Source organism: Diplotaxodon limnothrissa, linkage group LG19 (assembly GCF_057381915.1).
Source record: "Diplotaxodon limnothrissa isolate DT_005_m linkage group LG19, D_limnothrissa_male_GT1.1, whole genome shotgun sequence".
NCBI lineage: Eukaryota > Metazoa > Chordata > Actinopteri > Cichliformes > Cichlidae > Diplotaxodon > Diplotaxodon limnothrissa.
In genome coordinates this window covers 3,629,009-3,701,097 of record NC_140614.1, presented here as the reverse complement: position 1 = coordinate 3,701,097, position 72,089 = coordinate 3,629,009, and positions in this window count along the sequence as shown.

The following is a 72,089-nucleotide window of genomic DNA, read 5'->3' as shown; positions in this document are numbered from 1 at the left end:
AGAATTCAATATCCTCGTGCTGGGCAAACAGGTTTTGCAGCCGTTTGAGCTAAGATTTTAAAATTATTCACATAATGAAAACCTATACTTTGTCTCGGGCGAGTTTCCCATTCAAATGCATGTTACAGTGAGAAACGCATTGTCTTGGCGAAATAAAGCGCTTTTGAACAACTCCATATAAATCGCTGTAACTTTTGATAGAAGACTCAGACAAACATGTCTATGGCTTCATCTTAAAGAATTCAATATCCTCGTGCTGGGCAAACAGGTTTTGCAGCCGTTTGAGCTAAGATTTTAAAATTATTCACATAATGAAAACCTATACTTTGTCTCAGGCGAGTTTCCCATTCAAATGCATGTAACAGTGAGAAACACATTGTCTTGGCAAAATAAAGCGTTTTTGCACAACTTCATATAAATCGCTGTAACTTTTGATAGACGACTCAGAAACACATGTCTATGGCTTCATCTTAAAGAATTCAATATCCTCGTGCTGGGCAAACAGGTTTTGCAGCCGTTTGAGCTAAGATTTTAAAATTATTCACATAATGAAAACCTATACTTTGTCTCGGGCGAGTTTCCCATTCAAATGCATGTTACAGTGAGAAACGCATTGTCTTGGCGAAATAAAGCGCTTTTGAACAACTCCATATAAATCGCTGTAACTTTTGATAGAAGACTCAGACACACATGTCTATGGCTTCATCTTAAAGAATTCAATATCCTCGTGCTGGGCAAACAGGTTTTGCAGCCGTTTGAGCTAAGATTTTAAAATTATTCACATAATGAAAACCTATACTTTGTCTCAGGCGAGTTTCCCATTCAAATGCATGTAACAGTGAGAAACACACTGTCTTGGCGAAAGAAAGCGTTTTTGAACAACTTCATATAAATCGCTCTAACTTTTGATAGAAGACTCAGACAAACATGTTTATGGCTTTATCTTATAGAACTCAAGGTCCCCATGCTGGGAAACAGGTTTTGCAGCCGTTTGAGCTAAGATTTTAAAATTATTCACATAATGAAAACCTATACTTTGTCTCGGGCGAGTTTCCCATTCAAATGCATGTAACAGTGAGAAACACATTGTCTTGGCGAAATAAAGCGTTTTTGCACAACTTTATATAAATCGGTGTAACTTTTGATAGACGACTCAGACACACATGTCTATGGCTTCATCTTAAAGAATTCAATATCCTCGTGCTGGGCAAACAGGTTTTGCAGCCGTTTGAGCTAAGATTTTAAAATTATTCACATAATGAAAACCTATACTTTGTCTCGGGCGAGTTTCCCATTCAAATGCATGTAACAGTGAGAAACACACTGTCTTGGCGAAATAAAGCGTTTTTGAACAACATATAAATCGCTCTAACTTTTGATAGAAGACTCAGACAAACATGTTTATGGCTTTATCTTATAGAACTCAATATCCCCGTGCTGAGCAAACAGGTTTTGCAGCCGTTTGAGCTAAGATTTTAAAATTATTCACATAATGAAAACCTATACTTTGTTTTGGTCGAGTTTCCCATTCAAATGCATGTAACAGTGAGAAACACACTGTCTTGGCGAAAGAAAGCATTTTCGTACAACTTCATATAAATCGCTGTAACTTTTGATAGAAGACTCAGAAACACATGTTTATGGCTTTATCTTATAGAACTCAATATCCCCGTGCTGGGCAAACAGGTTTTGCAGCCGTTTGAGCTAAGATTTTAAAATTATTCACATAATGAAAACCTGTACTTTGTCTCGGGCGAGTTTCCCATTCAAATGCATGTAACAGTGAGAAACACATTGTCTTGGCGAAATAAAGCGTTTTTGCACAACTTTATATAAATCGGTGCAACTTTTGATAGAAGACTCAGACACACATGTCTATGGCTTCATCTTAAAGAATTCAATATCCCCGTGCTGGGCAAACAGGTTTTGCAGCCGTTTGAGCTAAGATTTTAAAATTATTCACATAATGAAAACCTATACTTTGTCTCAGGCGAGTTTCCCATTCAAATGCATGTAACAGTGAGAAACACATTGTCTTGGCAAAATAAAGCGTTTTTGCACAACTTCATATAAATCGCTGTAACTTTTGATAGACGACTCAGAAACACATGTCTATGGCTTCATCTTAAAGAATTCAATATCCTCGTGCTGGGCAAACAGGTTTTGCAGCCGTTTGAGCTAAGATTTTAAAATTATTCACATAATGAAAACCTATACTTTGTCTCGGGCGAGTTTCCCATTCAAATGCATGTTACAGTGAGAAACGCATTGTCTTGGCGAAATAAAGCGCTTTTGAACAACTCCATATAAATCGCTGTAACTTTTGATAGAAGACTCAGACAAACATGTCTATGGCTTCATCTTAAAGAATTCAATATCCTCGTGCTGGGCAAACAGGTTTTGCAGCCGTTTGAGCTAAGATTTTAAAATTATTCACATAATGAAAACCTATACTTTGTCTCAGGCGAGTTTCCCATTCAAATGCATGTAACAGTGAGAAACACACTGTCTTGGCGAAAGAAAGCGTTTTTGAACAACTTCATATAAATCGCTCTAACTTTTGATAGAAGACTCAGACAAACATGTTTATGGCTTTATCTTATAGAACTCAAGGTCCCCATGCTGGGAAACAGGTTTTGCAGCCGTTTGAGCTAAGATTTTAAAATTATTCACATAATGAAAACCTATACTTTGTCTCGGGCGAGTTTCCCATTCAAATGCATGTAACAGTGAGAAACACATTGTCTTGGCGAAATAAAGCGTTTTTGCACAACTTTATATAAATCGGTGTAACTTTTGATAGACGACTCAGACACACATGTCTATGGCTTCATCTTAAAGAATTCAATATCCTCGTGCTGGGCAAACAGGTTTTGCAGCCGTTTGAGCTAAGATTTTAAAATTATTCACATAATGAAAACCTATACTTTGTCTCGGGCGAGTTTCCCATTCAAATGCATGTAACAGTGAGAAACACACTGTCTTGGCGAAATAAAGCGTTTTTGAACAACATATAAATCGCTCTAACTTTTGATAGAAGACTCAGACAAACATGTTTATGGCTTTATCTTATAGAACTCAATATCCCCGTGCTGAGCAAACAGGTTTTGCAGCCGTTTGAGCTAAGATTTTAAAATTATTCACATAATGAAAACCTATACTTTGTCTCGGGCGAGTTTCCCATTCAAATGCATGTAACAGTGAGAAACACATTGTCTTGGCGAAATAAAGCGTTTTTGAACAACTTTATATAAATCGGTGTAACTTTTGATAGACGACTCAGACACACATGTCTATGGCTTCATCTTAAAGAATTCAATATCCTCGTGCTGGGCAAACAGGTTTTGCAGCCGTTTGAGCTAAGATTTTAAAATTATTCACATAATGAAAACCTATACTTTGTCTCGGGCGAGTTTCCCATTCAAATGCATGTTACAGTGAGAAACGCATTGTCTTGGCGAAATAAAGCGCTTTTGAACAACTCCATATAAATCGCTGTAACTTTTGATAGAAGACTCAGACAAACATGTCTATGGCTTCATCTTAAAGAATTCAATATCCTCGTGCTGGGCAAACAGGTTTTGCAGCCGTTTGAGCTAAGATTTTAAAATTATTCACATAATGAAAACCTATACTTTGTCTCAGGCGAGTTTCCCATTCAAATGCATGTAACAGTGAGAAACACATTGTCTTGGCAAAATAAAGCGTTTTTGCACAACTTCATATAAATCGCTGTAACTTTTGATAGACGACTCAGAAACACATGTCTATGGCTTCATCTTAAAGAATTCAATATCCTCGTGCTGGGCAAACAGGTTTTGCAGCCGTTTGAGCTAAGATTTTAAAATTATTCACATAATGAAAACCTATACTTTGTCTCGGGCGAGTTTCCCATTCAAATGCATGTTACAGTGAGAAACGCATTGTCTTGGCGAAAGAAAGCGTTTTTGAACAACTTCATATAAATCGCTCTAACTTTTGATAGAAGACTCAGACAAACATGTTTATGGCTTTATCTTATAGAACTCAAGGTCCCCATGCTGGGAAACAGGTTTTGCAGCCGTTTGAGCTAAGATTTTAAAATTATTCACATAATGAAAACCTATACTTTGTCTCGGGCGAGTTTCCCATTCAAATGCATGTAACAGTGAGAAACACATTGTCTTGGCGAAATAAAGCGTTTTTGAACAACTTTATATAAATCGGTGTAACTTTTGATAGACGACTCAGACACACATGTCTATGGCTTCATCTTAAAGAATTCAATATCCTCGTGCTGGGCAAACAGGTTTTGCAGCCGTTTGAGCTAAGATTTTAAAATTATTCACATAATGAAAACCTATACTTTGTCTCGGGCGAGTTTCCCATTCAAATGCATGTAACAGTGAGAAACACACTGTCTTGGCGAAATAAAGCGTTTTTGAACAACTTCATATAAATCGCTGTAACTTTTGATAGAAGACTCAGACAAACATGTTTATGGCTTTATCTTATAGAACTCAATATCCCCGTGCTGAGCAAACAGGTTTTACAGCCGTTTGAGCTAAGATTTTAAAATTATTCACATAATGAAAACCTATACTTTGTTTCAGGCGAGTTTCCCATTCAAATGCATGTTACAGTGAGAAACGCATTGTCTTGGCGAAATAAAGCGCTTTTGAACAACTCCATATAAATAGCTGTAACTTTTGATAGAAGACTCAGACAAACATGTCTATGGCTTCATCTTAAAGAATTCAATATCCTCGTGCTGGGCAAACAGGTTTTGCAGCCGTTTGAGCTAAGATTTTAAAATTATTCACATAATGAAAACCTATACTTTGTCTCGGGCGAGTTTCCCATTCAAATGCATGTAACAGTGAGAAACACACTGTCTTGGCGAAATAAAGCGTTTTTGAACAACTTCATATAAATCGCTGTAACTTTTGATAGAAGACTCAGACAAACATGTTTATGGCTTTATCTTATAGAACTCAATATCCCCGTGCTGAGCAAACAGGTTTTACAGCCGTTTGAGCTAAGATTTTAAAATTATTCACATAATGAAAACCTATACTTTGTCTCAGGCGAGTTTCCCATTCAAATGCATGTAACAGTGAGAAACACACTGTCTTGGCGAAAGAAAGCGTTTTTGAACAACTTCATATAAATCGGTGTAACTTTTGATAGACGACTCAGACACACATGTCTATGGCTTCATCTTAAAGAATTCAATATCCTCGTGCTGGGCAAACAGGTTTTGCAGCCGTTTGAGCTCAGATTTTAAAATTATTCACATAATGAAAACCTATACTTTGTCTCGGGCGAGTTTCCCATTCAAATGCATGTAACAGTGAGAAACACACTGTCTTGGCGAAATAAAGCGTTTTTGAACAACTTCATATAAATCGCTGTAACTTTTGATAGAAGACTCAGACAAACATGTTTATGGCTTTATCTTATAGAACTCAATATCCCCGTGCTGAGCAAACAGGTTTTACAGCCGTTTGAGCTAAGATTTTAAAATTATTCACATAATGAAAACCTATACTTTGTTTCAGGCGAGTTTCCCATTCAAATGCATGTTACAGTGAGAAACGCATTGTCTTGGCGAAATAAAGCGCTTTTGAACAACTCCATATAAATCGCTGTAACTTTTGATAGAAGACTCAGACAAACATGTCTATGGCTTCATCTTAAAAAATTCAATATCCTCGTGCTGGGCAAACAGGTTTTGCAGCCGTTTGAGCTAAGATTTTAAAATTATTCACATAATGAAAACCTATACTTTGTTTCAGGCGAGTTTCCCATTCAAATGCATGTAACAGTGAGAAACACATTGTCTTGGCGAAATAAAGCGTTTTTGCACAACTTTATATAAATCGGTGTAACTTTTGATAGACGACTCAGACACACATGTCTATGGCTTCATCTTAAAGAATTCAATATCCTCATGCTGGGCAAACAGGTTTTGCAGCCGTTTGAGCTAAGATTTTAAAATTATTCACATAATGAAAACCTATACTTTGTCTCGGGCGAGTTTCCCATTCAAATGCATGTAACAGTGAGAAACACACTGTCTTGGCGAAAGAAAGCATTTTCGTACAACTTCATATAAATCGCTGTAACTTTTGATAGACGACTCAGAAACACATGTCTATGGCTTCATCTTAAAGAATTCAATATCCTCGTGCTGGGCAAACAGGTTTTGCAGCCGTTTGAGCTAAGATTTTAAAATTATTCACATAATGAAAACCTATACTTTGTCTCGGGCGAGTTTCCCATTCAAATGCATGTAACAGTGAGAAACACACTGTCTTGGCGAAAGAAAGCATTTTCGTACAACTTCATATAAATCGCTGTAACTTTTGATAGAAGACTCAGAAACACATGTTTATGGCTTTATCTTATAGAACTCAATATCCCCGTGCTGGGCAAACAGGTTTTGCAGCCGTTTGAGCTAAGATTTTAAAATTATTCACATAATGAAAACCTATACTTTGTCTCGGGCGAGTTTCCCATTCAAATGCATGTAACAGTGAGAAACACACTGTCTTGGCGACAGAAAGCGTTTTCGTACAACTTCATATAAATCGCTGTAACTTTTGATAGAAGACTCAGAAACACATGATCATGGCTTTATCTTATAGAACTCAATATCCCCGTGCTGGGCAAACAGGTTTTGCAGCCGATTGAGCTAAGATTTTAAAATTATTCACATAATGAAAACCTGTACTTTGTCTCGGGCGAGTTTCCCATTCAAATGCATGTAACAGTGAGAAACACATTGTCTTGGCGAAATAAAGCGTTTTTGCACAACTTCATATAAATCGCTGTAACTTTTGATAGACGACTCAGAAACACATGTCTATGGCTTCATCTTAAAGAATTCAATATCCTCGTGCTGGGCAAACAGGTTTTGCAGCCGTTTGAGCTAAGATTTTAAAATTATTCACATAATGAAAACCTATACTTTGTCTCGGGCGAGTTTCCCATTCAAATGCATGTAACAGTGAGAAACACACTGTCTTGGCGAAAGAAAGCATTTTCGTACAACTTCATATAAATCGCTGTAACTTTTGATAGAAGACTCAGAAACACATGTTTATGGCTTCATCTTAAAGAATTCAATATCCTCGTGCTGGGCAAACAGGTTTTGCAGCCGTTTGAGCTAAGATTTTAAAATTATTCACATAATGAAAACCTATACTTTGTCTCGGGCGAGTTTCCCATTCAAATGCATGTAACAGTGAGAAACACATTGTCTTGGCGAAATAAAGCGTTTTTGCACAACTTTATATAAATCGGTGCAACTTTTGATAGACGACTCAGACACACATGTCTATGGCTTCATCTTAAAGAATTCAATATCCTCGTGCTGGGCAAACAGGTTTTGCAGCCGTTTGAGCTAAGATTTTAAAATTATTCACATAATGAAAACCTATACTTTGTCTCGGGCGAGTTTCCCATTCAAATGCATGTAACAGTGAGAAACACACTGTCTTGGCGAAAGAAAGCATTTTCGTACAACTTCATATAAATCGCTGTAACTTTTGATAGACGACTCAGAAACACATGTTTATGGCTTTATCTTATAGAACTCAATATCCCCGTGCTGGGCAAACAGGTTTTGCAGCCGTTTGAGCTAAGATTTTAAAATTATTCACATAATGAAAACCTATACTTTGTCTCGGGCGAGTTTCCCATTCAAATGCATGTAACAGTGAGAAACACACTGTCTTGGCGACAGAAAGCGTTTTCGTACAACTTCATATAAATCGCTGTAACTTTTGATAGAAGACTCAGAAACACATGATCATGGCTTTATCTTATAGAACTCAATATCCCCGTGCTGGGCAAACAGGTTTTGCAGCCGATTGAGCTAAGATTTTAAAATTATTCACATAATGAAAACCTGTACTTTGTCTCGGGCGAGTTTCCCATTCAAATGCATGTAACAGTGAGAAACACATTGTCTTGGCGAAATAAAGCGTTTTTGCACAACTTCATATAAATCGCTGTAACTTTTGATAGACGACTCAGAAACACATGTCTATGGCTTCATCTTAAAGAATTCAATATCCTCGTGCTGGGCAAACAGGTTTTGCAGCCGTTTGAGCTAAGATTTTAAAATTATTCACATAATGAAAACCTATACTTTGTCTCGGGCGAGTTTCCCATTCAAATGCATGTAACAGTGAGAAACACACTGTCTTGGCGAAAGAAAGCATTTTCGTACAACTTCATATAAATCGCTGTAACTTTTGATAGAAGACTCAGAAACACATGTTTATGGCTTTATCTTATAGAACTCAATATCCCCGTGCTGGGCAAACAGGTTTTGCAGCCGTTTGAGCTAAGATTTTAAAATTATTCACATAATGAAAACCTGTACTTTGTCTCGGGCGAGTTTCCCATTCAAATGCATGTAACAGTGAGAAACACATTGTCTTGGCAAAATAAAGCGTTTTTGCACAACTTCATATAAATCGCTGTAACTTTTGATAGACGACTCAGAAACACATGTCTATGGCTTCATCTTAAAGAATTCAATATCCTCGTGCTGGGCAAACAGGTTTTGCAGCCGTTTGAGCTAAGATTTTAAAATTATTCACATAATGAAAACCTATACTTTGTCTCGGGCGAGTTTCCCATTCAAATGCATGTAACAGTGAGAAACACATTGTCTTGGCGAAATAAAGCGTTTTTGCACAACTTTATATAAATCGGTGCAACTTTTGATAGACGACTCAGACACACATGTCTATGGCTTCATCTTAAAGAATTCAATATCCTCGTGCTGGGCAAACAGGTTTTGCAGCCGTTTGAGCTAAGATTTTAAAATTATTCACATAATGAAAACCTATACTTTGTCTCGGGCGAGTTTCCCATTCAAATGCATGTAACAGTGAGAAACACACTGTCTTGGCGAAAGAAAGCATTTTCGTACAACTTCATATAAATCGCTGTAACTTTTGATAGACGACTCAGAAACACATGTCTATGGCTTCATCTTAAAGAATTCAATATCCTCGTGCTGGGCAAACAGGTTTTGCAGCCGTTTGAGCTAAGATTTTAAAATTATTCACATAATGAAAACCTATACTTTGTCTCGGGCGAGTTTCCCATTCAAATGCATGTAACAGTGAGAAACACACTGTCTTGGCGAAAGAAAGCATTTTCGTACAACTTCATATAAATCGCTGTAACTTTTGATAGAAGACTCAGAAACACATGATCATGGCTTTATCTTATAGAACTCAATATCCCCGTGCTGGGCAAACAGGTTTTGCAGCCGATTGAGCTAAGATTTTAAAATTATTCACATAATGAAAACCTGTACTTTGTCTCGGGCGAGTTTCCCATTCAAATGCATGTAACAGTGAGAAACACATTGTCTTGGCGAAATAAAGCGTTTTTGCACAACTTCATATAAATCGGTGCAACTTTTGATAGACGACTCAGACACACATGTCTATGGCTTCATCTTAAAGAATTCAATATCCTCGTGCTGGGCAAACAGGTTTTGCAGCCGTTTGAGCTAAGATTTTAAAATTATTCACATAATGAAAACCTATACTTTGTCTCGGGCGAGTTTCCCATTCAAATGCATGTAACAGTGAGAAACACACTGTCTTGGCGAAAGAAAGCATTTTCGTACAACTTCATATAAATCGCTGTAACTTTTGATAGACGACTCAGAAACACATGTTTATGGCTTTATCTTATAGAACTCAATATCCCCGTGCTGGGCAAACAGGTTTTGCAGCCGTTTGAGCTAAGATTTTAAAATTATTCACATAATGAAAACCTATACTTTGTCTCGGGCGAGTTTCCCATTCAAATGCATGTAACAGTGAGAAACACACTGTCTTGGCGACAGAAAGCGTTTTCGTACAACTTCATATAAATCGCTGTAACTTTTGATAGAAGACTCAGAAACACATGATCATGGCTTTATCTTATAGAACTCAATATCCCCGTGCTGGGCAAACAGGTTTTGCAGCCGATTGAGCTAAGATTTTAAAATTATTCACATAATGAAAACCTGTACTTTGTCTCGGGCGAGTTTCCCATTCAAATGCATGTAACAGTGAGAAACACATTGTCTTGGCGAAATAAAGCGTTTTTGCACAACTTCATATAAATCGCTGTAACTTTTGATAGACGACTCAGAAACACATGTCTATGGCTTCATCTTAAAGAATTCAATATCCTCGTGCTGGGCAAACAGGTTTTGCAGCCGTTTGAGCTAAGATTTTAAAATTATTCACATAATGAAAACCTATACTTTGTCTCGGGCGAGTTTCCCATTCAAATGCATGTAACAGTGAGAAACACACTGTCTTGGCGAAAGAAAGCATTTTCGTACAACTTCATATAAATCGCTGTAACTTTTGATAGAAGACTCAGAAACACATGTTTATGGCTTTATCTTATAGAACTCAATATCCCCGTGCTGGGCAAACAGGTTTTGCAGCCGTTTGAGCTAAGATTTTAAAATTATTCACATAATGAAAACCTGTACTTTGTCTCGGGCGAGTTTCCCATTCAAATGCATGTAACAGTGAGAAACACATTGTCTTGGCAAAATAAAGCGTTTTTGCACAACTTCATATAAATCGCTGTAACTTTTGATAGACGACTCAGAAACACATGTCTATGGCTTCATCTTAAAGAATTCAATATCCTCGTGCTGGGCAAACAGGTTTTGCAGCCGTTTGAGCTAAGATTTTAAAATTATTCACATAATGAAAACCTATACTTTGTCTCGGGCGAGTTTCCCATTCAAATGCATGTAACAGTGAGAAACACACTGTCTTGGCGAAAGAAAGCATTTTCGTACAACTTCATATAAATCGCTGTAACTTTTGATAGAAGACTCAGAAACACATGTTTATGGCTTTATCTTATAGAACTCAATATCCCCGTGCTGGGCAAACAGGTTTTGCAGCCGTTTGAGCTAAGATTTTAAAATTATTCACATAATGAAAACCTATACTTTGTCTCGGGCGAGTTTCCCATTCAAATGCATGTAACAGTGAGAAACACACTGTCTTGGCGACAGAAAGCGTTTTCGTACAACTTCATATAAATCGCTGTAACTTTTGATAGAAGACTCAGAAACACATGATCATGGCTTTATCTTATAGAACTCAATATCCCCGTGCTGGGCAAACAGGTTTTGCAGCCGATTGAGCTAAGATTTTAAAATTATTCACATAATGAAAACCTGTACTTTGTCTCGGGCGAGTTTCCCATTCAAATGCATGTAACAGTGAGAAACACATTGTCTTGGCGAAATAAAGCGTTTTTGCACAACTTCATATAAATCGCTGTAACTTTTGATAGACGACTCAGAAACACATGTCTATGGCTTCATCTTAAAGAATTCAATATCCTCGTGCTGGGCAAACAGGTTTTGCAGCCGTTTGAGCTAAGATTTTAAAATTATTCACATAATGAAAACCTATACTTTGTCTCGGGCGAGTTTCCCATTCAAATGCATGTAACAGTGAGAAACACACTGTCTTGGCGAAAGAAAGCATTTTCGTACAACTTCATATAAATCGCTGTAACTTTTGATAGAAGACTCAGAAACACATGTTTATGGCTTTATCTTATAGAACTCAATATCCCCGTGCTGGGCAAACAGGTTTTGCAGCCGTTTGAGCTAAGATTTTAAAATTATTCACATAATGAAAACCTGTACTTTGTCTCGGGCGAGTTTCCCATTCAAATGCATGTAACAGTGAGAAACACATTGTCTTGGCAAAATAAAGCGTTTTTGCACAACTTCATATAAATCGCTGTAACTTTTGATAGACGACTCAGAAACACATGTCTATGGCTTCATCTTAAAGAATTCAATATCCTCGTGCTGGGCAAACAGGTTTTGCAGCCGTTTGAGCTAAGATTTTAAAATTATTCACATAATGAAAACCTATACTTTGTCTCGGGCGAGTTTCCCATTCAAATGCATGTAACAGTGAGAAACACACTGTCTTGGCGAAAGAAAGCATTTTCGTACAACTTCATATAAATCGCTGTAACTTTTGATAGAAGACTCAGAAACACATGTTTATGGCTTTATCTTATAGAACTCAATATCCCCGTGCTGAGCAAACAGGTTTTGCAGCCGTTTGAGCTAAGATTTTAAAATTATTCACATAATGAAAACCTATACTTTGTCTCGGGCGAGTTTCCCATTCAAATGCATGTAACAGTGAGAAACGCATTGTCTTGGCGAAATAAAGCGCTTTTGAACAACTCCATATAAATCGCTGTAACTTTTGATAGAAGACTCAGACAAACATGTTTATGGCTTTATCTTATAGAACTCAATATCCCCGTGCTGAGCAAACAGGTTTTGCAGCCGATTGAGCTAAGATTTTAAAATTATTCACATAATGAAAACCTGTACTTTGTCTCGGGCGAGTTTCCCATTCAAATGCATGTAACAGTGAGAAACACATTGTCTTGGCGAAATAAAGCGTTTTTGCACAACTTCATATAAATCGCTGTAACTTTTGATAGACGACTCAGAAACACATGTCTATGGCTTCATCTTAAAGAATTCAATATCCTCGTGCTGGGCAAACAGGTTTTGCAGCCGTTTGAGCTAAGATTTTAAAATTATTCACATAATGAAAACCTATACTTTGTCTCGGGCGAGTTTCCCATTCAAATGCATGTAACAGTGAGAAACACACTGTCTTGGCGAAAGAAAGCATTTTCGTACAACTTCATATAAATCGCTGTAACTTTTGATAGAAGACTCAGAAACACATGATCATGGCTTTATCTTATAGAACTCAATATCCCCGTGCTGGGCAAACAGGTTTTGCAGCCGATTGAGCTAAGATTTTAAAATTATTCACATAATGAAAACCTGTACTTTGTCTCGGGCGAGTTTCCCATTCAAATGCATGTAACAGTGAGAAACACATTGTCTTGGCGAAATAAAGCGTTTTTGCACAACTTCATATAAATCGCTGTAACTTTTGATAGACGACTCAGAAACACATGTCTATGGCTTCATCTTAAAGAATTCAATATCCTCGTGCTGGGCAAACAGGTTTTGCAGCCGTTTGAGCTAAGATTTTAAAATTATTCACATAATGAAAACCTATACTTTGTCTCGGGCGAGTTTCCCATTCAAATGCATGTAACAGTGAGAAACACACTGTCTTGGCGAAAGAAAGCATTTTCGTACAACTTCATATAAATCGCTGTAACTTTTGATAGAAGACTCAGAAACACATGTTTATGGCTTCATCTTAAAGAATTCAATATCCTCGTGCTGGGCAAACAGGTTTTGCAGCCGATTGAGCTAAGATTTTAAAATTATTCACATAATGAAAACCTGTACTTTGTCTCGGGCGAGTTTCCCATTCAAATGCATGTAACAGTGAGAAACACATTGTCTTGGCGAAATAAAGCGTTTTTGCACAACTTCATATAAATCGCTGTAACTTTTGATAGACGACTCAGAAACACATGTCTATGGCTTTATCTTATAGAACTCAATATCCCCGTGCTGGGCAAACAGGTTTTGCAGCCGTTTGAGCTAAGATTTTAAAATTATTCACATAATGAAAACCTATACTTTGTCTCGGGCGAGTTTCCCATTCAAATGCATGTAACAGTGAGAAACACACTGTCTTGGCGAAAGAAAGCATTTTCGTACAACTTCATATAAATCGCTGTAACTTTTGATAGAAGACTCAGAAACACATGTTTATGGCTTTATCTTATAGAACTCAATATCCCCGTGCTGGGCAAACAGGTTTTGCAGCCGTTTGAGCTAAGATTTTAAAATTATTCACATAATGAAAACCTATACTTTGTCTCGGGCGAGTTTCCCATTCAAATGCATGTAACAGTGAGAAACACACTGTCTTGGCGAAAGAAAGCATTTTCGTACAACTTCATATAAATCGCTGTAACTTTTGATAGAAGACTCAGAAACACATGTTTATGGCTTTATCTTATAGAACTCAATATCCCCGTGCTGGGCAAACAGGTTTTGCAGCCGTTTGAGCTAAGATTTTAAAATTATTCACATAATGAAAACCTGTACTTTGTCTCGGGCGAGTTTCCCATTCAAATGCATGTAACAGTGAGAAACACATTGTCTTGGCAAAATAAAGCGTTTTTGCACAACTTCATATAAATCGCTGTAACTTTTGATAGACGACTCAGAAACACATGTCTATGGCTTCATCTTAAAGAATTCAATATCCTCGTGCTGGGCAAACAGGTTTTGCAGCCGTTTGAGCTAAGATTTTAAAATTATTCACATAATGAAAACCTATACTTTGTCTCGGGCGAGTTTCCCATTCAAATGCATGTAACAGTGAGAAACACACTGTCTTGGCGAAAGAAAGCATTTTCGTACAACTTCATATAAATCGCTGTAACTTTTGATAGAAGACTCAGAAACACATGTTTATGGCTTTATCTTATAGAACTCAATATCCCCGTGCTGAGCAAACAGGTTTTGCAGCCGTTTGAGCTAAGATTTTAAAATTATTCACATAATGAAAACCTATACTTTGTCTCGGGCGAGTTTCCCATTCAAATGCATGTAACAGTGAGAAACGCATTGTCTTGGCGAAATAAAGCGCTTTTGAACAACTCCATATAAATCGCTGTAACTTTTGATAGAAGACTCAGACAAACATGTTTATGGCTTTATCTTATAGAACTCAATATCCCCGTGCTGAGCAAACAGGTTTTGCAGCCGTTTGAGCTAAGATTTTAAAATTATTCACATAATGAAAACCTATACTTTGTCTCGGGCGAGTTTCCCATTCAAATGCATGTAACAGTGAGAAACGCATTGTCTTGGCGACAGAAAGCGTTTTCGTACAACTTCATATAAATCGCTGTAACTTTTGATAGAAGACTCAGAAACACATGATCATGGCTTTATCTTATAGAACTCAATATCCCCGTGCTGGGCAAACAGGTTTTGCAGCCGATTGAGCTAAGATTTTAAAATTATTCACATAATGAAAACCTATACTTTGTCTCGGGCGAGTTTCCCATTCAAATGCATGTAACAGTGAGAAACACACTGTCTTGGCGAAATAAAGCGTTTTCGTACAACTTCATATAAATCGCTGTAACTTTTGATAGAAGACTCAGAAACACATGATCATGGCTTTATCTTATAGAACTCAATATCCCCGTGCTGGGCAAACAGGTTTTGCAGCCGATTGAGCTAAGATTTTAAAATTATTCACATAATGAAAACCTGTACTTTGTCTCGGGCGAGTTTCCCATTCAAATGCATGTAACAGTGAGAAACACATTGTCTTGGCAAAATAAAGCGTTTTTGCACAACTTCATATAAATCGCTGTAACTTTTGATAGACGACTCAGAAACACATGTCTATGGCTTCATCTTAAAGAATTCAATATCCTCGTGCTGGGCAAACAGGTTTTGCAGCCGTTTGAGCTAAGATTTTAAAATTATTCACATAATGAAAACCTATACTTTGTCTCGGGCGAGTTTCCCATTCAAATGCATGTAACAGTGAGAAACACTGTCTTGGCGAAAGAAAGCATTATCGTACAACTTCATATAAATCGCTGTAACTTTTGATAGAAGACTCAGAAACACATGTTTATGGCTTTATCTTATAGAACTCAATATCCCCGTGCTGAGCAAACAGGTTTTGCAGCCGATTGAGCTAAGATTTTAAAATTATTCACATAATGAAAACCTGTACTTTGTCTCGGGCGAGTTTCCCATTCAAATGCATGTAACAGTGAGAAACGCATTGTCTTGGCGAAATAAAGCGCTTTTGAACAACTCCATATAAATCGCTGTAACTTTTGATAGAAGACTCAGACAAACATGTTTATGGCTTTATCTTATAGAACTCAATATCCCCGTGCTGAGCAAACAGGTTTTGCAGCCGATTGAGCTAAGATTTTAAAATTATTCACATAATGAAAACCTGTACTTTGTCTCGGGCGAGTTTCCCATTCAAATGCATGTAACAGTGAGAAACACATTGTCTTGGCGAAATAAAGCGTTTTTGCACAACTTCATATAAATCGCTGTAACTTTTGATAGACGACTCAGAAACACATGTCTATGGCTTTATCTTATAGAACTCAATATCCCCGTGCTGGGCAAACAGGTTTTGCAGCCGTTTGAGCTAAGATTTTAAAATTATTCACATAATGAAAACCTATACTTTGTCTCGGGCGAGTTTCCCATTCAAATGCATGTAACAGTGAGAAACACACTGTCTTGGCGAAAGAAAGCATTTTCGTACAACTTCATATAAATCGCTGTAACTTTTGATAGAAGACTCAGAAACACATGTTTATGGCTTTATCTTATAGAACTCAATATCCCCGTGCTGGGCAAACAGGTTTTGCAGCCGTTTGAGCTAAGATTTTAAAATTATTCACATAATGAAAACCTATACTTTGTCTCGGGCGAGTTTCCCATTCAAATGCATGTAACAGTGAGAAACGCATTGTCTTGGCGACAGAAAGCGTTTTCGTACAACTTCATATAAATCGCTGTAACTTTTGATAGAAGACTCAGAAACACATGATCATGGCTTTATCTTATAGAACTCAATATCCCCGTGCTGAGCAAACAGGTTTTGCAGCCGATTGAGCTAAGATTTTAAAATTATTCACATAATGAAAACCTGTACTTTGTCTCGGGCGAGTTTCCCATTCAAATGCATGTAACAGTGAGAAACACATTGTCTTGGCGAAATAAAGCGTTTTTGCACAACTTCATATAAATCGCTGTAACTTTTGATAGACGACTCAGAAACACATGTCTATGGCTTTATCTTATAGAACTCAATATCCCCGTGCTGGGCAAACAGGTTTTGCAGCCGTTTGAGCTAAGATTTTAAAATTATTCACATAATGAAAACCTATACTTTGTCTCGGGCGAGTTTCCCATTCAAATGCATGTAACAGTGAGAAACACACTGTCTTGGCGAAAGAAAGCATTTTCGTACAACTTCATATAAATCGCTGTAACTTTTGATAGAAGACTCAGAAACACATGTTTATGGCTTTATCTTATAGAACTCAATATCCCCGTGCTGGGCAAACAGGTTTTGCAGCCGTTTGAGCTAAGATTTTAAAATTATTCACATAATGAAAACCTATACTTTGTCTCGGGCGAGTTTCCCATTCAAATGCATGTAACAGTGAGAAACGCATTGTCTTGGCGACAGAAAGCGTTTTCGTACAACTTCATATAAATCGCTGTAACTTTTGATAGAAGACTCAGAAACACATGATCATGGCTTTATCTTATAGAACTCAATATCCCCGTGCTGGGCAAACAGGTTTTGCAGCCGATTGAGCTAAGATTTTAAAATTATTCACATAATGAAAACCTATACTTTGTCTCGGGCGAGTTTCCCATTCAAATGCATGTAACAGTGAGAAACACACTGTCTTGGCGAAATAAAGCATTTTCGTACAACTTCATATAAATCGCTGTAACTTTTGATAGAAGACTCAGAAACACATGTTTATGGCTTTATCTTATAGAACTCAATATCCCCGTGCTGGGCAAACAGGTTTTGCAGCCGATTGAGCTAAGATTTTAAAATTATTCACATAATGAAAACCTGTACTTTGTCTCGGGCGAGTTTCCCATTCAAATGCATGTAACAGTGAGAAACACATTGTCTTGGCGAAATAAAGCGTTTTTGCACAACTTCATATAAATCGCTGTAACTTTTGATAGACGACTCAGAAACACATGTCTATGGCTTTATCTTATAGAACTCAATATCCCCGTGCTGGGCAAACAGGTTTTGCAGCCGTTTGAGCTAAGATTTTAAAATTATTCACATAATGAAAACCTATACTTTGTCTCGGGCGAGTTTCCCATTCAAATGCATGTAACAGTGAGAAACACACTGTCTTGGCGAAAGAAAGCATTTTCGTACAACTTCATATAAATCGCTGTAACTTTTGATAGAAGACTCAGAAACACATGTTTATGGCTTTATCTTATAGAACTCAATATCCCCGTGCTGGGCAAACAGGTTTTGCAGCCGTTTGAGCTAAGATTTTAAAATTATTCACATAATGAAAACCTATACTTTGTCTCGGGCGAGTTTCCCATTCAAATGCATGTAACAGTGAGAAACACACTGTCTTGGCGAAAGAAAGCATTTTCGTACAACTTCATATAAATCGCTGTAACTTTTGATAGAAGACTCAGAAACACATGTCTATGGCTTCATCTTAAAGAATTCAATATCCTCGTGCTGGGCAAACAGGTTTTGCAGCCGTTTGAGCTAAGATTTTAAAATTATTCACATAATGAAAACCTATACTTTGTCTCGGGCGAGTTTCCCATTCAAATGCATGTAACAGTGAGAAACACACTGTCTTGGCGAAAGAAAGCATTTTCGTACAACTTCATATAAATCGCTGTAACTTTTGATAGAAGACTCAGAAACACATGATCATGGCTTTATCTTATAGAACTCAATATCCCCGTGCTGGGCAAACAGGTTTTGCAGCCGATTGAGCTAAGATTTTAAAATTATTCACATAATGAAAACCTGTACTTTGTCTCGGGCGAGTTTCCCATTCAAATGCATGTAACAGTGAGAAACACATTGTCTTGGCGAAATAAAGCGTTTTTGCACAACTTCATATAAATCGCTGTAACTTTTGATAGACGACTCAGAAACACATGTCTATGGCTTCATCTTAAAGAATTCAATATCCTCGTGCTGGGCAAACAGGTTTTGCAGCCGTTTGAGCTAAGATTTTAAAATTATTCACATAATGAAAACCTATACTTTGTCTCGGGCGAGTTTCCCATTCAAATGCATGTAACAGTGAGAAACACACTGTCTTGGCGAAAGAAAGCATTTTCGTACAACTTCATATAAATCGCTGTAACTTTTGATAGAAGACTCAGAAACACATGTTTATGGCTTCATCTTAAAGAATTCAATATCCTCGTGCTGGGCAAACAGGTTTTGCAGCCGATTGAGCTAAGATTTTAAAATTATTCACATAATGAAAACCTGTACTTTGTCTCGGGCGAGTTTCCCATTCAAATGCATGTAACAGTGAGAAACACATTGTCTTGGCGAAATAAAGCGTTTTTGCACAACTTCATATAAATCGCTGTAACTTTTGATAGACGACTCAGAAACACATGTCTATGGCTTTATCTTATAGAACTCAATATCCCCGTGCTGGGCAAACAGGTTTTGCAGCCGTTTGAGCTAAGATTTTAAAATTATTCACATAATGAAAACCTATACTTTGTCTCGGGCGAGTTTCCCATTCAAATGCATGTAACAGTGAGAAACACACTGTCTTGGCGAAAGAAAGCATTTTCGTACAACTTCATATAAATCGCTGTAACTTTTGATAGAAGACTCAGAAACACATGTTTATGGCTTTATCTTATAGAACTCAATATCCCCGTGCTGGGCAAACAGGTTTTGCAGCCGTTTGAGCTAAGATTTTAAAATTATTCACATAATGAAAACCTATACTTTGTCTCGGGCGAGTTTCCCATTCAAATGCATGTAACAGTGAGAAACACACTGTCTTGGCGAAAGAAAGCATTTTCGTACAACTTCATATAAATCGCTGTAACTTTTGATAGAAGACTCAGAAACACATGTTTATGGCTTTATCTTATAGAACTCAATATCCCCGTGCTGGGCAAACAGGTTTTGCAGCCGTTTGAGCTAAGATTTTAAAATTATTCACATAATGAAAACCTGTACTTTGTCTCGGGCGAGTTTCCCATTCAAATGCATGTAACAGTGAGAAACACATTGTCTTGGCAAAATAAAGCGTTTTTGCACAACTTCATATAAATCGCTGTAACTTTTGATAGACGACTCAGAAACACATGTCTATGGCTTCATCTTAAAGAATTCAATATCCTCGTGCTGGGCAAACAGGTTTTGCAGCCGTTTGAGCTAAGATTTTAAAATTATTCACATAATGAAAACCTATACTTTGTCTCGGGCGAGTTTCCCATTCAAATGCATGTAACAGTGAGAAACACACTGTCTTGGCGAAAGAAAGCATTTTCGTACAACTTCATATAAATCGCTGTAACTTTTGATAGAAGACTCAGAAACACATGTTTATGGCTTTATCTTATAGAACTCAATATCCCCGTGCTGAGCAAACAGGTTTTGCAGCCGTTTGAGCTAAGATTTTAAAATTATTCACATAATGAAAACCTATACTTTGTCTCGGGCGAGTTTCCCATTCAAATGCATGTAACAGTGAGAAACGCATTGTCTTGGCGAAATAAAGCGCTTTTGAACAACTCCATATAAATCGCTGTAACTTTTGATAGAAGACTCAGACAAACATGTTTATGGCTTTATCTTATAGAACTCAATATCCCCGTGCTGAGCAAACAGGTTTTGCAGCCGATTGAGCTAAGATTTTAAAATTATTCACATAATGAAAACCTGTACTTTGTCTCGGGCGAGTTTCCCATTCAAATGCATGTAACAGTGAGAAACACATTGTCTTGGCGAAATAAAGCGTTTTTGCACAACTTCATATAAATCGCTGTAACTTTTGATAGACGACTCAGAAACACATGTCTATGGCTTCATCTTAAAGAATTCAATATCCTCGTGCTGGGCAAACAGGTTTTGCAGCCGTTTGAGCTAAGATTTTAAAATTATTCACATAATGAAAACCTATACTTTGTCTCGGGCGAGTTTCCCATTCAAATGCATGTAACAGTGAGAAACGCATTGTCTTGGCGACAGAAAGCGTTTTCGTACAACTTCATATAAATCGCTGTAACTTTTGATAGAAGACTCAGAAACACATGATCATGGCTTTATCTTATAGAACTCAATATCCCCGTGCTGGGCAAACAGGTTTTGCAGCCGATTGAGCTAAGATTTTAAAATTATTCACATAATGAAAACCTATACTTTGTCTCGGGCGAGTTTCCCATTCAAATGCATGTAACAGTGAGAAACACACTGTCTTGGCGAAATAAAGCGTTTTCGTACAACTTCATATAAATCGCTGTAACTTTTGATAGAAGACTCAGAAACACATGATCATGGCTTTATCTTATAGAACTCAATATCCCCGTGCTGGGCAAACAGGTTTTGCAGCCGATTGAGCTAAGATTTTAAAATTATTCACATAATGAAAACCTGTACTTTGTCTCGGGCGAGTTTCCCATTCAAATGCATGTAACAGTGAGAAACACATTGTCTTGGCAAAATAAAGCGTTTTTGCACAACTTCATATAAATCGCTGTAACTTTTGATAGACGACTCAGAAACACATGTCTATGGCTTCATCTTAAAGAATTCAATATCCTCGTGCTGGGCAAACAGGTTTTGCAGCCGTTTGAGCTAAGATTTTAAAATTATTCACATAATGAAAACCTATACTTTGTCTCGGGCGAGTTTCCCATTCAAATGCATGTAACAGTGAGAAACACTGTCTTGGCGAAAGAAAGCATTTTCGTACAACTTCATATAAATCGCTGTAACTTTTGATAGAAGACTCAGAAACACATGTTTATGGCTTTATCTTATAGAACTCAATATCCCCGTGCTGAGCAAACAGGTTTTGCAGCCGATTGAGCTAAGATTTTAAAATTATTCACATAATGAAAACCTGTACTTTGTCTCGGGCGAGTTTCCCATTCAAATGCATGTAACAGTGAGAAACGCATTGTCTTGGCGAAATAAAGCGCTTTTGAACAACTCCATATAAATCGCTGTAACTTTTGATAGAAGACTCAGACAAACATGTTTATGGCTTTATCTTATAGAACTCAATATCCCCGTGCTGAGCAAACAGGTTTTGCAGCCGATTGAGCTAAGATTTTAAAATTATTCACATAATGAAAACCTGTACTTTGTCTCGGGCGAGTTTCCCATTCAAATGCATGTAACAGTGAGAAACACATTGTCTTGGCGAAATAAAGCGTTTTTGCACAACTTCATATAAATCGCTGTAACTTTTGATAGACGACTCAGAAACACATGTCTATGGCTTCATCTTAAAGAATTCAATATCCTCGTGCTGGGCAAACAGGTTTTGCAGCCGTTTGAGCTAAGATTTTAAAATTATTCACATAATGAAAACCTATACTTTGTCTCGGGCGAGTTTCCCATTCAAATGCATGTAACAGTGAGAAACGCATTGTCTTGGCGACAGAAAGCGTTTTCGTACAACTTCATATAAATCGCTGTAACTTTTGATAGAAGACTCAGAAACACATGATCATGGCTTTATCTTATAGAACTCAATATCCCCGTGCTGGGCAAACAGGTTTTGCAGCCGATTGAGCTAAGATTTTAAAATTATTCACATAATGAAAACCTATACTTTGTCTCGGGCGAGTTTCCCATTCAAATGCATGTAACAGTGAGAAACACACTGTCTTGGCGAAATAAAGCGTTTTCGTACAACTTCATATAAATCGCTGTAACTTTTGATAGAAGACTCAGAAACACATGATCATGGCTTTATCTTATAGAACTCAATATCCCCGTGCTGGGCAAACAGGTTTTGCAGCCGATTGAGCTAAGATTTTAAAATTATTCACATAATGAAAACCTGTACTTTGTCTCGGGCGAGTTTCCCATTCAAATGCATGTAACAGTGAGAAACACATTGTCTTGGCAAAATAAAGCGTTTTTGCACAACTTCATATAAATCGCTGTAACTTTTGATAGACGACTCAGAAACACATGTCTATGGCTTCATCTTAAAGAATTCAATATCCTCGTGCTGGGCAAACAGGTTTTGCAGCCGTTTGAGCTAAGATTTTAAAATTATTCACATAATGAAAACCTATACTTTGTCTCGGGCGAGTTTCCCATTCAAATGCATGTAACAGTGAGAAACACTGTCTTGGCGAAAGAAAGCATTTTCGTACAACTTCATATAAATCGCTGTAACTTTTGATAGAAGACTCAGAAACACATGTTTATGGCTTTATCTTATAGAACTCAATATCCCCGTGCTGAGCAAACAGGTTTTGCAGCCGATTGAGCTAAGATTTTAAAATTATTCACATAATGAAAACCTGTACTTTGTCTCGGGCGAGTTTCCCATTCAAATGCATGTAACAGTGAGAAACGCATTGTCTTGGCGAAATAAAGCGCTTTTGAACAACTCCATATAAATCGCTGTAACTTTTGATAGAAGACTCAGACAAACATGTTTATGGCTTTATCTTATAGAACTCAATATCCCCGTGCTGGGCAAACAGGTTTTGCAGCCGTTTGAGCTAAGATTTTAAAATTATTCACATAATGAAAACCTATACTTTGTCTCGGGCGAGTTTCCCATTCAAATGCATGTAACAGTGAGAAACGCATTGTCTTGGCGACAGAAAGCGTTTTCGTACAACTTCATATAAATCGCTGTAACTTTTGATAGAAGACTCAGAAACACATGATCATGGCTTTATCTTATAGAACTCAATATCCCCGTGCTGGGCAAACAGGTTTTGCAGCCGATTGAGCTAAGATTTTAAAATTATTCACATAATGAAAACCTATACTTTGTCTCGGGCGAGTTTCCCATTCAAATGCATGTAACAGTGAGAAACACACTGTCTTGGCGAAATAAAGCATTTTCGTACAACTTCATATAAATCGCTGTAACTTTTGATAGAAGACTCAGAAACACATGTTTATGGCTTTATCTTATAGAACTCAATATCCCCGTGCTGGGCAAACAGGTTTTGCAGCCGATTGAGCTAAGATTTTAAAATTATTCACATAATGAAAACCTGTACTTTGTCTCGGGCGAGTTTCCCATTCAAATGCATGTAACAGTGAGAAACACATTGTCTTGGCGAAATAAAGCGTTTTTGCACAACTTCATATAAATCGCTGTAACTTTTGATAGACGACTCAGAAACACATGTCTATGGCTTTATCTTATAGAACTCAATATCCCCGTGCTGGGCAAACAGGTTTTGCAGCCGTTTGAGCTAAGATTTTAAAATTATTCACATAATGAAAACCTATACTTTGTCTCGGGCGAGTTTCCCATTCAAATGCATGTAACAGTGAGAAACACACTGTCTTGGCGAAAGAAAGCATTTTCGTACAACTTCATATAAATCGCTGTAACTTTTGATAGAAGACTCAGAAACACATGTTTATGGCTTTATCTTATAGAACTCAATATCCCTGTGCTGGGCAAACAGGTTTTGCAGCCGTTTGAGCTAAGATTTTAAAATTATTCACATAATGAAAACCTATACTTTGTCTCGGGCGAGTTTCCCATTCAAATGCATGTAACAGTGAGAAACACACTGTCTTGGCGAAAGAAAGCATTTTCGTACAACTTCATATAAATCGCTGTAACTTTTGATAGAAGACTCAGAAACACATGTTTATGGCTTTATCTTATAGAACTCAATATCCCCGTGCTGGGCAAACAGGTTTTGCAGCCGTTTGAGCTAAGATTTTAAAATTATTCACATAATGAAAACCTATACTTTGTCTCGGGCGAGTTTCCCATTCAAATGCATGTAACAGTGAGAAACACTGTCTTGGCGAAAGAAAGCATTTTCGTACAACTTCATATAAATCGCTGTAACTTTTGATAGAAGACTCAGAAACACATGTTTATGGCTTTATCTTATAGAACTCAATATCCCCGTGCTGAGCAAACAGGTTTTGCAGCCGTTTGAGCTAAGATTTTAAAATTATTCACATAATGAAAACCTATACTTTGTCTCGGGCGAGTTTCCCATTCAAATGCATGTAACAGTGAGAAACACTGTCTTGGCGAAAGAAAGCATTTTCGTACAACTTCATATAAATCGCTGTAACTTTTGATAGAAGACTCAGAAACACATGTTTATGGCTTTATCTTATAGAACTCAATATCCCCGTGCTGAGCAAACAGGTTTTGCAGCCGATTGAGCTAAGATTTTAAAATTATTCACATAATGAAAACCTGTACTTTGTCTCGGGCGAGTTTCCCATTCAAATGCATGTAACAGTGAGAAACGCATTGTCTTGGCGAAATAAAGCGCTTTTGAACAACTCCATATAAATCGCTGTAACTTTTGATAGAAGACTCAGACAAACATGTTTATGGCTTTATCTTATAGAACTCAATATCCCCGTGCTGGGCAAACAGGTTTTGCAGCCGATTGAGCTAAGATTTTAAAATTATTCACATAATGAAAACCTGTACTTTGTCTCGGGCGAGTTTCCCATTCAAATGCATGTAACAGTGAGAAACACATTGTCTTGGCGAAATAAAGCGTTTTTGCACAACTTCATATAAATCGCTGTAACTTTTGATAGACGACTCAGAAACACATGTCTATGGCTTTATCTTATAGAACTCAATATCCCCGTGCTGGGCAAACAGGTTTTGCAGCCGTTTGAGCTAAGATTTTAAAATTATTCACATAATGAAAACCTGTACTTTGTCTCGGGCGAGTTTCCCATTCAAATGCATGTAACAGTGAGAAACGCATTGTCTTGGCGAAATAAAGCGCTTTTGAACAACTCCATATAAATCGCTGTAACTTTTGATAGAAGACTCAGACAAACATGTTTATGGCTTTATCTTATAGAACTCAATATCCCCGTGCTGGGCAAACAGGTTTTGCAGCCGATTGAGCTAAGATTTTAAAATTATTCACATAATGAAAACCTATACTTTGTCTCGGGCGAGTTTCCCATTCAAATGCATGTAACAGTGAGAAACACACTGTCTTGGCGAAATAAAGCATTTTCGTACAACTTCATATAAATCGCTGTAACTTTTGATAGAAGACTCAGAAACACATGTTTATGGCTTTATCTTATAGAACTCAATATCCCCGTGCTGGGCAAACAGGTTTTGCAGCCGATTGAGCTAAGATTTTAAAATTATTCACATAATGAAAACCTGTACTTTGTCTCGGGCGAGTTTCCCATTCAAATGCATGTAACAGTGAGAAACACATTGTCTTGGCGAAATAAAGCGTTTTTGCACAACTTCATATAAATCGCTGTAACTTTTGATAGACGACTCAGAAACACATGTCTATGGCTTTATCTTATAGAACTCAATATCCCCGTGCTGGGCAAACAGGTTTTGCAGCCGTTTGAGCTAAGATTTTAAAATTATTCACATAATGAAAACCTATACTTTGTCTCGGGCGAGTTTCCCATTCAAATGCATGTAACAGTGAGAAACACACTGTCTTGGCGAAAGAAAGCATTTTCGTACAACTTCATATAAATCGCTGTAACTTTTGATAGAAGACTCAGAAACACATGTTTATGGCTTTATCTTATAGAACTCAATATCCCCGTGCTGGGCAAACAGGTTTTGCAGCCGATTGAGCTAAGATTTTAAAATTATTCACATAATGAAAACCTGTACTTTGTCTCGGGCGAGTTTCCCATTCAAATGCATGTAACAGTGAGAAACACATTGTCTTGGCGAAATAAAGCGTTTTTGCACAACTTCATATAAATCGCTGTAACTTTTGATAGACGACTCAGAAACACATGTCTATGGCTTTATCTTATAGAACTCAATATCCCCGTGCTGGGCAAACAGGTTTTGCAGCCGTTTGAGCTAAGATTTTAAAATTATTCACATAATGAAAACCTATACTTTGTCTCGGGCGAGTTTCCCATTCAAATGCATGTAACAGTGAGAAACACACTGTCTTGGCGAAAGAAAGCATTTTCGTACAACTTCATATAAATCGCTGTAACTTTTGATAGAAGACTCAGAAACACATGTTTATGGCTTTATCTTATAGAACTCAATATCCCCGTGCTGGGCAAACAGGTTTTGCAGCCGTTTGAGCTAAGATTTTAAAATTATTCACATAATGAAAACCTATACTTTGTCTCGGGCGAGTTTCCCATTCAAATGCATGTAACAGTGAGAAACACTGTCTTGGCGAAAGAAAGCATTTTCGTACAACTTCATATAAATCGCTGTAACTTTTGATAGAAGACTCAGAAACACATGTTTATGGCTTTATCTTATAGAACTCAATATCCCCGTGCTGAGCAAACAGGTTTTGCAGCCGTTTGAGCTAAGATTTTAAAATTATTCACATAATGAAAACCTATACTTTGTCTCGGGCGAGTTTCCCATTCAAATGCATGTAACAGTGAGAAACACTGTCTTGGCGAAAGAAAGCATTTTCGTACAACTTCATATAAATCGCTGTAACTTTTGATAGAAGACTCAGAAACACATGTTTATGGCTTTATCTTATAGAACTCAATATCCCCGTGCTGAGCAAACAGGTTTTGCAGCCGATTGAGCTAAGATTTTAAAATTATTCACATAATGAAAACCTGTACTTTGTCTCGGGCGAGTTTCCCATTCAAATGCATGTAACAGTGAGAAACGCATTGTCTTGGCGAAATAAAGCGCTTTTGAACAACTCCATATAAATCGCTGTAACTTTTGATAGAAGACTCAGACAAACATGTTTATGGCTTTATCTTATAGAACTCAATATCCCCGTGCTGAGCAAACAGGTTTTGCAGCCGATTGAGCTAAGATTTTAAAATTATTCACATAATGAAAACCTGTACTTTGTCTCGGGCGAGTTTCCCATTCAAATGCATGTAACAGTGAGAAACACATTGTCTTGGCGAAATAAAGCGTTTTTGCACAACTTCATATAAATCGCTGTAACTTTTGATAGACGACTCAGAAACACATGTCTATGGCTTTATCTTATAGAACTCAATATCCCCGTGCTGGGCAAACAGGTTTTGCAGCCGTTTGAGCTAAGATTTTAAAATTATTCACATAATGAAAACCTATACTTTGTCTCGGGCGAGTTTCCCATTCAAATGCATGTAACAGTGAGAAACACACTGTCTTGGCGAAAGAAAGCATTTTCGTACAACTTCATATAAATCGCTGTAACTTTTGATAGAAGACTCAGAAACACATGTTTATGGCTTTATCTTATAGAACTCAATATCCCCGTGCTGGGCAAACAGGTTTTGCAGCCGTTTGAGCTAAGATTTTAAAATTATTCACATAATGAAAACCTATACTTTGTCTCGGGCGAGTTTCCCATTCAAATGCATGTAACAGTGAGAAACACTGTCTTGGCGAAAGAAAGCATTTTCGTACAACTTCATATAAATCGCTGTAACTTTTGATAGAAGACTCAGAAACACATGTTTATGGCTTTATCTTATAGAACTCAATATCCCCGTGCTGAGCAAACAGGTTTTGCAGCCGTTTGAGCTAAGATTTTAAAATTATTCACATAATGAAAACCTATACTTTGTCTCGGGCGAGTTTCCCATTCAAATGCATGTAACAGTGAGAAACACTGTCTTGGCGAAAGAAAGCATTTTCGTACAACTTCATATAAATCGCTGTAACTTTTGATAGAAGACTCAGAAACACATGTTTATGGCTTTATCTTATAGAACTCAATATCCCCGTGCTGAGCAAACAGGTTTTGCAGCCGATTGAGCTAAGATTTTAAAATTATTCACATAATGAAAACCTGTACTTTGTCTCGGGCGAGTTTCCCATTCAAATGCATGTAACAGTGAGAAACGCATTGTCTTGGCGAAATAAAGCGCTTTTGAACAACTCCATATAAATCGCTGTAACTTTTGATAGAAGACTCAGACAAACATGTTTATGGCTTTATCTTATAGAACTCAATATCCCCGTGCTGAGCAAACAGGTTTTGCAGCCGATTGAGCTAAGATTTTAAAATTATTCACATAATGAAAACCTGTACTTTGTCTCGGGCGAGTTTCCCATTCAAATGCATGTAACAGTGAGAAACACATTGTCTTGGCGAAATAAAGCGTTTTTGCACAACTTCATATAAATCGCTGTAACTTTTGATAGACGACTCAGAAACACATGTCTATGGCTTTATCTTATAGAACTCAATATCCCCGTGCTGGGCAAACAGGTTTTGCAGCCGTTTGAGCTAAGATTTTAAAATTATTCACATAATGAAAACCTATACTTTGTCTCGGGCGAGTTTCCCATTCAAATGCATGTAACAGTGAGAAACACACTGTCTTGGCGAAAGAAAGCATTTTCGTACAACTTCATATAAATCGCTGTAACTTTTGATAGAAGACTCAGAAACACATGTTTATGGCTTTATCTTATAGAACTCAATATCCCCGTGCTGGGCAAACAGGTTTTGCAGCCGTTTGAGCTAAGATTTTAAAATTATTCACATAATGAAAACCTATACTTTGTCTCGGGCGAGTTTCCCATTCAAATGCATGTAACAGTGAGAAACGCATTGTCTTGGCGACAGAAAGCGTTTTCGTACAACTTCATATAAATCGCTGTAACTTTTGATAGAAGACTCAGAAACACATGATCATGGCTTTATCTTATAGAACTCAATATCCCCGTGCTGGGCAAACAGGTTTTGCAGCCGATTGAGCTAAGATTTTAAAATTATTCACATAATGAAAACCTATACTTTGTCTCGGGCGAGTTTCCCATTCAAATGCATGTAACAGTGAGAAACACACTGTCTTGGCGAAATAAAGCATTTTCGTACAACTTCATATAAATCGCTGTAACTTTTGATAGAAGACTCAGAAACACATGTTTATGGCTTTATCTTATAGAACTCAATATCCCCGTGCTGGGCAAACAGGTTTTGCAGCCGTTTGAGCTAAGATTTTAAAATTATTCACATAATGAAAACCTGTACTTTGTCTCGGGCGAGTTTCCCATTCAAATGCATGTAACAGTGAGAAACGCATTGTCTTGGCGAAATAAAGCGCTTTTGAACAACTCCATATAAATCGCTGTAACTTTTGATAGAAGACTCAGACAAACATGTTTATGGCTTTATCTTATAGAACTCAATATCCCCGTGCTGAGCAAACAGGTTTTGCAGCCGATTGAGCTAAGATTTTAAAATTATTCACATAATGAAAACCTGTACTTTGTCTCGGGCGAGTTTCCCATTCAAATGCATGTAACAGTGAGAAACACATTGTCTTGGCGAAATAAAGCGTTTTTGCACAACTTCATATAAATCGCTGTAACTTTTGATAGACGACTCAGAAACACATGTCTATGGCTTTATCTTATAGAACTCAATATCCCCGTGCTGGGCAAACAGGTTTTGCAGCCGTTTGAGCTAAGATTTTAAAATTATTCACATAATGAAAACCTATACTTTGTCTCGGGCGAGTTTCCCATTCAAATGCATGTAACAGTGAGAAACACACTGTCTTGGCGAAAGAAAGCATTTTCGTACAACTTCATATAAATCGCTGTAACTTTTGATAGAAGACTCAGAAACACATGTTTATGGCTTTATCTTATAGAACTCAATATCCCCGTGCTGGGCAAACAGGTTTTGCAGCCGTTTGAGCTAAGATTTTAAAATTATTCACATAATGAAAACCTATACTTTGTCTCGGGCGAGTTTCCCATTCAAATGCATGTAACAGTGAGAAACGCATTGTCTTGGCGACAGAAAGCGTTTTCGTACAACTTCATATAAATCGCTGTAACTTTTGATAGAAGACTCAGACACACATGTCTATGGCTTCATCTTAAAGAATTCAATATCCTCGTGCTGGGCAAACAGGTTTTGCAGCCGATTGAGCTAAGATTTTAAAATTATTCACATAATGAAAACCTGTACTTTGTCTCGGGCGAGTTTCCCATTCAAATGCATGTAACAGTGAGAAACACATTGTCTTGGCAAAATAAAGCGTTTTTGCACAACTTCATATAAATCGCTGTAACTTTTGATAGACGACTCAGAAACACATGTCTATGGCTTCATCTTAAAGAATTCAATATCCTCGTGCTGGGCAAACAGGTTTTGCAGCCGTTTGAGCTAAGATTTTAAAATTATTCACATAATGAAAACCTATACTTTGTCTCGGGCGAGTTTCCCATTCAAATGCATGTAACAGTGAGAAACACTGTCTTGGCGAAAGAAAGCATTTTCGTACAACTTCATATAAATCGCTGTAACTTTTGATAGAAGACTCAGAAACACATGTTTATGGCTTTATCTTATAGAACTCAATATCCCCGTGCTGAGCAAACAGGTTTTGCAGCCGTTTGAGCTAAGATTTTAAAATTATTCACATAATGAAAACCTATACTTTGTCTCGGGCGAGTTTCCCATTCAAATGCATGTAACAGTGAGAAACGCATTGTCTTGGCGAAATAAAGCGCTTTTGAACAACTCCATATAAATCGCTGTAACTTTTGATAGAAGACTCAGACAAACATGTTTATGGCTTTATCTTATAGAACTCAATATCCCCGTGCTGAGCAAACAGGTTTTGCAGCCGATTGAGCTAAGATTTTAAAATTATTCACATAATGAAAACCTGTACTTTGTCTCGGGCGAGTTTCCCATTCAAATGCATGTAACAGTGAGAAACACATTGTCTTGGCGAAATAAAGCGTTTTTGCACAACTTCATATAAATCGCTGTAACTTTTGATAGACGACTCAGAAACACATGTCTATGGCTTTATCTTATAGAACTCAATATCCCCGTGCTGGGCAAACAGGTTTTGCAGCCGTTTGAGCTAAGATTTTAAAATTATTCACATAATGAAAACCTATACTTTGTCTCGGGCGAGTTTCCCATTCAAATGCATGTAACAGTGAGAAACACACTGTCTTGGCGAAAGAAAGCATTTTCGTACAACTTCATATAAATCGCTGTAACTTTTGATAGACGACTCAGAAACACATGTTTATGGCTTTATCTTATAGAACTCAATATCCCCGTGCTGGGCAAACAGGTTTTGCAGCCGTTTGAGCTAAGATTTTAAAATTATTCACATAATGAAAACCTATACTTTGTCTCGGGCGAGTTTCCCATTCAAATGCATGTAACAGTGAGAAACACACTGTCTTGGCGAAAGAAAGCATTTTCGTACAACTTCATATAAATCGCTGTAACTTTTGATAGAAGACTCAGACAAACATGTTTATGGCTTTATCTTATAGAACTCAATATCCCCGTGCTGAGCAAACAGGTTTTACAGCCGTTTGAGCTAAGATTTTAAAATTATTCACATAATGAAAACCTATACTTTGTCTCAGGCGAGTTTCCCATTCAAATGCATGTAACAGTGAGAAACGCATTGTCTTGGCGACAGAAAGCGTTTTCGTACAACTTCATATAAATCGCTGTAACTTTTGATAGAAGACTCAGAAACACATGATCATGGCTTTATCTTATAGAACTCAATATCCCCGTGCTGGGCAAACAGGTTTTGCAGCCGATTGAGCTAAGATTTTAAAATTATTCACATAATGAAAACCTATACTTTGTCTCGGGCGAGTTTCCCATTCAAATGCATGTAACAGTGAGAAACACATTGTCTTGGCAAAATAAAGCGTTTTTGCACAACTTCATATAAATCGCTGTAACTTTTGATAGACGACTCAGAAACACATGTCTATGGCTTCATCTTAAAGAATTCAATATCCTCGTGCTGAGCAAACAGGTTTTGCAGCCGATTGAGCTAAGATTTTAAAATTATTCACATAATGAAAACCTGTACTTTGTCTCGGGCGAGTTTCCCATTCAAATGCATGTAACAGTGAGAAACACATTGTCTTGGCGAAATAAAGCGTTTTTGCACAACTTCATATAAATCGCTGTAACTTTTGATAGACGACTCAGAAACACATGTCTATGGCTTTATCTTATAGAACTCAATATCCCCGTGCTGGGCAAACAGGTTTTGCAGCCGTTTGAGCTAAGATTTTAAAATTATTCACATAATGAAAACCTATACTTTGTCTCGGGCGAGTTTCCCATTCAAATGCATGTAACAGTGAGAAACACACTGTCTTGGCGAAAGAAAGCATTTTCGTACAACTTCATATAAATCGCTGTAACTTTTGATAGACGACTCAGAAACACATGTTTATGGCTTTATCTTATAGAACTCAATATCCCCGTGCTGGGCAAACAGGTTTTGCAGCCGTTTGAGCTAAGATTTTAAAATTATTCACATAATGAAAACCTATACTTTGTCTCGGGCGAGTTTCCCATTCAAATGCATGTAACAGTGAGAAACACATTGTCTTGGCAAAATAAAGCGTTTTTGCACAACTTCATATAAATCGCTGTAACTTTTGATAGACGACTCAGAAACACATGTTTATGGCTTTATCTTATAGAACTCAATATCCCCGTGCTGGGCAAACAGGTTTTGCAGCCGTTTGAGCTAAGATTTTAAAATTATTCACATAATGAAAACCTATACTTTGTCTCGGGCGAGTTTCCCATTCAAATGCATGTAACAGTGAGAAACACACTGTCTTGGCGAAAGAAAGCATTTTCGTACAACTTCATATAAATCGCTGTAACTTTTGATAGAAGACTCAGACAAACATGTTTATGGCTTTATCTTATAGAACTCAATATCCCCGTGCTGGGCAAACATGTTTTGCAGCCGTTTGAGCTAAGATTTTAAAATTATTCACATAATGAAAACCTATACTTTGTCTCGGGCGAGTTTCCCATTCAAATGCATGTAACAGTGAGAAACGCATTGTCTTGGCGACAGAAAGCGTTTTCGTACAACTTCATATAAATCGCTGTAACTTTTGATAGAAGACTCAGAAACACATGATCATGGCTTTATCTTATAGAACTCAATATCCCCGTGCTGGGCAAACAGGTTTTGCAGCCGATTGAGCTAAGATTTTAAAATTATTCACATAATGAAAACCTGTACTTTGTCTCGGGCGAGTTTCCCATTCAAATGCATGTAACAGTGAGAAACACATTGTCTTGGCAAAATAAAGCGTTTTTGCACAACTTCATATAAATCGCTGTAACTTTTGATAGACGACTCAGAAACACATGTCTATGGCTTCATCTTAAAGAATTCAATATCCTCGTGCTGGGCAAACAGGTTTTGCAGCCGTTTGAGCTAAGATTTTAAAATTATTCACATAATGAAAACCTATACTTTGTCTCGGGCGAGTTTCCCATTCAAATGCATGTAACAGTGAGAAACGCATTGTCTTGGCGAAATAAAGCGCTTTTGAACAACTCCATATAAATCGCTGTAACTTTTGATAGAAGACTCAGACAAACATGTTTATGGCTTTATCTTATAGAACTCAATATCCCCGTGCTGAGCAAACAGGTTTTGCAGCCGATTGAGCTAAGATTTTAAAATTATTCACATAATGAAAACCTGTACTTTGTCTCGGGCGAGTTTCCCATTCAAATGCATGTAACAGTGAGAAACACATTGTCTTGGCGAAATAAAGCGTTTTTGCACAACTTCATATAAATCGCTGTAACTTTTGATAGACGACTCAGAAACACATGTCTATGGCTTCATCTTAAAGAATTCAATATCCTCGTGCTGGGCAAACAGGTTTTGCAGCCGTTTGAGCTAAGATTTTAAAATTATTCACATAATGAAAACCTATACTTTGTCTCGGGCGAGTTTCCCATTCAAATGCATGTAACAGTGAGAAACGCATTGTCTTGGCGACAGAAAGCGTTTTCGTACAACTTCATATAAATCGCTGTAACTTTTGATAGAAGACTCAGAAACACATGATCATGGCTTTATCTTATAGAACTCAATATCCCCGTGCTGGGCAAACAGGTTTTGCAGCCGATTGAGCTAAGATTTTAAAATTATTCACATAATGAAAACCTGTACTTTGTCTCGGGCGAGTTTCCCATTCAAATGCATGTAACAGTGAGAAACACATTGTCTTGGCAAAATAAAGCGTTTTTGCACAACTTCATATAAATCGCTGTAACTTTTGATAGACGACTCAGAAACACATGTCTATGGCTTCATCTTAAAGAATTCAATATCCTCGTGCTGGGCAAACAGGTTTTGCAGCCGTTTGAGCTAAGATTTTAAAATTATTCACATAATGAAAACCTATACTTTGTCTCGGGCGAGTTTCCCATTCAAATGCATGTAACAGTGAGAAACGCATTGTCTTGGCGAAATAAAGCGCTTTTGAACAACTCCATATAAATCGCTGTAACTTTTGATAGAAGACTCAGACAAACATGTTTATGGCTTTATCTTATAGAACTCAATATCCCCGTGCTGAGCAAACAGGTTTTGCAGCCGATTGAGCTAAGATTTTAAAATTATTCACATAATGAAAACCTGTACTTTGTCTCGGGCGAGTTTCCCATTCAAATGCATGTAACAGTGAGAAACACATTGTCTTGGCGAAATAAAGCGTTTTTGCACAACTTCATATAAATCGCTGTAACTTTTGATAGACGACTCAGAAACACATGTCTATGGCTTCATCTTAAAGAATTCAATATCCTCGTGCTGGGCAAACAGGTTTTGCAGCCGTTTGAGCTAAGATTTTAAAATTATTCACATAATGAAAACCTATACTTTGTCTCGGGCGAGTTTCCCATTCAAATGCATGTAACAGTGAGAAACGCATTGTCTTGGCGACAGAAAGCGTTTTCGTACAACTTCATATAAATCGCTGTAACTTTTGATAGAAGACTCAGAAACACATGATCATGGCTTTATCTTATAGAACTCAATATCCCCGTGCTGGGCAAACAGGTTTTGCAGCCGATTGAGCTAAGATTTTAAAATTATTCACATAATGAAAACCTGTACTTTGTCTCGGGCGAGTTTCCCATTCAAATGCATGTAACAGTGAGAAACACATTGTCTTGGCGAAATAAAGCGTTTTTGCACAACTTCATATAAATCGCTGTAACTTTTGATAGACGACTCAGAAACACATGTCTATGGCTTCATCTTAAAGAATTCAATATCCTCGTGCTGGGCAAACAGGTTTTGCAGCCGTTTGAGCTAAGATTTTAAAATTATTCACATAATGAAAACCTATACTTTGTCTCGGGCGAGTTTCCCATTCAAATGCATGTAACAGTGAGAAACACACTGTCTTGGCGAAAGAAAGCATTTTTGTACAACTTCATATAAATCGCTGTAACTTTTGATAGAAGACTCAGAAACACATGTTTATGGCCTTATATTATAGAACTCAAGGTCCCTGTGCTGGGAAAACAGGTTTTGCAGCTGTTTGAGCTAAGATTTTAAAATTATTCACATAATGAAAACCTATACTTTGTCTCGGGCGAGTTTCCCATTCAAATGCATGTAACAGTGAGAAACACATTGTCTTGGCGAAATAAAGCGTTTTTGCACAACTTTATATAAATCGGTGCAACTTTTGAAAGACGACTCAGAAACACATGTCTATGGCTTCATCTTAAAGAATTCAATATCCTCGTGCTGGGCAAACAGGTTTTGCAGCCGTTTGAGCTAAGATTTTAAAATTATTCACATAATGAAAACCTATACTTTGTCTCGGGCGAGTTTCCCATTCAAATGCATGTAACAGTGAGAAACACACTGTCTTGGCGAAAGAAAGCATTTTCGTACAACTTCATATAAATCGCTGTAACTTTTGATAGAAGACTCAGAAACACATGTTTATGGCTTTATCTTATAGAACTCAATATCCCCGTGCTGGGCAAACAGGTTTTGCAGCCGTTTGAGCTAAGATTTTAAAATTATTCACATAATGAAAACCTGTACTTTGTCTCGGGCGAGTTTCCCATTCAAATGCATGTAACAGTGAGAAACACATTGTCTTGGCGAAATAAAGCGTTTTTGCACAACTTTATATAAATCGGTGCAACTTTTGATAGACGACTCAGAAACACATGTCTATGGCTTCATCTTAAAGAATTCAATATCCTAGTGCTGGGCAAACAGGTTTTGCAGCCGTTTGAGCTAAGATTTTAAAATTATTCACATAATGAAAACCTATACTTTGTCTCGGGCGAGTTTCCCATTCAAATGCATGTAACAGTGAGAAACACATTGTCTTGGCGAAATAAAGCGTTTTTGCACAACTTTATATAAATCGGTGCAACTTTTGATAGACGACTCAGACACACATGTCTATGGCTTCATCTTAAAGAATTCAATATCCTAGTGCTGGGCAAACAGGTTTTGCAGCCGTTTGAGCTAAGATTTTAAAATTATTCACATAATGAAAACCTGTACTTTGTCTCGGGCGAGTTTCCCATTCAAATGCATGTAACAGTGAGAAACACATTGTCTTGGCGAAATAAAGCGTTTTTGCACAACTTTATATAAATCGGTGCAACTTTTGATAGACGACTCAGAAACACATGTCTATGGCTTCATCTTAAAGAATTCAATATCCTCGTGCTGGGCAAACAGGTTTTGCAGCCGTTTGAGCTAAGATTTTAAAATTATTCACATAATGAAAACCTATACTTTGTCTCGGGCGAGTTTCCCATTCAAATGCATGTAACAGTGAGAAACACACTGTCTTGGCGAAAGAAAGCATTTTCGTACAACTTCATATAAATCGCTGTAACTTTTGATAGAAGACTCAGAAACACATGTTTATGGCTTTATCTTATAGAACTCAATATCCCCGTGCTGGGCAAACAGGTTTTGCAGCCGTTTGAGCTAAGATTTTAAAATTATTCACATAATGAAAACCTATACTTTGTCTCGGGCGAGTTTCCCATTCAAATGCATGTAACAGTGAGAAACACATTGTCTTGGCGAAATAAAGCGTTTTTGCACAACTTTATATAAATCGGTGCAACTTTTGATAGACGACTCAGACACACATGTCTATGGCTTCATCTTAAAGAATTCAATATCCTCGTGCTGGGCAAACAGGTTTTGCAGCCGTTTGAGCTAAGATTTTAAAATTATTCACATAATGAAAACCTATACTTTGTCTCGGGCGAGTTTCCCATTCAAATGCATGTAACAGTGAGAAACACACTGTCTTGGCGAAAGAAAGCATTTTCGTACAACTTCATATAAATCGCTGTAACTTTTGATAGACGACTCAGAAACACATGTCTATGGCTTCATCTTAAAGAATTCAATATCCTCGTGCTGGGCAAACAGGTTTTGCAGCCGTTTGAGCTAAGATTTTAAAATTATTCACATAATGAAAACCTATACTTTGTCTCGGGCGAGTTTCCCATTCAAATGCATGTAACAGTGAGAAACACACTGTCTTGGCGAAAGAAAGCATTTTCGTACAACTTCATATAAATCGCTGTAACTTTTGATAGAAGACTCAGAAACACATGTTTATGGCTTTATCTTATAGAACTCAATATCCCCGTGCTGGGCAAACAGGTTTTGCAGCCGTTTGAGCTAAGATTTTAAAATTATTCACATAATGAAAACCTATACTTTGTCTCGGGCGAGTTTCCCATTCAAATGCATGTAACAGTGAGAAACACACTGTCTTGGCGAAATAAAGCGTTTTTGAACAACTTCATATAAATCGCTGTAACTTTTGATAGAAGACTCAGACAAACATGTTTATGGCTTTATCTTATAGAACTCAATATCCCCGTGCTGGGCAAACAGGTTTTGCAGCCGTTTGAGCTAAGATTTTAAAATTATTCACATAATGAAAACCTATACTTTGTCTCGGGCGAGTTTCCCATTCAAATGCATGTAACAGTGAGAAACGCATTGTCTTGGCGACAGAAAGCGTTTTCGTACAACTTCATATAAATCGCTGTAACTTTTGATAGAAGACTCAGACACACATGTCTATGGCTTCATCTTAAAGAATTCAATATCCTCGTGCTGGGCAAACAGGTTTTGCAGCCGTTTGAGCTAAGATTTTAAAATTATTCACATAATGAAAACCTATACTTTGTCTCGGGCGAGTTTCTCATTCAAATGCATGTAACAGTGAGAAACACACTGTCTTGGCGAAAGAAAGCGTTTTTGAACAACTTCATATAAATCGCTGTAACTTTTGATAGAAGACTCAGAAACACATGTTTATGGCTTTATCTTATAGAACTCAATATCCCCGTGCTGGGCAAACAGGTTTTGCAGCCGTTTGAGCTAAGATTTTAAAATTATTCACATAATGAAAACCTATACTTTGTCTCGGGCGAGTTTCCCATTCAAATGCATGTAACAGTGAGAAACACATTGTCTTGGCGAAATAAAGCGTTTTTGCACAACTTTATATAAATCGGTGCAACTTTTGATAGAAGACTCAGACACACATGTCTATGGCTTCATCTTAAAGAATTCAATATTCCCGTGCTGGGCAAACAGGTTTTGCAGCCGTTTGAGCTAAGATTTTAAAATTATTCACATAATGAAAACCTAAACTTTGTCTCGGGCGAGTTTCCCATTCAAATGCATGTAACAGTGAGAAACACACTGTCTTGGCGAAAGAAAGCATTTTCGTACAACTTCATATAAATCGCTGTAACTTTTGATAGAAGACTCAGAAACACATGTTTATGGCTTTATCTTATAGAACTCAATATCCCCGTGCTGGGCAAACAGGTTTTGCAGCCGTTTGAGCTAAGATTTTAAAATTATTCACATAATGAAAACCTGTACTTTGTCTCGGGCGAGTTTCCCATTCAAATGCATGTAACAGTGAGAAACACATTGTCTTGGCGAAATAAAGCGTTTTTGCACAACTTTATATAAATCGGTGCAACTTTTGATAGAAGACTCAGACACACATGTCTATGGCTTCATCTTAAAGAATTCAATATCCCCGTGCTGGGCAAACAGGTTTTGCAGCCGTTTGAGCTAAGATTTTAAAATTATTCACATAATGAAAACCTATACTTTGTCTCGGGCGAGTTTCCCATTCAAATGCATGTAACAGTGAGAAACACACTGTCTTGGCGAAAGAAAGCGTTTTTGAACAACTTCATATAAATCGCTGTAACTTTTGATAGAAGACTCAGAAACACATGTTTATGGCTTTATCTTATAGAACTCAATATCCCCGTGCTGGGCAAACAGGTTTTGCAGCCGTTTGAGCTAAGATTTTAAAATTATTCACATAATGAAAACCTATACTTTGTCTCGGGCGAGTTTCCCATTCAAATGCATGTAACAGTGAGAAACACATTGTCTTGGCGAAATAAAGCGTTTTTGCACAACTTTATATAAATCGGTGCAACTTTTGATAGAAGACTCAGACACACATGTCTATGGCTTCATCTTAAAGAATTCAATATCCTCGTGCTGGGCAAACAGGTTTTGCAGCCGTTTGAGCTAAGATTTTAAAATTTTTCACATAATGAAAACCTATACTTTGTCTCGGGCGAGTTTCCCATTCAAATGCATGTAACAGTGAGAAACACACTGTCTTGGCGAAAGAAAGCGCTTTTGAACAACTCCATATAAATCGCTGTAACTTTTGATAGAAGACTCAGACAAACATGTTTATGGCTTCATCTTAAAGAATTCAATATCCTCGTGCTGGGCAAACAGGTTTTGCAGCCGTTTGAGCTAAGATTTTAAAATTATTCACATAATGAAAACCTATACTTTGTCTCGGGCGAGTTTCCCATTCAAATGCATGTAACAGTGAGAAACACACTGTCTTGGCGAAATAAAGCGTTTTTGAACAACTTCATATAAATCGCTGTAACTTTTGATAGAAGACTCAGACAAACATGTTTATGGCTTTATCTTATAGAACTCAATATCCCCGTGCTGGGCAAACAGGTTTTGCAGCCGTTTGAGCTAAGATTTTAAAATTATTCACATAATGAAAACCTATACTTTGTCTCGGGCGAGTTTCCCATTCAAATGCATGTAACAGTGAGAAACACACTGTCTTGGCGAAATAAAGCGTTTTTGAACAACTTCATATAAATCGCTGTAACTTTTGATAGAAGACTCAGACAAACATGTTTATGGCTTTATCTTATAGAACTCAATATCCCCGTGCTGGGCAAACAGGTTTTGCAGCCGATTGAGCTAAGATTTTAAAATTATTCACATAATGAAAACCTGTACTTTGTCTCGGGCGAGTTTCCCATTCAAATGCATGTAACAGTGAGAAACACATTGTCTTGGCGAAATAAAGCGTTTTTGCACAACTTTATATAAATCGGTGCAACTTTTGATAGAAGACTCAGACACACATGTCTATGGCTTCATCTTAAAGAATTCAATATCCTCGTGCTGGGCAAACAGGTTTTGCAGCCGATTGAGCTAAGATTTTAAAATTATTCACATAATGAAAACCTGTACTTTGTCTCGGGCGAGTTTCCCATTCAAATGCATGTAACAGTGAGAAACACATTGTCTTGGCGAAATAAAGCGTTTTTGCACAACTTTATATAAATCGGTGCAACTTTTGATAGAAGACTCAGACACACATGTCTATGGCTTCATCTTAAAGAATTCAATATCCTCGTGCTGGGCAAACAGGTTTTGCAGCCGTTTGAGCTAAGATTTTAAAATTATTCACATAATGAAAACCTATACTTTGTCTCGGGCGAGTTTCCCATTCAAATGCATGTAACAGTGAGAAACACACTGTCTTGGCGAAAGAAAGCGTTTTTGAACAACTTCATATAAATCGCTGTAACTTTTGATAGAAGACTCAGACAAACATGTTTATGGCTTTATCTTATAGAACTCAATATGCCCGTGCTGGGCAAACAGGTTTTGCAGCCGTTTGAGCTAAGATTTTAAAATTATTCACATAATGAAAACCTATACTTTGTCTCGGGCGAGTTTCCCATTCAAATGCATGTAACAGTGAGAAACGCATTGTCTTGGCGACAGAAAGCGTTTTCGTACAACTTCATATAAATCGCTGTAACTTTTGATAGAAGACTCAGACACACATGTCTATGGCTTCATCTTAAAGAATTCAATATCCTCGTGCTGGGCAAACAGGTTTTGCAGCCGTTTGAGCTAAGATTTTAAAATTATTCACATAATGAAAACCTATACTTTGTCTCGGGCGAGTTTCCCATTCAAATGCATGTAACAGTGAGAAACACACTGTCTTGGCGAAAGAAAGCATTTTCGTACAACTTCATATAAATCGCTGTAACTTTTGATAGAAGACTCAGACAAACATGTTTATGGCTTTATCTTATAGAACTCAATATCCCCGTGCTGGGCAAACAGGTTTTGCAGCCGTTTGAGCTAAGATTTTAAAATTATTCACATAATGAAAACCTATACTTTGTCTCGGGCGAGTTTCCCATTCAAATGCATGTAACAGTGAGAAACGCATTGTCTTGGCGACAGAAAGCGTTTTCGTACAACTTCATATAAATCGCTGTAACTTTTGATAGAAGACTCAGACACACATGTCTATGGCTTCATCTTAAAGAATTCAATATCCTCGTGCTGGGCAAACAGGTTTTGCAGCCGTTTGAGCTAAGATTTTAAAATTATTCACATAATGAAAACCTATACTTTGTCTCGGGCGAGTTTCCCATTCAAATGCATGTAACAGTGAGAAACGCATTGTCTTGGCGACAGAAAGCGTTTTCGTACAACTTCATATAAATCGCTGTAACTTTTGATAGACGACTCAGAAACACATGTTTATGGCTTTATCTTATAGAACTCAATATCCCCGTGCTGGGCAAACAGGTTTTGCAGCCGTTTGAGCTAAGATTTTAAAATTATTCACATAATGAAAACCTATACTTTGTCTCGGGCGAGTTTCCCATTCAAATGCATGTAACAGTGAGAAACACATTGTCTTGGCGAAAGAAAGCATTTTTGTACAACTTCATATAAATCGCTGTAACTTTTGATAGAAGACTCAGAAACACATGTTTATGGCTTTATCTTATAGAACTCAATATCCCCGTGCTGGGCAAACAGGTTTTGCAGCCGTTTGAGCTAAGATTTTAAAATTATTCACATAATGAAAACCTATACTTTGTCTCGGGCGAGTTTCCCATTCAAATGCATGTAACAGTGAGAAACACACTGTCTTGGCGAAAGAAAGCGTTTTTGAACAACTTCATATAAATCGCTGTAACTTTTGATAGAAGACTCAGACAAACATGTTTATGGCTTTATCTTATAGAACTCAATATCCCCGTGCTGGGCAAACAGGTTTTGCAGCCGATTGAGCTAAGATTTTAAAATTATTCACATAATGAAAACCTGTACTTTGTCTCGGGCGAGTTTCCCATTCAAATGCATGTAACAGTGAGAAACACATTGTCTTGGCGAAATAAAGCGTTTTTGCACAACTTTATATAAATCGGTGCAACTTTTGATAGAAGACTCAGACACACATGTCTATGGCTTCATCTTAAAGAATTCAATATCCTCGTGCTGGGCAAACAGGTTTTGCAGCCGTTTGAGCTAAGATTTTAAAATTATTCACATAATGAAAACCTATACTTTGTCTCGGGCGAGTTTCCCATTCAAATGCATGTAACAGTGAGAAACACACTGTCTTGGCGAAATAAAGCGTTTTTGAACAACTTCATATAAATCGCTGTAACTTTTGATAGAAGACTCAGACAAACATGTTTATGGCTTTATCTTATAGAACTCAATATCCCCGTGCTGGGCAAACAGGTTTTGCAGCCGTTTGAGCTAAGATTTTAAAATTATTCACATAATGAAAACCTATACTTTGTCTCGGGCGAGTTTCCCATTCAAATGCATGTAACAGTGAGAAACGCATTGTCTTGGCGACAGAAAGCGTTTTCGTACAACTTCATATAAATCGCTGTAACTTTTGATAGAAGACTCAGACACACATGTCTATGGCTTCATCTTAAAGAATTCAATATCCTCGTGCTGGGCAAACAGGTTTTGCAGCCGATTGAGCTAAGATTTTAAAATTATTCACATAATGAAAACCTGTACTTTGTCTCGGGCGAGTTTCCCATTCAAATGCATGTAACAGTGAGAAACACATTGTCTTGGCGAAATAAAGCGTTTTTGCACAACTTTATATAAATCGGTGCAACTTTTGATAGAAGACTCAGACACACATGTCTATGGCTTCATCTTAAAGAATTCAATATCCTCGTGCTGGGCAAACAGGTTTTGCAGCCGTTTGAGCTAAGATTTTAAAATTATTCACATAATGAAAACCTATACTTTGTCTCGGGCGAGTTTCCCATTCAAATGCATGTAACAGTGAGAAACACACTGTCTTGGCGAAAGAAAGCGTTTTTGAACAACTTCATATAAATCGCTGTAACTTTTGATAGAAGACTCAGACAAACATGTTTATGGCTTTATCTTATAGAACTCAATATCCCCGTGCTGGGCAAACAGGTTTTGCAGCCGTTTGAGCTAAGATTTTAAAATTATTCACATAATGAAAACCTATACTTTGTCTCGGGCGAGTTTCCCATTCAAATGCATGTAACAGTGAGAAACGCATTGTCTTGGCGACAGAAAGCGTTTTCGTACAACTTCATATAAATCGCTGTAACTTTTGATAGAAGACTCAGACACACATGTCTATGGCTTCATCTTAAAGAATTCAATATCCTCGTGCTGGGCAAACAGGTTTTGCAGCCGTTTGAGCTAAGATTTTAAAATTATTCACATAATGAAAACCTATACTTTGTCTCGGGCGAGTTTCCCATTCAAATGCATGTAACAGTGAGAAACACACTGTCTTGGCGAAAGAAAGCATTTTCGTACAACTTCATATAAATCGCTGTAACTTTTGATAGAAGACTCAGACAAACATGTTTATGGCTTTATCTTATAGAACTCAATATCCCCGTGCTGGGCAAACAGGTTTTGCAGCCGTTTGAGCTAAGATTTTAAAATTATTCACATAATGAAAACCTATACTTTGTCTCGGGCGAGTTTCCCATTCAAATGCATGTAACAGTGAGAAACGCATTGTCTTGGCGACAGAAAGCGTTTTCGTACAACTTCATATAAATCGCTGTAACTTTTGATAGAAGACTCAGACACACATGTCTATGGCTTCATCTTAAAGAATTCAATATCCTCGTGCTGGGCAAACAGGTTTTGCAGCCGTTTGAGCTAAGATTTTAAAATTATTCACATAATGAAAACCTATACTTTGTCTCGGGCGAGTTTCCCATTCAAATGCATGTAACAGTGAGAAACGCATTGTCTTGGCGACAGAAAGCGTTTTCGTACAACTTCATATAAATCGCTGTAACTTTTGATAGACGACTCAGAAACACATGTTTATGGCTTTATCTTATAGAACTCAATATCCCCGTGCTGGGCAAACAGGTTTTGCAGCCGTTTGAGCTAAGATTTTAAAATTATTCACATAATGAAAACCTATACTTTGTCTCGGGCGAGTTTCCCATTCAAATGCATGTAACAGTGAGAAACACATTGTCTTGGCGAAAGAAAGCATTTTTGTACAACTTCATATAAATCGCTGTAACTTTTGATAGAAGACTCAGAAACACATGTTTATGGCTTTATCTTATAGAACTCAATATCCCCGTGCTGGGCAAACAGGTTTTGCAGCCGTTTGAGCTAAGATTTTAAAATTATTCACATAATGAAAACCTATACTTTGTCTCGGGCGAGTTTCCCATTCAAATGCATGTAACAGTGAGAAACGCATTGTCTTGGCGAAAGAAAGCGTTTTCGTACAACTTCATATAAATCGCTGTAACTTTTGATAGAAGACTCAGAAACACATGTTTATGGCTTTATCTTATAGAACTCAATATCCCCGTGCTGGGCAAACAGGTTTTGCAGCCGTTTGAGCTAAGATTTTAAAATTATTCACATAATGAAAACCTATACTTTGTCTCGGGCGAGTTTCCCATTCAAATGCATGTAACAGTGAGAAACACACTGTCTTGGCGAAATAAAGCGTTTTTGCACAACTTTATATAAATCGGTGCAACTTTTGATAGACGACTCAGACACACATGTCTATGGCTTCATCTTAAAGAATTCAATATCCTCGTGCTGGGCATACAGGTTTTGCAGCCGATTGAGCTAAGATTTTAAAATTATTCACATAATGAAAACCTGTACTTTGTCTCGGGCGAGTTTCCCATTCAAATGCATGTAACAGTGAGAAACACATTGTCTTGGCGAAAGAAAGTATTTTCGTACAACTTCATATAAATCGCTGTAACTTTTGATAGAAGACTCAGAAACACATGTCTATGGCTTCATCTTAAAGAATTCAATATCCTCGTGCTGGGCAAACAGGTTTTGCAGCCGTTTGAGCTAAGATTTTAAAATTATTCACATAATGAAAACCTATACTTTGTCTCGGGCGAGTTTCCCATTCAAATGCATGTAACAGTGAGAAACACATTGTCTTGGCGAAATAAAGCGTTTTTGCACAACTTTATATAAATCGGTGCAACTTTTGATAGACGACTCAGACACACATGTCTATGGCTTCATCTTAAAGAATTCAATATCCTCGTGCTGGGCAAACAGGTTTTGCAGCCGATTGAGCTAAGATTTTAAAATTATTCACATAATGAAAACCTGTACTTTGTCTCGGGCGAGTTTCCCATTCAAATGCATGTAACAGTGAGAAACACATTGTCTTGGCGAAATAAAGGGTTTTTGCACAACTTTATATAAATCGGTGCAACTTTTGATAGACGACTCAGACACACATGTCTATGGCTTCATCTTAAAGAATTCAATATCCTCGTGCTGGGCAAACAGGTTTTGCAGCCGATTGAGCTAAGATTTTAAAATTATTCACATAATGAAAACCTGTACTTTGTCTCGGGCGAGTTTCCCATTCAAATGCATGTAACAGTGAGAAACACATTGTCTTGGCGAAATAAAGCGTTTTTGCACAACTTCATATAAATCGCTGTAACTTTTGATAGACGACTCAGAAACACATGTCTATGGCTTCATCTTAAAGAATTCAATATCCTCGTGCTGGGCAAACAGGTTTTGCAGCCGTTTGAGCTAAGATTTTAAAATTATTCACATAATGAAAACCTATACTTTGTCTCGGGCGAGTTTCCCATTCAAATGCATGTAACAGTGAGAAACACACTGTCTTGGCGAAAGAAAGCATTTTCGTACAACTTCATATAAATCGCTGTAACTTTTGATAGAAGACTCAGAAACACATGTTTATGGCTTTATCTTATAGAACTCAATATCCCCGTGCTGGGCAAACAGGTTTTGCAGCCGATTGAGCTAAGATTTTAAAATTATTCACATAATGAAAACCTATACTTTGTCTCGGGCCAGTTTCCCATTCAAATGCATGTAACAGTGAGAAACACATTGTCTTGGCGAAATAAAGCGTTTTTGCACAACTTTATATAAATCGGTGCAACTTTTGATAGACGACTCAGACACACATGTCTATGGCTTCATCTTAAAGAATTCAATATCCTCGTGCTGGGCAAACAGGTTTTGCAGCCGTTTGAGCTAAGATTTTAAAATTATTCACATAATGAAAACCTATACTTTGTCTCGGGCGAGTTTCCCATTCAAATGCATGTAACAGTGAGAAACACACTGTCTTGGCGAAAGAAAGCATTTTCGTACAACTTCATATAAATCGCTGTAACTTTTGATAGAAGACTCAGAAACACATGTTTATGGCTTTATCTTATAGAACTCAATATCCCCGTGCTGGGCAAACAGGTTTTGCAGCCGTTTGAGCTAAGATTTTAAAATTATTCACATAATGAAAACCTATACTTTGTCTCGGGCGAGTTTCCCATTCAAATGCATGTAACAGTGAGAAACGCATTGTCTTGGCGACAGAAAGCGTTTTCGTACAACTTCATATAAATCGCTGTAACTTTTGATAGACGACTCAGAAACACATGTTTATGGCTTTATCTTATAGAACTCAATATCCCCGTGCTGGGCAAACAGGTTTTGCAGCCGTTTGAGCTAAGATTTTAAAATTATTCACATAATGAAAACCTATACTTTGTCTCGGGCGAGTTTCCCATTCAAATGCATGTAACAGTGAGAAACGCATTGTCTTGGCGACAGAAAGCGTTTTCGTACAACTTCATATAAATCGCTGTAACTTTTGATAGAAGACTCAGAAACACATGATCATGGCTTTATCTTATAGAACTCAATATCCCCGTGCTGGGCAAACAGGTTTTGCAGCCGTTTGAGCTAAGATTTTAAAATTATTCACATAATGAAAACCTATACTTTGTCTCGGGCGAGTTTCCCATTCAAATGCATGTAACAGTGAGAAACACATTGTCTTGGCGAAATAAAGCGTTTTTGCACAACTTTATATAAATCGGTGCAACTTTTGATAGACGACTCAGACACACATGTCTATGGCTTCATCTTAAAGAATTCAATATCCTCGTGCTGGGCAAACAGGTTTTGCAGCCGATTGAGCTAAGATTTTAAAATTATTCACATAATGAAAACCTGTACTTTGTCTTGGGCGAGTTTCCCATTCAAATGCATGTAACAGTGAGAAACACATTGTCTTGGCGAAATAAAGCGTTTTTGCACAACTTCATATAAATCGCTGTAACTTTTGATAGACGACTCAGAAACACATGTCTATGGCTTCATCTTAAAGAATTCAATATCCTCGTGCTGGGCAAACAGGTTTTGCAGCCGTTTGAGCTAAGATTTTAAAATTATTCACATAATGAAAACCTATACTTTGTCTCGGGCGAGTTTCCCATTCAAATGCATGTAACAGTGAGAAACACATTGTCTTGGCGAAATAAAGCGTTTTTGCACAACTTTATATAAATCGGTGCAACTTTTGATAGACGACTCAGACACACATGTCTATGGCTTCATCTTAAAGAATTCAATATCCTCGTGCTGGGCAAACAGGTTTTGCAGCCGATTGAGCTAAGATTTTAAAATTATTCACATAATGAAAACCTGTACTTTGTCTCGGGCGAGTTTCCCATTCAAATGCATGTAACAGTGAGAAACACATTGTCTTGGCGAAATAAAGGGTTTTTGCACAACTTTATATAAATCGGTGCAACTTTTGATAGACGACTCAGACACACATGTCTATGGCTTCATCTTAAAGAATTCAATATCCTCGTGCTGGGCAAACAGGTTTTGCAGCCGATTGAGCTAAGATTTTAAAATTATTCACATAATGAAAACCTGTACTTTGTCTCGGGCGAGTTTCCCATTCAAATGCATGTAACAGTGAGAAACACATTGTCTTGGCGAAATAAAGCGTTTTTGCACAACTTCATATAAATCGCTGTAACTTTTGATAGACGACTCAGAAACACATGTCTATGGCTTCATCTTAAAGAATTCAATATCCTCGTGCTGGGCAAACAGGTTTTGCAGCCGTTTGAGCTAAGATTTTAAAATTATTCACATAATGAAAACCTATACTTTGTCTCGGGCGAGTTTCCCATTCAAATGCATGTAACAGTGAGAAACACACTGTCTTGGCGAAAGAAAGCATTTTCGTACAACTTCATATAAATCGCTGTAACTTTTGATAGAAGACTCAGACAAACATGTTTATGGCTTTATCTTATAGAACTCAATATCCCCGTGCTGGGCAAACAGGTTTTGCAGCCGTTTGAGCTAAGATTTTAAAATTATTCACATAATGAAAACCTATACTTTGTCTCGGGCGAGTTTCCCATTCAAATGCATGTAACAGTGAGAAACGCATTGTCTTGGCGACAGAAAGCGTTTTCGTACAACTTCATATAAATCGCTGTAACTTTTGATAGAAGACTCAGACACACATGTCTATGGCTTCATCTTAAAGAATTCAATATCCTCGTGCTGGGCAAACAGGTTTTGCAGCCGTTTGAGCTAAGATTTTAAAATTATTCACATAATGAAAACCTATACTTTGTCTCGGGCGAGTTTCCCATTCAAATGCATGTAACAGTGAGAAACGCATTGTCTTGGCGACAGAAAGCGTTTTCGTACAACTTCATATAAATCGCTGTAACTTTTGATAGACGACTCAGAAACACATGTTTATGGCTTTATCTTATAGAACTCAATATCCCCGTGCTGGGCAAACAGGTTTTGCAGCCGTTTGAGCTAAGATTTTAAAATTATTCACATAATGAAAACCTATACTTTGTCTCGGGCGAGTTTCCCATTCAAATGCATGTAACAGTGAGAAACACATTGTCTTGGCGAAAGAAAGCATTTTTGTACAACTTCATATAAATCGCTGTAACTTTTGATAGAAGACTCAGAAACACATGTTTATGGCTTTATCTTATAGAACTCAATATCCCCGTGCTGGGCAAACAGGTTTTGCAGCCGTTTGAGCTAAGATTTTAAAATTATTCACATAATGAAAACCTATACTTTGTCTCGGGCGAGTTTCCCATTCAAATGCATGTAACAGTGAGAAACGCATTGTCTTGGCGAAAGAAAGCGTTTTCGTACAACTTCATATAAATCGCTGTAACTTTTGATAGAAGACTCAGAAACACATGTTTATGGCTTTATCTTATAGAACTCAATATCCCCGTGCTGGGCAAACAGGTTTTGCAGCCGTTTGAGCTAAGATTTTAAAATTATTCACATAATGAAAACCTATACTTTGTCTCGGGCGAGTTTCCCATTCAAATGCATGTAACAGTGAGAAACACACTGTCTTGGCGAAATAAAGCGTTTTTGCACAACTTTATATAAATCGGTGCAACTTTTGATAGACGACTCAGACACACATGTCTATGGCTTCATCTTAAAGAATTCAATATCCTCGTGCTGGGCATACAGGTTTTGCAGCCGATTGAGCTAAGATTTTAAAATTATTCACATAATGAAAACCTGTACTTTGTCTCGGGCGAGTTTCCCATTCAAATGCATGTAACAGTGAGAAACACATTGTCTTGGCGAAAGAAAGTATTTTCGTACAACTTCATATAAATCGCTGTAACTTTTGATAGAAGACTCAGAAACACATGTCTATGGCTTCATCTTAAAGAATTCAATATCCTCGTGCTGGGCAAACAGGTTTTGCAGCCGTTTGAGCTAAGATTTTAAAATTATTCACATAATGAAAACCTATACTTTGTCTCGGGCGAGTTTCCCATTCAAATGCATGTAACAGTGAGAAACACATTGTCTTGGCGAAATAAAGCGTTTTTGCACAACTTTATATAAATCGGTGCAACTTTTGATAGACGACTCAGACACACATGTCTATGGCTTCATCTTAAAGAATTCAATATCCTCGTGCTGGGCAAACAGGTTTTGCAGCCGATTGAGCTAAGATTTTAAAATTATTCACATAATGAAAACCTGTACTTTGTCTCGGGCGAGTTTCCCATTCAAATGCATGTAACAGTGAGAAACACATTGTCTTGGCGAAATAAAGGGTTTTTGCACAACTTTATATAAATCGGTGCAACTTTTGATAGACGACTCAGACACACATGTCTATGGCTTCATCTTAAAGAATTCAATATCCTCGTGCTGGGCAAACAGGTTTTGCAGCCGATTGAGCTAAGATTTTAAAATTATTCACATAATGAAAACCTGTACTTTGTCTCGGGCGAGTTTCCCATTCAAATGCATGTAACAGTGAGAAACACATTGTCTTGGCGAAATAAAGCGTTTTTGCACAACTTCATATAAATCGCTGTAACTTTTGATAGACGACTCAGAAACACATGTCTATGGCTTCATCTTAAAGAATTCAATATCCTCGTGCTGGGCAAACAGGTTTTGCAGCCGTTTGAGCTAAGATTTTAAAATTATTCACATAATGAAAACCTATACTTTGTCTCGGGCGAGTTTCCCATTCAAATGCATGTAACAGTGAGAAACACACTGTCTTGGCGAAAGAAAGCATTTTCGTACAACTTCATATAAATCGCTGTAACTTTTGATAGAAGACTCAGAAACACATGTTTATGGCTTTATCTTATAGAACTCAATATCCCCGTGCTGGGCAAACAGGTTTTGCAGCCGATTGAGCTAAGATTTTAAAATTATTCACATAATGAAAACCTATACTTTGTCTCGGGCCAGTTTCCCATTCAAATGCATGTAACAGTGAGAAACACATTGTCTTGGCGAAATAAAGCGTTTTTGCACAACTTTATATAAATCGGTGCAACTTTTGATAGACGACTCAGACACACATGTCTATGGCTTCATCTTAAAGAATTCAATATCCTCGTGCTGGGCAAACAGGTTTTGCAGCCGTTTGAGCTAAGATTTTAAAATTATTCACATAATGAAAACCTATACTTTGTCTCGGGCGAGTTTCCCATTCAAATGCATGTAACAGTGAGAAACACACTGTCTTGGCGAAAGAAAGCATTTTCGTACAACTTCATATAAATCGCTGTAACTTTTGATAGAAGACTCAGAAACACATGTTTATGGCTTTATCTTATAGAACTCAATATCCCCGTGCTGGGCAAACAGGTTTTGCAGCCGTTTGAGCTAAGATTTTAAAATTATTCACATAATGAAAACCTATACTTTGTCTCGGGCGAGTTTCCCATTCAAATGCATGTAACAGTGAGAAACGCATTGTCTTGGCGACAGAAAGCGTTTTCGTACAACTTCATATAAATCGCTGTAACTTTTGATAGACGACTCAGAAACACATGTTTATGGCTTTATCTTATAGAACTCAATATCCCCGTGCTGGGCAAACAGGTTTTGCAGCCGTTTGAGCTAAGATTTTAAAATTATTCACATAATGAAAACCTATACTTTGTCTCGGGCGAGTTTCCCATTCAAATGCATGTAACAGTGAGAAACGCATTGTCTTGGCGACAGAAAGCGTTTTCGTACAACTTCATATAAATCGCTGTAACTTTTGATAGAAGACTCAGAAACACATGATCATGGCTTTATCTTATAGAACTCAATATCCCCGTGCTGGGCAAACAGGTTTTGCAGCCGTTTGAGCTAAGATTTTAAAATTATTCACATAATGAAAACCTATACTTTGTCTCGGGCGAGTTTCCCATTCAAATGCATGTAACAGTGAGAAACACATTGTCTTGGCGAAATAAAGCGTTTTTGCACAACTTTATATAAATCGGTGCAACTTTTGATAGACGACTCAGACACACATGTCTATGGCTTCATCTTAAAGAATTCAATATCCTCGTGCTGGGCAAACAGGTTTTGCAGCCGATTGAGCTAAGATTTTAAAATTATTCACATAATGAAAACCTGTACTTTGTCTTGGGCGAGTTTCCCATTCAAATGCATGTAACAGTGAGAAACACATTGTCTTGGCGAAATAAAGCGTTTTTGCACAACTTCATATAAATCGCTGTAACTTTTGATAGACGACTCAGAAACACATGTCTATGGCTTCATCTTAAAGAATTCAATATCCTCGTGCTGGGCAAACAGGTTTTGCAGCCGTTTGAGCTAAGATTTTAAAATTATTCACATAATGAAAACCTATACTTTGTCTCGGGCGAGTTTCCCATTCAAATGCATGTAACAGTGAGAAACACATTGTCTTGGCGAAATAAAGCGTTTTTGCACAACTTTATATAAATCGGTGCAACTTTTGATAGACGACTCAGACACACATGTCTATGGCTTCATCTTAAAGAATTCAATATCCTCGTGCTGGGCAAACAGGTTTTGCAGCCGATTGAGCTAAGATTTTAAAATTATTCACATAATGAAAACCTGTACTTTGTCTCGGGCGAGTTTCCCATTCAAATGCATGTAACAGTGAGAAACACATTGTCTTGGCGAAATAAAGGGTTTTTGCACAACTTTATATAAATCGGTGCAACTTTTGATAGACGACTCAGACACACATGTCTATGGCTTCATCTTAAAGAATTCAATATCCTCGTGCTGGGCAAACAGGTTTTGCAGCCGATTGAGCTAAGATTTTAAAATTATTCACATAATGAAAACCTGTACTTTGTCTCGGGCGAGTTTCCCATTCAAATGCATGTAACAGTGAGAAACACATTGTCTTGGCGAAATAAAGCGTTTTTGCACAACTTCATATAAATCGCTGTAACTTTTGATAGACGACTCAGAAACACATGTCTATGGCTTCATCTTAAAGAATTCAATATCCTCGTGCTGGGCAAACAGGTTTTGCAGCCGTTTGAGCTAAGATTTTAAAATTATTCACATAATGAAAACCTATACTTTGTCTCGGGCGAGTTTCCCATTCAAATGCATGTAACAGTGAGAAACGCATTGTCTTGGTGACAGAAAGCGTTTTCGTACAACTTCATATAAATCGCTGTAACTTTTGATAGAAGACTCAGAAACACATGTTTATGGCTTTATCTTATAGAACTCAATATCCCCGTGCTGGGCAAACAGGTTTTGCAGCCGATTGAGCTAAGATTTTAAAATTATTCACATAATGAAAACCTATACTTTGTCTCGGGCGAGTTTCCCATTCAAATGCATGTAACAGTGAGAAACGCATTGTCTTGGCGACAGAAAGCGTTTTCGTACAACTTCATATAAATCGCTGTAACTTTTGATAGACGACTCAGAAACACATGTTTATGGCTTTATCTTATAGAACTCAATATCCCCGTGCTGGGCAAACAGGTTTTGCAGCCGTTTGAGCTAAGATTTTAAAATTATTCACATAATGAAAACCTATACTTTGTCTCGGGCGAGTTTCCCATTCAAATGCATGTAACAGTGAGAAACGCATTGTCTTGGCGACAGAAAGCGTTTTTGTACAACTTCATATAAATCGCTGTAACTTTTGATAGACGACTCAGAAACACATGTTTATGGCGTTATCTTATAGAACTCAATATCCCCGTGCTGGGCAAACAGGTTTTGCAGCCGTTTGAGCTAAGATTTTAAAATTATTCACATAATGAAAACCTATACTTTGTCTCGGGCGAGTTTCCCATTCAAATGCATGTAACAGTGAGAAACACATTGTCTTGGCGAAATAAAGCGTTTTTGCACAACTTTATATAAATCGGTGCAACTTTTGATAGACGACTCAGACACACATGTCTATGGCTTCATCTTAAAGAATTCAATATCCTCGTGCTGGGCAAACAGGTTTTGCAGCCGTTTGAGCTAAGATTTTAAAATTATTCACATAATGAAAACCTATACTTTGTCTCGGGCGAGTTTCCCATTCAAATGCATGTAACAGTGAGAAACGCATTGTCTTGGCGACAGAAAGCGTTTTCGTACAACTTCATATAAATCGCTGTAACTTTTGATAGACGACTCAGAAACACATGTTTATGGCTTTATCTTATAGAACTCAATATCCCCGTGCTGGGCAAACAGGTTTTGCAGCCGTTTGAGCTAAGATTTTAAAATTATTCACATAATGAAAACCTATACTTTGTCTCGGGCGAGTTTCCCATTCAAATGCATGTAACAGTGAGAAACACATTGTCTTGGCGAAAGAAAGCATTTTTGTACAACTTCATATAAATCGCTGTAACTTTTGATAGAAGACTCAGAAACACATGTTTATGGCTTTATCTTATAGAACTCAATATCCCCGTGCTGGGCAAACAGGTTTTGCAGCCGTTTGAGCTAAGATTTTAAAATTATTCACATAATGAAAACCTATACTTTGTCTCGGGCGAGTTTCCCATTCAAATGCATGTAACAGTGAGAAACGCATTGTCTTGGCGAAAGAAAGCGTTTTCGTACAACTTCATATAAATCGCTGTAACTTTTGATAGAAGACTCAGAAACACATGTTTATGGCTTTATCTTATAGAACTCAATATCCCCGTGCTGGGCAAACAGGTTTTGCAGCCGTTTGAGCTAAGATTTTAAAATTATTCACATAATGAAAACCTATACTTTGTCTCGGGCGAGTTTCCCATTCAAATGCATGTAACAGTGAGAAACACACTGTCTTGGCGAAATAAAGCGTTTTTGCACAACTTTATATAAATCGGTGCAACTTTTGATAGACGACTCAGACACACATGTCTATGGCTTCATCTTAAAGAATTCAATATCCTCGTGCTGGGCATACAGGTTTTGCAGCCGATTGAGCTAAGATTTTAAAATTATTCACATAATGAAAACCTGTACTTTGTCTCGGGCGAGTTTCCCATTCAAATGCATGTAACAGTGAGAAACACATTGTCTTGGCTAAATAAAGCGTTTTTGCACAACTTCATATAAATCGCTGTAACTTTTGATAGACGACTCAGAAACACATGTCTATGGCTTCATCTTAAAGAATTCAATATCCTCGTGCTGGGCAAACAGGTTTTGCAGCCGTTTGAGCTAAGATTTTAAAATTATTCACATAATGAAAACCTATACTTTGTCTCGGGCGAGTTTCCCATTCAAATGCATGTAACAGTGAGAAACACACTGTCTTGGCGAAAGAAAGTATTTTCGTACAACTTCATATAAATCGCTGTAACTTTTGATAGAAGACTCAGAAACACATGTCTATGGCTTCATCTTAAAGAATTCAATATCCTCGTGCTGGGCAAACAGGTTTTGCAGCCGTTTGAGCTAAGATTTTAAAATTATTCACATAATGAAAACCTATACTTTGTCTCGGGCGAGTTTCCCATTCAAATGCATGTAACAGTGAGAAACGCATTGTCTTGGCGACAGAAAGCGTTTTCGTACAACTTCATATAAATCGCTGTAACTTTTGATAGACGACTCAGAAACACATGTTTATGGCTTTATCTTATAGAACTCAATATCCCCGTGCTGGGCAAACAGGTTTTGCAGCCGTTTGAGCTAAGATTTTAAAATTATTCACATAATGAAAACCTATACTTTGTCTCGGGCGAGTTTCCCATTCAAATGCATGTAACAGTGAGAAACGCATTGTCTTGGCGACAGAAAGCGTTTTCGTACAACTTCATATAAATCGCTGTAACTTTTGATAGAAGACTCAGAAACACATGATCATGGCTTTATCTTATAGAACTCAATATCCCCGTGCTGGGCAAACAGGTTTTGCAGCCGTTTGAGCTAAGATTTTAAAATTATTCACATAATGAAAACCTATACTTTGTCTCGGGCGAGTTTCCCATTCAAATGCATGTAACAGTGAGAAACACATTGTCTTGGCGAAATAAAGCGTTTTTGCACAACTTTATATAAATCGGTGCAACTTTTGATAGACGACTCAGACACACATGTCTATGGCTTCATCTTAAAGAATTCAATATCCTCGTGCTGGGCAAACAGGTTTTGCAGCCGATTGAGCTAAGATTTTAAAATTATTCACATAATGAAAACCTGTACTTTGTCTTGGGCGAGTTTCCCATTCAAATGCATGTAACAGTGAGAAACACATTGTCTTGGCGAAATAAAGCGTTTTTGCACAACTTCATATAAATCGCTGTAACTTTTGATAGACGACTCAGAAACACATGTCTATGGCTTCATCTTAAAGAATTCAATATCCTCGTGCTGGGCAAACAGGTTTTGCAGCCGTTTGAGCTAAGATTTTAAAATTATTCACATAATGAAAACCTATACTTTGTCTCGGGCGAGTTTCCCATTCAAATGCATGTAACAGTGAGAAACACATTGTCTTGGCGAAATAAAGCGTTTTTGCACAACTTTATATAAATCGGTGCAACTTTTGATAGACGACTCAGACACACATGTCTATGGCTTCATCTTAAAGAATTCAATATCCTCGTGCTGGGCAAACAGGTTTTGCAGCCGATTGAGCTAAGATTTTAAAATTATTCACATAATGAAAACCTGTACTTTGTCTCGGGCGAGTTTCCCATTCAAATGCATGTAACAGTGAGAAACACATTGTCTTGGCGAAATAAAGCGTTTTTGCACAACTTCATATAAATCGCTGTAACTTTTGATAGACGACTCAGAAACACATGTCTATGGCTTCATCTTAAAGAATTCAATATCCTCGTGCTGGGCAAACAGGTTTTGCAGCCGTTTGAGCTAAGATTTTAAAATTATTCACATAATGAAAACCTATACTTTGTCTCGGGCGAGTTTCCCATTCAAATGCATGTAACAGTGAGAAACGCATTGTCTTGGTGACAGAAAGCGTTTTCGTACAACTTCATATAAATCGCTGTAACTTTTGATAGAAGACTCAGAAACACATGTTTATGGCTTTATCTTATAGAACTCAATATCCCCGTGCTGGGCAAACAGGTTTTGCAGCCGATTGAGCTAAGATTTTAAAATTATTCACATAATGAAAACCTATACTTTGTCTCGGGCGAGTTTCCCATTCAAATGCATGTAACAGTGAGAAACGCATTGTCTTGGCGACAGAAAGCGTTTTCGTACAACTTCATATAAATCGCTGTAACTTTTGATAGACGACTCAGAAACACATGTTTATGGCTTTATCTTATAGAACTCAATATCCCCGTGCTGGGCAAACAGGTTTTGCAGCCGTTTGAGCTAAGATTTTAAAATTATTCACATAATGAAAACCTATACTTTGTCTCGGGCGAGTTTCCCATTCAAATGCATGTAACAGTGAGAAACGCATTGTCTTGGCGACAGAAAGCGTTTTTGTACAACTTCATATAAATCGCTGTAACTTTTGATAGACGACTCAGAAACACATGTTTATGGCGTTATCTTATAGAACTCAATATCCCCGTGCTGGGCAAACAGGTTTTGCAGCCGTTTGAGCTAAGATTTTAAAATTATTCACATAATGAAAACCTATACTTTGTCTCGGGCGAGTTTCCCATTCAAATGCATGTAACAGTGAGAAACACATTGTCTTGGCGAAATAAAGCGTTTTTGCACAACTTTATATAAATCGGTGCAACTTTTGATAGACGACTCAGACACACATGTCTATGGCTTCATCTTAAAGAATTCAATATCCTCGTGCTGGGCAAACAGGTTTTGCAGCCGTTTGAGCTAAGATTTTAAAATTATTCACATAATGAAAACCTATACTTTGTCTCGGGCGAGTTTCCCATTCAAATGCATGTAACAGTGAGAAACGCATTGTCTTGGCGACAGAAAGCGTTTTCGTACAACTTCATATAAATCGCTGTAACTTTTGATAGACGACTCAGAAACACATGTTTATGGCTTTATCTTATAGAACTCAATACCCCCGTGCTGGGCAAACAGGTTTTGCAGCCGTTTGAGCTAAGATTTTAAAATTATTCACATAATGAAAACCTATACTTTGTCTCGGGCGAGTTTCCCATTCAAATGCATGTAACAGTGAGAAACACATTGTCTTGGCGAAAGAAAGCATTTTTGTACAACTTCATATAAATCGCTGTAACTTTTGATAGAAGACTCAGAAACACATGTTTATGGCTTTATCTTATAGAACTCAATATCCCCGTGCTGGGCAAACAGGTTTTGCAGCCGTTTGAGCTAAGATTTTAAAATTATTCACATAATGAAAACCTATACTTTGTCTCGGGCGAGTTTCCCATTCAAATGCATGTAACAGTGAGAAACGCATTGTCTTGGCGAAAGAAAGCGTTTTCGTACAACTTCATATAAATCGCTGTAACTTTTGATAGAAGACTCAGAAACACATGTTTATGGCTTTATCTTATAGAACTCAATATCCCCGTGCTGGGCAAACAGGTTTTGCAGCCGTTTGAGCTAAGATTTTAAAATTATTCACATAATGAAAACCTATACTTTGTCTCGGGCGAGTTTCCCATTCAAATGCATGTAACAGTGAGAAACACACTGTCTTGGCGAAATAAAGCGTTTTTGCACAACTTTATATAAATCGGTGCAACTTTTGATAGACGACTCAGACACACATGTCTATGGCTTCATCTTAAAGAATTCAATATCCTCGTGCTGGGCATACAGGTTTTGCAGCCGATTGAGCTAAGATTTTAAAATTATTCACATAATGAAAACCTGTACTTTGTCTCGGGCGAGTTTCCCATTCAAATGCATGTAACAGTGAGAAACACATTGTCTTGGCTAAATAAAGCGTTTTTGCACAACTTCATATAAATCGCTGTAACTTTTGATAGACGACTCAGAAACACATGTCTATGGCTTCATCTTAAAGAATTCAATATCCTCGTGCTGGGCAAACAGGTTTTGCAGCCGTTTGAGCTAAGATTTTAAAATTATTCACATAATGAAAACCTATACTTTGTCTCGGGCGAGTTTCCCATTCAAATGCATGTAACAGTGAGAAACACACTGTCTTGGCGAAAGAAAGTATTTTCGTACAACTTCATATAAATCGCTGTAACTTTTGATAGAAGACTCAGAAACACATGTCTATGGCTTCATCTTAAAGAATTCAATATCCTCGTGCTGGGCAAACAGGTTTTGCAGCCGTTTGAGCTAAGATTTTAAAATTATTCACATAATGAAAACCTATACTTTGTCTCGGGCGAGTTTCCCATTCAAATGCATGTAACAGTGAGAAACACATTGTCTTGGCGAAATAAAGCGTTTTTGCACAACTTTATATAAATCGGTGCAACTTTTGATAGACGACTCAGACACACATGTCTATGGCTTCATCTTAAAGAATTCAATATCCTCGTGCTGGGCAAACAGGTTTTGCAGCCGATTGAGCTAAGATTTTAAAATTATTCACATAATGAAAACCTGTACTTTGTCTCGGGCGAGTTTCCCATTCAAATGCATGTAACAGTGAGAAACACATTGTCTTGGCGAAATAAAGGGTTTTTGCACAACTTTATATAAATCGGTGCAACTTTTGATAGACGACTCAGACACACATGTCTATGGCTTCATCTTAAAGAATTCAATATCCTCGTGCTGGGCAAACAGGTTTTGCAGCCGATTGAGCTAAGATTTTAAAATTATTCACATAATGAAAACCTGTACTTTGTCTCGGGCGAGTTTCCCATTCAAATGCATGTAACAGTGAGAAACACATTGTCTTGGCGAAATAAAGCGTTTTTGCACAACTTCATATAAATCGCTGTAACTTTTGATAGACGACTCAGAAACACATGTCTATGGCTTCATCTTAAAGAATTCAATATCCTCGTGCTGGGCAAACAGGTTTTGCAGCCGTTTGAGCTAAGATTTTAAAATTATTCACATAATGAAAACCTATACTTTGTCTCGGGCGAGTTTCCCATTCAAATGCATGTAACAGTGAGAAACACACTGTCTTGGCGAAAGAAAGCATTTTCGTACAACTTCATATAAATCGCTGTAACTTTTGATAGAAGACTCAGAAACACATGTTTATGGCTTTATCTTATAGAACTCAATATCCCCGTGCTGGGCAAACAGGTTTTGCAGCCGATTGAGCTAAGATTTTAAAATTATTCACATAATGAAAACCTATACTTTGTCTCGGGCCAGTTTCCCATTCAAATGCATGTAACAGTGAGAAACACATTGTCTTGGCGAAATAAAGCGTTTTTGCACAACTTTATATAAATCGGTGCAACTTTTGATAGACGACTCAGACACACATGTCTATGGCTTCATCTTAAAGAATTCAATATCCTCGTGCTGGGCAAACAGGTTTTGCAGCCGTTTGAGCTAAGATTTTAAAATTATTCACATAATGAAAACCTATACTTTGTCTCGGGCGAGTTTCCCATTCAAATGCATGTAACAGTGAGAAACACACTGTCTTGGCGAAAGAAAGCATTTTCGTACAACTTCATATAAATCGCTGTAACTTTTGATAGAAGACTCAGAAACACATGTTTATGGCTTTATCTTATAGAACTCAATATCCCCGTGCTGGGCAAACAGGTTTTGCAGCCGTTTGAGCTAAGATTTTAAAATTATTCACATAATGAAAACCTATACTTTGTCTCGGGCGAGTTTCCCATTCAAATGCATGTAACAGTGAGAAACGCATTGTCTTGGCGACAGAAAGCGTTTTCGTACAACTTCATATAAATCGCTGTAACTTTTGATAGACGACTCAGAAACACATGTTTATGGCTTTATCTTATAGAACTCAATATCCCCGTGCTGGGCAAACAGGTTTTGCAGCCGTTTGAGCTAAGATTTTAAAATTATTCACATAATGAAAACCTATACTTTGTCTCGGGCGAGTTTCCCATTCAAATGCATGTAACAGTGAGAAACGCATTGTCTTGGCGACAGAAAGCGTTTTCGTACAACTTCATATAAATCGCTGTAACTTTTGATAGAAGACTCAGAAACACATGATCATGGCTTTATCTTATAGAACTCAATATCCCCGTGCTGGGCAAACAGGTTTTGCAGCCGTTTGAGCTAAGATTTTAAAATTATTCACATAATGAAAACCTATACTTTGTCTCGGGCGAGTTTCCCATTCAAATGCATGTAACAGTGAGAAACACATTGTCTTGGCGAAATAAAGCGTTTTTGCACAACTTTATATAAATCGGTGCAACTTTTGATAGACGACTCAGACACACATGTCTATGGCTTCATCTTAAAGAATTCAATATCCTCGTGCTGGGCAAACAGGTTTTGCAGCCGATTGAGCTAAGATTTTAAAATTATTCACATAATGAAAACCTGTACTTTGTCTTGGGCGAGTTTCCCATTCAAATGCATGTAACAGTGAGAAACACATTGTCTTGGCGAAATAAAGCGTTTTTGCACAACTTCATATAAATCGCTGTAACTTTTGATAGACGACTCAGAAACACATGTCTATGGCTTCATCTTAAAGAATTCAATATCCTCGTGCTGGGCAAACAGGTTTTGCAGCCGTTTGAGCTAAGATTTTAAAATTATTCACATAATGAAAACCTATACTTTGTCTCGGGCGAGTTTCCCATTCAAATGCATGTAACAGTGAGAAACACATTGTCTTGGCGAAATAAAGCGTTTTTGCACAACTTTATATAAATCGGTGCAACTTTTGATAGACGACTCAGACACACATGTCTATGGCTTCATCTTAAAGAATTCAATATCCTCGTGCTGGGCAAACAGGTTTTGCAGCCGATTGAGCTAAGATTTTAAAATTATTCACATAATGAAAACCTGTACTTTGTCTCGGGCGAGTTTCCCATTCAAATGCATGTAACAGTGAGAAACACATTGTCTTGGCGAAATAAAGGGTTTTTGCACAACTTTATATAAATCGGTGCAACTTTTGATAGACGACTCAGACACACATGTCTATGGCTTCATCTTAAAGAATTCAATATCCTCGTGCTGGGCAAACAGGTTTTGCAGCCGATTGAGCTAAGATTTTAAAATTATTCACATAATGAAAACCTGTACTTTGTCTCGGGCGAGTTTCCCATTCAAATGCATGTAACAGTGAGAAACACATTGTCTTGGCGAAATAAAGCGTTTTTGCACAACTTCATATAAATCGCTGTAACTTTTGATAGACGACTCAGAAACACATGTCTATGGCTTCATCTTAAAGAATTCAATATCCTCGTGCTGGGCAAACAGGTTTTGCAGCCGTTTGAGCTAAGATTTTAAAATTATTCACATAATGAAAACCTATACTTTGTCTCGGGCGAGTTTCCCATTCAAATGCATGTAACAGTGAGAAACGCATTGTCTTGGTGACAGAAAGCGTTTTCGTACAACTTCATATAAATCGCTGTAACTTTTGATAGAAGACTCAGAAACACATGTTTATGGCTTTATCTTATAGAACTCAATATCCCCGTGCTGGGCAAACAGGTTTTGCAGCCGATTGAGCTAAGATTTTAAAATTATTCACATAATGAAAACCTATACTTTGTCTCGGGCGAGTTTCCCATTCAAATGCATGTAACAGTGAGAAACGCATTGTCTTGGCGACAGAAAGCGTTTTCGTACAACTTCATATAAATCGCTGTAACTTTTGATAGACGACTCAGAAACACATGTTTATGGCTTTATCTTATAGAACTCAATATCCCCGTGCTGGGCAAACAGGTTTTGCAGCCGTTTGAGCTAAGATTTTAAAATTATTCACATAATGAAAACCTATACTTTGTCTCGGGCGAGTTTCCCATTCAAATGCATGTAACAGTGAGAAACGCATTGTCTTGGCGACAGAAAGCGTTTTTGTACAACTTCATATAAATCGCTGTAACTTTTGATAGACGACTCAGAAACACATGTTTATGGCGTTATCTTATAGAACTCAATATCCCCGTGCTGGGCAAACAGGTTTTGCAGCCGTTTGAGCTAAGATTTTAAAATTATTCACATAATGAAAACCTATACTTTGTCTCGGGCGAGTTTCCCATTCAAATGCATGTAACAGTGAGAAACACATTGTCTTGGCGAAATAAAGCGTTTTTGCACAACTTTATATAAATCGGTGCAACTTTTGATAGACGACTCAGACACACATGTCTATGGCTTCATCTTAAAGAATTCAATATCCTCGTGCTGGGCAAACAGGTTTTGCAGCCAATTGAGCTAAGATTTTAATATTATTCACATAATGAAAACCTGTACTTTGTCTCGGGCGAGTTTCCCATTCAAATGCATGTAACAGTGAGAAACACATTGTCTTGGCGAAAGAAAGCATTTTCGTACAACTTCATATAAATCGCTGTAACTTTTGATAGAAGACTCAGAAACACATGTTTATGGCTTTATCTTATAGAACTCAATATCCCCGTGCTGGGCAAACAGGTTTTGCAGCCGATTGAGCTAAGATTTTAAAATTATTCACATAATGAAAACCTATACTTTGTCTCGGGCGAGTTTCCCATTCAAATGCATGTAACAGTGAGAAACGCATTGTCTTGGCGAAATAAAGCGTTTTTGCACAACTTTATATAAATCGGTGCAACTTTTGATAGACGACTCAGACACACATGTCTATGGCTTCATCTTAAAGAATTCAATATCCTCGTGCTGGGCAAACAGGTTTTGCAGCCGATTGAGCTAAGATTTTAAAATTATTCACATAATGAAAACCTGTACTTTGTCTCGGGCGAGTTTCCCATTCAAATGCATGTAACAGTGAGAAACACATTGTCTTGGCGAAATAAAGCGTTTTTGCACAACTTCATATAAATCGCTGTAACTTTTGATAGACGACTCAGAAACACATGTCTATGGCTTCATCTTAAAGAATTCAATATCCTCGTGCTGGGCAAACAGGTTTTGCAGCCGTTTGAGCTAAGATTTTAAAATTATTCACATAATGAAAACCTATACTTTGTCTCGGGCGAGTTTCCCATTCAAATGTATGTAACAGTGAGAAACGCATTGTCTTGGTGACAGAAAGCGTTTTCGTACAACTTCATATAAATCGCTGTAACTTTTGATAGACGACTCAGAAACACATGTTTATGGCTTTATCTTATAGAACTCAATATCCCCGTGCTGGGCAAACAGGTTTTGCAGCCGATTGAGCTAAGATTTTAAAATTATTCACATAATGAAAACCTATACTTTGTCTCGGGCGAGTTTCCCATTCAAATGCATGTAACAGTGAGAAACACATTGTCTTGGCGAAATAAAGCGTTTTTGCACAACTTTATATAAATCGGTGCAACTTTTGATAGACGACTCAGACACACATGTCTATGGCTTCATCTTAAAGAATTCAATATCCTCGTGCTGGGCAAACAGGTTTTGCAGCCAATTGAGCTAAGATTTTGATATTATTCACATAATGAAAACCTGTACTTTGTCTCGGGCGAGTTTCCCATTCAAATGCATGTAACAGTGAGAAACACATTGTCTTGGCGAAAGAAAGCATTTTCGTACAACTTCATATAAATCGCTGTAACTTTTGATAGAAGACTCAGAAACACATGTTTATGGCTTTATCTTATAGAACTCAATATCCTCGTGCTGGGCAAACAGGTTTTGCAGCCGATTGAGCTAAGATTTTAAAATTATTCACATAATGAAAACCTATACTTTGTCTCGGGCCAGTTTCCCATTCAAATGCATGTAACAGTGAGAAACACATTGTCTTGGCGAAATAAAGCGTTTTTGCACAACTTTATATAAATCGGTGCAACTTTTGATAGACGACTCAGACACACATGTCTATGGCTTCATCTTAAAGAATTCAATATCCTCGTGCTGGGCAAACAGGTTTTGCAGCCGTTTGAGCTAAGATTTTAAAATTATTCACATAATGAAAACCTATACTTTGTCTCGGGCGAGTTTCCCATTCAAATGCATGTAACAGTGAGAAACACACTGTCTTGGCGAAAGAAAGCATTTTCGTACAACTTCATATAAATCGCTGTAACTTTTGATAGAAGACTCAGAAACACATGTTTATGGCTTTATCTTATAGAACTCAATATCCCCGTGCTGGGCAAACAGGTTTTGCAGCCGTTTGAGCTAAGATTTTAAAATTATTCACATAATGAAAACCTATACTTTGTCTCGGGCGAGTTTCCCATTCAAATGCATGTAACAGTGAGAAACGCATTGTCTTGGCGACAGAAAGCGTTTTCGTACAACTTCATATAAATCGCTGTAACTTTTGATAGACGACTCAGAAACACATGTTTATGGCTTTATCTTATAGAACTCAATATCCCCGTGCTGGGCAAACAGGTTTTGCAGCCGTTTGAGCTAAGATTTTAAAATTATTCACATAATGAAAACCTATACTTTGTCTCGGGCGAGTTTCCCATTCAAATGCATGTAACAGTGAGAAACGCATTGTCTTGGCGACAGAAAGCGTTTTCGTACAACTTCATATAAATCGCTGTAACTTTTGATAGAAGACTCAGAAACACATGATCATGGCTTTATCTTATAGAACTCAATATCCCCGTGCTGGGCAAACAGGTTTTGCAGCCGATTGAGCTAAGATTTTAAAATTATTCACATAATGAAAACCTATACTTTGTCTCGGGCGAGTTTCCCATTCAAATGCATGTAACAGTGAGAAACGCATTGTCTTGGCGAAATAAAGCGTTTTTGCACAACTTTATATAAATCGGTGCAACTTTTGATAGACGACTCAGACACACATGTCTATGGCTTCATCTTAAAGAATTCAATATCCTCGTGCTGGGCAAACAGGTTTTGCAGCCGATTGAGCTAAGATTTTAAAATTATTCACATAATGAAAACCTGTACTTTGTCTCGGGCGAGTTTCCCATTCAAATGCATGTAACAGTGAGAAACACATTGTCTTGGCGAAATAAAGCGTTTTTGCACAACTTCATATAAATCGCTGTAACTTTTGATAGACGACTCAGAAACACATGTCTATGGCTTCATCTTAAAGAATTCAATATCCTCGTGCTGGGCAAACAGGTTTTGCAGCCGTTTGAGCTAAGATTTTAAAATTATTCACATAATGAAAACCTATACTTTGTCTCGGGCGAGTTTCCCATTCAAATGTATGTAACAGTGAGAAACGCATTGTCTTGGTGACAGAAAGCGTTTTCGTACAACTTCATATAAATCGCTGTAACTTTTGATAGACGACTCAGAAACACATGTTTATGGCTTTATCTTATAGAACTCAATATCCCCGTGCTGGGCAAACAGGTTTTGCAGCCGATTGAGCTAAGATTTTAAAATTATTCACATAATGAAAACCTATACTTTGTCTCGGGCGAGTTTCCCATTCAAATGCATGTAACAGTGAGAAACACATTGTCTTGGCGAAATAAAGCGTTTTTGCACAACTTTATATAAATCGGTGCAACTTTTGATAGACGACTCAGACACACATGTCTATGGCTTCATCTTAAAGAATTCAATATCCTCGTGCTGGGCAAACAGGTTTTGCAGCCAATTGAGCTAAGATTTTGATATTATTCACATAATGAAAACCTGTACTTTGTCTCGGGCGAGTTTCCCATTCAAATGCATGTAACAGTGAGAAACACATTGTCTTGGCGAAAGAAAGCATTTTCGTACAACTTCATATAAATCGCTGTAACTTTTGATAGAAGACTCAGAAACACATGTTTATGGCTTTATCTTATAGAACTCAATATCCTCGTGCTGGGCAAACAGGTTTTGCAGCCGATTGAGCTAAGATTTTAAAATTATTCACATAATGAAAACCTATACTTTGTCTCGGGCCAGTTTCCCATTCAAATGCATGTAACAGTGAGAAACACATTGTCTTGGCGAAATAAAGCGTTTTTGCACAACTTTATATAAATCGGTGCAACTTTTGATAGACGACTCAGACACACATGTCTATGGCTTCATCTTAAAGAATTCAATATCCTCGTGCTGGGCAAACAGGTTTTGCAGCCGTTTGAGCTAAGATTTTAAAATTATTCACATAATGAAAACCTATACTTTGTCTCGGGCGAGTTTCCCATTCAAATGCATGTAACAGTGAGAAACACACTGTCTTGGCGAAAGAAAGCATTTTCGTACAACTTCATATAAATCGCTGTAACTTTTGATAGAAGACTCAGAAACACATGTTTATGGCTTTATCTTATAGAACTCAATATCCCCGTGCTGGGCAAACAGGTTTTGCAGCCGTTTGAGCTAAGATTTTAAAATTATTCACATAATGAAAACCTATACTTTGTCTCGGGCGAGTTTCCCATTCAAATGCATGTAACAGTGAGAAACGCATTGTCTTGGCGACAGAAAGCGTTTTCGTACAACTTCATATAAATCGCTGTAACTTTTGATAGACGACTCAGAAACACATGTTTATGGCTTTATCTTATAGAACTCAATATCCCCGTGCTGGGCAAACAGGTTTTGCAGCCGTTTGAGCTAAGATTTTAAAATTATTCACATAATGAAAACCTATACTTTGTCTCGGGCGAGTTTCCCATTCAAATGCATGTAACAGTGAGAAACGCATTGTCTTGGCGACAGAAAGCGTTTTCGTACAACTTCATATAAATCGCTGTAACTTTTGATAGAAGACTCAGAAACACATGATCATGGCTTTATCTTATAGAACTCAATATCCCCGTGCTGGGCAAACAGGTTTTGCAGCCGTTTGAGCTAAGATTTTAAAATTATTCACATAATGAAAACCTATACTTTGTCTCGGGCGAGTTTCCCATTCAAATGCATGTAACAGTGAGAAACACATTGTCTTGGCGAAATAAAGCGTTTTTGCACAACTTTATATAAATCGGTGCAACTTTTGATAGACGACTCAGACACACATGTCTATGGCTTCATCTTAAAGAATTCAATATCCTCGTGCTGGGCAAACAGGTTTTGCAGCCGATTGAGCTAAGATTTTAAAATTATTCACATAATGAAAACCTGTACTTTGTCTTGGGCGAGTTTCCCATTCAAATGCATGTAACAGTGAGAAACACATTGTCTTGGCGAAATAAAGCGTTTTTGCACAACTTCATATAAATCGCTGTAACTTTTGATAGACGACTCAGAAACACATGTCTATGGCTTCATCTTAAAGAATTCAATATCCTCGTGCTGGGCAAACAGGTTTTGCAGCCGTTTGAGCTAAGATTTTAAAATTATTCACATAATGAAAACCTATACTTTGTCTCGGGCGAGTTTCCCATTCAAATGCATGTAACAGTGAGAAACACATTGTCTTGGCGAAATAAAGCGTTTTTGCACAACTTTATATAAATCGGTGCAACTTTTGATAGACGACTCAGACACACATGTCTATGGCTTCATCTTAAAGAATTCAATATCCTCGTGCTGGGCAAACAGGTTTTGCAGCCGATTGAGCTAAGATTTTAAAATTATTCACATAATGAAAACCTGTACTTTGTCTCGGGCGAGTTTCCCATTCAAATGCATGTAACAGTGAGAAACACATTGTCTTGGCGAAATAAAGGGTTTTTGCACAACTTTATATAAATCGGTGCAACTTTTGATAGACGACTCAGACACACATGTCTATGGCTTCATCTTAAAGAATTCAATATCCTCGTGCTGGGCAAACAGGTTTTGCAGCCGATTGAGCTAAGATTTTAAAATTATTCACATAATGAAAACCTGTACTTTGTCTCGGGCGAGTTTCCCATTCAAATGCATGTAACAGTGAGAAACACATTGTCTTGGCGAAATAAAGCGTTTTTGCACAACTTCATATAAATCGCTGTAACTTTTGATAGACGACTCAGAAACACATGTCTATGGCTTCATCTTAAAGAATTCAATATCCTCGTGCTGGGCAAACAGGTTTTGCAGCCGTTTGAGCTAAGATTTTAAAATTATTCACATAATGAAAACCTATACTTTGTCTCGGGCGAGTTTCCCATTCAAATGCATGTAACAGTGAGAAACACACTGTCTTGGCGAAAGAAAGCATTTTCGTACAACTTCATATAAATCGCTGTAACTTTTGATAGAAGACTCAGAAACACATGTTTATGGCTTTATCTTATAGAACTCAATATCCCCGTGCTGGGCAAACAGGTTTTGCAGCCGATTGAGCTAAGATTTTAAAATTATTCACATAATGAAAACCTATACTTTGTCTCGGGCGAGTTTCCCATTCAAATGCATGTAACAGTGAGAAACGCATTGTCTTGGCGACAGAAAGCGTTTTCGTACAACTTCATATAAATCGCTGTAACTTTTGATAGACGACTCAGAAACACATGTTTATGGCTTTATCTTATAGAACTCAATATCCCCGTGCTGGGCAAACAGGTTTTGCAGCCGTTTGAGCTAAGATTTTAAAATTATTCACATAATGAAAACCTATACTTTGTCTCGGGCGAGTTTCCCATTCAAATGCATGTAACAGTGAGAAACGCATTGTCTTGGCGACAGAAAGCGTTTTTGTACAACTTCATATAAATCGCTGTAACTTTTGATAGACGACTCAGAAACACATGTTTATGGCTTTATCTTATAGAACTCAATATCCCCGTGCTGGGCAAACAGGTTTTGCAGCCGTTTGAGCTAAGATTTTAAAATTATTCACATAATGAAAACCTATACTTTGTCTCGGGCGAGTTTCCCATTCAAATGCATGTAACAGTGAGAAACACATTGTCTTGGCGAAATAAAGCGTTTTTGCACAACTTTATATAAATCGGTGCAACTTTTGATAGACGACTCAGACACACATGTCTATGGCTTCATCTTAAAGAATTCAATATCCTCGTGCTGGGCAAACAGGTTTTGCAGCCAATTGAGCTAAGATTTTAATATTATTCACATAATGAAAACCTGTACTTTGTCTCGGGCGAGTTTCCCATTCAAATGCATGTAACAGTGAGAAACACATTGTCTTGGCGAAAGAAAGCATTTTCGTACAACTTCATATAAATCGCTGTAACTTTTGATAGAAGACTCAGAAACACATGTTTATGGCTTTATCTTATAGAACTCAATATCCCCGTGCTGGGCAAACAGGTTTTGCAGCCGATTGAGCTAAGATTTTAAAATTATTCACATAATGAAAACCTATACTTTGTCTCGGGCGAGTTTCCCATTCAAATGCATGTAACAGTGAGAAACGCATTGTCTTGGCGAAATAAAGCGTTTTTGCACAACTTTATATAAATCGGTGCAACTTTTGATAGACGACTCAGACACACATGTCTATGGCTTCATCTTAAAGAATTCAATATCCTCGTGCTGGGCAAACAGGTTTTGCAGCCGATTGAGCTAAGATTTTAAAATTATTCACATAATGAAAACCTGTACTTTGTCTCGGGCGAGTTTCCCATTCAAATGCATGTAACAGTGAGAAACACATTGTCTTGGCGAAATAAAGCGTTTTTGCACAACTTCATATAAATCGCTGTAACTTTTGATAGACGACTCAGAAACACATGTCTATGGCTTCATCTTAAAGAATTCAATATCCTCGTGCTGGGCAAACAGGTTTTGCAGCCGTTTGAGCTAAGATTTTAAAATTATTCACATAATGAAAACCTATACTTTGTCTCGGGCGAGTTTCCCATTCAAATGTATGTAACAGTGAGAAACGCATTGTCTTGGTGACAGAAAGCGTTTTCGTACAACTTCATATAAATCGCTGTAACTTTTGATAGACGACTCAGAAACACATGTTTATGGCTTTATCTTATAGAACTCAATATCCCCGTGCTGGGCAAACAGGTTTTGCAGCCGATTGAGCTAAGATTTTAAAATTATTCACATAATGAAAACCTATACTTTGTCTCGGGCGAGTTTCCCATTCAAATGCATGTAACAGTGAGAAACACATTGTCTTGGCGAAATAAAGCGTTTTTGCACAACTTTATATAAATCGGTGCAACTTTTGATAGACGACTCAGACACACATGTCTATGGCTTCATCTTAAAGAATTCAATATCCTCGTGCTGGGCAAACAGGTTTTGCAGCCAATTGAGCTAAGATTTTGATATTATTCACATAATGAAAACCTGTACTTTGTCTCGGGCGAGTTTCCCATTCAAATGCATGTAACAGTGAGAAACACATTGTCTTGGCGAAAGAAAGCATTTTCGTACAACTTCATATAAATCGCTGTAACTTTTGATAGAAGACTCAGAAACACATGTTTATGGCTTTATCTTATAGAACTCAATATCCTCGTGCTGGGCAAACAGGTTTTGCAGCCGATTGAGCTAAGATTTTAAAATTATTCA